This window comes from Equus quagga, chromosome 20 (assembly GCF_021613505.1).
Source record: "Equus quagga isolate Etosha38 chromosome 20, UCLA_HA_Equagga_1.0, whole genome shotgun sequence".
NCBI lineage: Eukaryota > Metazoa > Chordata > Mammalia > Perissodactyla > Equidae > Equus > Equus quagga.
The window spans coordinates 26,407,172-26,479,260 of record NC_060286.1 but is presented as its reverse complement, the minus strand read 5'-3'; positions in this window follow the sequence as shown (position 1 = coordinate 26,479,260).

Sequence of the window (72,089 nt, the reverse complement as noted above, 5' to 3'; positions counted from 1 at the left end):
GTGTTGTGGTTCTTAGCCCAGGAGTGCTACAGCCAATGGTGGTGTCACTTCTGCTATTTTAGTCGTAAAATACCTATGTGAACTCCAGATGTTGCCTATGAGGCCAGTTGTTAATGGGGCAAAAGAGGATTCATTCCATGCCCATTTTCTACTTTGGTGCTGAAATGCGAGCTCGTCCATGGTCTAGATCCCACCCACATGCCAACATGCACCTGCAAAAGTCTTCAATTTGGGGGCTTTTAAATCACAAACAGACACTCTGATTCAGGCTTACATATTAAAAATTCCATAGCAGGGAAAAAATACTCCAAAATCTTAGAGCTCTAATTCCTTAATGAATTATGTACGTGGTACAAGATATACAGACAGACATAACTTGATTTCCTGTTCCGAATACCAGAGAGCATATTGCAATGTGGACCAAGTCCATTTTTTCAGGGCAGCATTTCAGTCACACTTGTGAGTAAAGCAAAATGTTATCAAGATTTGCTTTAATTGAGGAAACTGGGAATTCCAAACTATTCATAAAATATCGCTGACAACATTAAAGCTCAAGATGAAAATGGAGCCTACTTTCTACAAGTTAACTCTATGGTCTTTGGAGACGCAGTGTGTGTGAATGGACAGCCACAGACTGAGGCCCATTTTGCACAGAATCTACAAGGGCTTTCTTCTCATTTATAGAGGCATGCCCCCTGCAATCGCCAAGTTTCATTTTAGACTCCCAGTGAACCAGAAACCCAAACCTAAAGTCATCTACAGTCACCAGCTTTCTTATGCTTCTCACCTGGAGTCATAAATCTTTTCTTTATATCCTTTGGGAAGGAATGAGTTCTCCGGGAAACTTGGGCCAAGTTCACCTGACACTTCTCATGAGCCCCATTTACGGTTTACATAGAAAGAAGTTAAATCAAAATAATTTTTACCAGTTTTAGATTTCATTTAAAAAACATACAGATACATGTACAATGTCCCAAGTCACTTATTTTACTAGTAATCTGAAAGACAGAAATGGCGTCAGTTTAGAATGTCAGGACTAAACTGAGAAACATACATAAGACTCAAATCAGTTTCCCTGGTGCTCAGTTATCTCTGAAGATGAGGCCAAAGGAAGTTTTACAGTGGAAATTAAAAGCATGTGTGAGCACTTAATAGTCAGTTTTGTCATGATTATTCATGTCGATGAAAATGCTCTTAAACTTGATATTTTCAGTCTATATAAACACAAGAACAGTTAGTGTCATGCTTACTGGCTGCTGTTATCAAAAACGGGTTCCATCATTTCTTAAGGCTGAGTAGTATTCCATTGTGAATATATACCACATTTTCTTTATCCATTTGTCCCTCGATGGGCACCTAGGTTGCTTCCAAGTCTTGGCTATTGTGTATAATGCTGCAATGAACATAGGGGTGCAGGTATCTTTATGCCTTTGTGTTTTCAAGTTCTTTGGATAAACACCCAGCAGTGGGATAGCTGGATCATATGGTAGATCTATTCTTAATTTTCTGAGGATACTCCATACTGCTTTCCATAGTGGCTGCACCAGTTTGCACTCCCACCAGCAGTGAACGAGGGTTCCCTTCTCTCCACACCCTCTCCAACAGTTGTCGTTTCCTGTCTTGTTAATTATAGCCATTCTGACGGGAGTGAGGTGATACCTCATTGTAGTTTTGATTTGCAGTTTTCTGATAGCTAATGATGTTGAGCATCTTTTCATATGCCTGTTGGCCATCTGTATATCTTCTTTGGAGAAATCTCTGTTCAGATCTTTTGCCCATTTTTTAATTGGGTTGTTGGGCTTTTTTGTTGTTGAGACATACGAGTTCTTTGCATATTTTGGATATTAACCCCTTATCTGATATATAGTTTGCAAATATCTTCTCCCAATTGTTAGGTTGTCTTTTCATTTGTTGATGGTTTCCTTTGCTGTGCAGAAGCTTTTTAGTTTGATGTAGTCCCATTTGTTCATTATTTCTTTTCTTTCCTTTGCCCGGTCAGACATGGTACTTGAAAATATGCTGATAAGACTGATGTCAAAGAGCATACTGGCTATGTTTTCTTCTAGAAGTTTCATGGTTTCGGGTCTTACATTCAAGTCTTTAATCCATTTTGAGTTGATTTTTGTGCATGTGTAAGGTAATAGTCTACTTTCATTCTTTTGTATGTGGCTGTCCAGTTTTCCCACACCATTTATTAAGGAGACTCTCCTTTCTCCATGGTATGCTCTTGTCTCCTTTGTTGAATATTAGCTGTCCATAAATGTGTGGGTTTATTTCTGGGCTCTCGATTCTGTTCCATTGATCTGTGTGTCTGTTTTTGTGCCAGTACCATGCTGTTTTGGTTACTATGGCTTTGTAGTATATTTTGAAATCAGTAAGTGTGATACCTCCAGCTTTGTTCTTTTTTTCTCAGGAATCCTTTGGCTATTTGGGATCTTCTGTTGTTCCATATAAATTTTAGGATTCTTTCTTCTATTTCTGTGAAAAATGTTGGAACCTTGATAGGGACTGCGTTCAAACTATAGATTGCTTTAGGAGGTATGGACATTTTAGCTATGCTAATTCTTCCAATCCAAGAGCACGGAATATCTTTCCATTTCTTTGTGTCTTCTTTGATTTCTTTCAACAATGTTTTATAGTTTTTGGTGTACACATCTTTCACCTCTTTGGTTAGGTTTATTCTTAGGTATTTTACTCTTTTTGTTGCAATTATAAATGGGATTGTATGCTTAATTTCTCTTTCTGCTATTCGCTGTTAGTGTATAGAAACACAACCAATTTTTGTATGTTGATTTTGTATCCCACAACTTGACTGTATTCATTTATTGTTTCTAAAAGTTTTTTAGTGGATTCTTTAGAGTTTTCTAGATATAAAATCATGTCATCTGCAAAGAGTGACAGTTTCACTTCTTCTTTTCCATTGTGGATCCCTTTTATTTCTTTTTCTTGCCTGATAGCTCTGGCTAGGACTGCCAATACTATGGTAAATAGGAGTGGTGTCAGTGGGCATCCTAGTCTGGTTCCTGGTCTTAGAGGGATAGCTGTCAGTTTTTCTCCATTGAGAATGATATTTGCTGTGGGTTTGTCACAGATGGCCTTTATTATGTTGAGGTGTTTTCCTTCTATACCCATTTTATTTAGAGTTTTTATCATAAATGATGCAGTATCTTGTCAAATGCTGTCTCTGCATCTATTGAGATGATCATGTGATTTTTATTCTTCATTTTGTTAACGTGAAATGATGAAATCCAGCCATTTGTGACAACGTGGATAGTCCTAGAGGGCATTATGCTGAGTGAAATTAGTCAGAGGGAGAAAGTCAAATGCCGTGTGATCTCACTCACAAGTAGAAGATAAAAACAACAACGAACAAACACATAGAAATGGAGATTGGATTTGTGGTGCCATAGGGGAAGGGGGAGCGAGGGCAAAGGGAGTGATTAGGCTCACATGTGAAGAGATGGACTATAATTAGTTTTTGGGTGGTGAACATGATGTGATCTACACAGAATTCAAAATATATTACGATGTACATCTGAAAGATATATAATGTTATAATCCAATGTTACTGCAATTAAAAAAATTTTTAAAAATGAATCCCCCCCCCCCAAAAAAAAACTGGTTCCAGAGTACCAGGCCTTTTAGGTAAGGGAAAGTAGAGAGGTATGAGGGCTAGAACTCCGTCATGAACCTTCCAGTAGAGGTCTCCAAAGGCAAGCATTGTCTAAGAAATGTTCATCTGGATTTACTTCCCAGAGAGGTAGCATCATTGTTCTCATTCTAAGTCTCCTTCTACCGTCCTACCTCTGCTGCAAACTCATAGCACTGATAGATAAGATGGAAAAAGATAGAACTGAAAAGTCCTAGCCCGCTTTATCATCTAAATTGGAAGAAGCCAAGATAGCTTTGGGGAGGAAGTCATGGTTGGTAACAGGGCAGGGAAATGAGGGGAAATTCTAGGATGCTGGTAAATTCTATTTCTTGATCTGAGTAGTAGTCATGTGGGTATACTCTCTTTGAGATGATTTATCGATGTGTAAATTGGTCATATGTGCTCTTATGTGTCTGTCACACTTAAAAAAAAATGTTTACTAAAAAGAAGATATTGTTGCCCTGTGTTCCAAGATATAATTACTTGAAAAAGTAATACAAAATAGTGAGCAGGGTTGAGTCTGCAGGCCTGCTAGAGTCTAGCTGGGGAACCCTAGAGAATAGGACATGAATTAGACAGTGATGGAGTACGAATGAAAAGTACTCTGTGAAAAGCCAGCTCTGATGGCCTAGTAGTTAAAGTTCAGCAAGCTCTGCTTCTGCAGCCCCGGTTCAATTCCTGGGCAGGGAACCACATCATTTGTCTATCAGTTGCCATGGTGTGGCTGCGGCTCACACAGAAGAACTAGAAGAACTCACAATTCTACACAACTATGTACAGGGTCTTTGGGGAGAAAAAAAAGAGAGGAAGATTGGTAACAGATGATAGCAAAGGGCGAATCTTCCTTTGCAAGAAAAAGAAAAGTTCTTCTCTTCTACTTAAAAAAATAAAAAAGTACTCTGTGAAAATAAACTGACTAAAGCCATGCACATCACATAAAATTTTGGAATGTAAAAGGCTTAAAAAGCTGTTACTTCTTTCTCAATCCACCACCTACTTGAAATTCCAAACCCAGAGAGGTAAGAAGAGAAAGAACTTGATAGGCAGCTACTGCACTAGAGTACTTACTATCTCATAGACTGAGCCTGCCATATTCTGAATAACACCAATGTATAGGAGCCCTAACCTACTAATATAAGAGCTGGATCTGGGTTTAGAACTCCAGCTGGGAGCAACCGAAAATTTTAGGCAGAGTAGTATGGTAGTAGACCAAGGAAAATAAAATTAACCTTTACAACAAGCAAACAACCAACACTTTACTCAAAGCAGATATGGATTAAAAGCAAATAAACAAATAATTCAACACTTATTCTTCTCTTAATGAACATTAGATAGAGGGAAAAGATAGCTTGCCTACAAATGAGCCACAATTAGACAAGCCCTCTTGTCTCCAGAAATGATACATAGCAGCAGATAAAGAGCAACCTTTAAAAGTGTTCTTAGAAAATTACTGTCATGAAAGAGTGTACTACAAAAGCATAGATATTTTTTTAAATTGTACATACATATTAAGAGTTTTTTTCTATTTGAACAAATGTTGCTGAAATGTTAATATAGGACTACTTAAGAAAAAATTAACTGAATCTTAAGAAATGTAGAGCAGAAAATAAATGGGTGTTCAGAAACTGGGAAAATATATTCTCTCTTTTAATTAAATATTGAATATAAACTAGAATCGTAACTAATTTTTTCTTAATAAAAAGGCTGAAATTAAGTTTCCAGAGGCCATTAATAAGAACAGAGGTAGATACAATTTTCATAAATAGTTAAATTACATTTGAATCTTATTCTATTTGAAAGAAGGACAGATAGAACTGAATAACTTTAAACTTTCTCAGCAAAAAGTGTGTCCTTTCACCCCACAAATGTTTACCAGCCGCTGTTCCAGGTGCTGGGAGACTGCTTGAATTGTTGCGGAAACAGAAGTCCACTGTAGGTGAAACAGATGAGCAAGGGTGGTGAGGGGGGTAACAGGGAGCCAGACCCTCGAGGGGATTCTAGCCCATGGTAAAGAGATTAGGACAAGCTTTCACTAACATGGGGTAATGAAGAGTCTGACTCCTTTTTATTTTATGTTTGCTGAGAGCTTTAAGCCTCACCTCTCTCTTCGAATTCTGCCTCACACCTGGGCAAGCTGATGGGAAAGCCCTGTGCTCCCTCCTTTGGTGCCAGCAGGAGAGTCAAGCTACATGAGCCCCTATCTGCAAGCAGAAATCCTTACCCCAGCCCTATTGCCTCTGCACAATAAAACCCAAATCCAGTCCTCTTTTCCTGCTCTTTCAAGACATTTTCAGACTCCCTTGGGAGTGGCCCTGCTCTCCCCAGAAAGCTTCCTTATGTGAGTAATAAACCTTTTCAGATGCTCTTGGTATATATGGCACCATCAGTGTTTACATCTGAACCAAATTTTGAATAGCCATAACAGATAGTAAGCCTTTGGACTGTTTTAGTAGGTGTAGACATCATGTGACTTATATTTTTTAAAAATAAGCTATTTTCTCTATGCAAAATATACTGAAGGAAGGAAGAGGATACCGCAAGAAAATTGTTGCAGGTTATTAGTCTAAACAATTCTCCCAATCTTTCCCACTCAAGGAAGCCCACATAGAAATTAAGAATGCCTGTGTGGTACACCAGGGAAACAAGCAGCTGTTCTAGACTAGAAATTCTTCCCCATTTCTCTATTTCCTTCAGGTCTCACTGGACGTGAGAGGAGTTGTTATCTTGATACACTTGAAATATATTAGATAATGACGTTGGGAAGGCTGGGGTGAGATGATGCTGACTTGGACTCAAGTGGCAGAAGAAGTGGGGAGAAGAGGTGGTTTTAAAGGTAGAGCTACTGGATTTAGTTGTTATGTTGAAAGTGAGAGAAAGTGAGAATTCAAGGTAATTCCAGGATTTTGGCAGGCAGAAATGGAAAGACAGAACTGCCATTTACTGAGATGGGAAAAATGTAGGAGGACCTGGTTTAATGGGTCAGAAATGAAATGTTGTGTTTTAAGCCCAATACGTGTTTTTACTCAAAATGTATTAACAACCACTAATAGCAAGAATTCAGGACTATTGTATTCATTTTGCCAGGATTGTTCCTTAAAAAGTTAAAACCAAATGGTAAAATGTGCTGTAGTTTTTCTTTGTTTTTGTGGTGGAAAAATAACTTCAACACAATATTATTAAATGGTTACTTAAAAGGGAAATTACATATAAATTACTGTCTTTATGAAGATTATGAAATTTATGTGATATACTTTATATTTGGAAGCAGCACTAAGTTTTCTTAAGAAAATAACAATAATATTGTCATGAAAAACTCTATTTCTATTGATCAGTGTATCCTAAGTATAATATCCAGCACATAATAGACAATCACTATATTTATTTAAGTATCTGTTGAAGTATTAGTTTATATTAAGATTTTAACGTTCTATATTTTAAAAGATTGCTTTTTTCCTTAATTTAACCTACATGGCTTATTTTCAATTTTTCTTTTTGAGATAAGTACAGGTTCACATACAATTTTAAGCAATAAGACAGAGAAAGCCTTCACCCAGTTTTACCAAACATTAATATTTTCCATTATGATATTACAGTATCACAAAAAGGAAATTAACATTGATACAATCTGTTGACCTTACACAAATTTTACCAGATTTACATGCCCTCGTTTTCACGTGTGGGGGAGTATTGAGTCCTATGTAATTTTATCTCATTTGTAGATTCATGTGACCATCACCGCAGTTGTACAGAATAGTTCCATCATAAGGATCCCTTCAGATTGATTCAAGTAGTTGTGTGTATCAACAGTGTGTGTGTGTATATATATATATATATATACACATATATATATATATATATGAGTAGTATTGCATAGTATGGATCTAGTACAATTTGTTTAAGCATTCACTAAAAATTGTTTGCAGTTTTTTGATATTACAAACAAAGCTGCTATGTACATTCCTGTACAATTTGTGTGTGCGTGTGTGAACATAAGTTCTTTCCTTTTTTTTGAGGAAGACTAGCCCTGAGCTAACTGCTGCCAATCCTCCTCTTTTCGCTGAGGAAGACTGGCCCTGAGCTAACATCCATGCCCATCTTCCTCTACTTTATATGTGGGATGCCTACTGCAGCATGGCGTGCCAAGCGGTGCCATGTCCGCAACCAGGATCTGAACCAGCGAACCCTAGGCCACTGAAGCAGAACGTGTACACTTAACCGCTGCGCCACCCTGCCAGCCCCTGAACATAAGCTCTTATTTCTCTGAAGTAAATATTTGCTTTTTGCTTGCTTCCTCTGTTTCTCTTATCTTATCCTCCGGTGAGTTACTGGAACACTTTTTAGGATTCCATCTTGACTTAATTATCATGTTTTAGGGTATATCGCTTTGAAGTGTTCCTAATAGTTGCTCTAAGCATTACCACGTATATTACTATACCTACTTTCAAGATTTTTCTTTGCTCAGTTTCAGAAGTTTACTTTGATGGTTCTGGGCATATATTTCTTGGGCTTTATCCTATTTGAGGTTTGCCCCACTAACTTATTGCAGTTTACTGGTATTGATATATTTTGCCACTTTGTATAAAATGTAGAAAACTTAGTTCCATTTAGGTTCTTTTGTCATCCCCACTTTTTAAATATAATTTCCTTAAGTATTTTCTTTACATATGTTAAGCAAACTATGATATTATAATTTATGCAGTTTTGGTTTCAACCACCAAATGTGCTTTAAGACATTTATTAGAAGTAGGATAGTCTGTTATGTTTGCCTCTATTTTTGCCCATTTGATGTTCCCTTTTCCTTTCTGAAATTACAAGTCTTCTTCTGTCTTATGTGTTTTTCCTATTTAGAGAACTTTCTTTAGCCATTCTTTAAGGGTAAGTTTGGCCGCTACAAACCTTCTGTTTTCCTCTATCTGAAAACGTCTTTATTTCTCCTTCATTCCTGAAAGACATTGTCTCCAGATATAGAAATTATGGTTGACAATTGTTTTCTTTCAGTGCTTCAGAAATGCTGGGCCATTTCCCTTGGCTTCCAGGATTTCAGATGTAAAATCTACTGTTCTTCAAACTGTTTTTTCTTCACCTATTAGTAACATGTTGGTTATCTATGACTGCTTTTAAGATTTTCCCTTTTCTTTAGTTTCAGAAGTGTAATTATGATGTGTCTTGGCTTGGGTTTCATTGGCTTTATCCTATTTGGCATTCACTCAATTTCTTGAATCTGTAGATTTTGTGTTTTGCCAAAATTTAGGAAGTTTTCAGCCATTATTTCTCTAAATACTTTTTCAGTTCTACTCTTTCCATCCTCTCCTGCTGGGACACAAAAGATAAGAACATGCTTTCTTTTGTTATTGTCTCATTGGTCTCTGAGACTGTTGATTTTATTCAGGCTATTTTCCTCTCAAATATTCAGATTGAACAAATTCTATTGACGTTTCTTCAAGATTATTAGCTTTATTCTCTATCATCTGAAGCTCATCGGCGAGCGTCTTGTCTTTTTTTTTTTTTGGTTATCTATTTGTCAGTTACATTCAGTTCTTTTTTTATAACTTTTACTCCTTTGCTGAGATTTTCTATTTTTTGTTTGTTTCAAGAGAATTTAAATTGCTCATTGAAGCATTTTTATGATACCGTTCTAAAATATTTGTCAGAAAATTCTGACATCTGACTTGTCTCACCATTGGTGTCTGTTGATATCTTTTCTCATTCATGTTGTGATTTTCCTGGTTCTTGGTGTGATGAACACATTCTAAATTATATTCTGAACATTTTGGATATTTTAGTAGAAGACTCTGGATCTTATTTAATCTTTTTTTAAAGCAAGATATTTCCCTGTGGAAAGGTATTGTAAAGACTAGGTGGGTACATATATTTAGCTTCCCACTGTGCCCCCACACACCCCAACAGAAGTAGAGCGCTGAGTCGCATTGCTTCATTTCAGAAAGATGTGGGGTAAGTTCGCTTCCACATCAGCTCTGCTAACACCTTCCCAGAGAAAGTGGGGAACAAATGTGAAATTTTTTACTGTAACCAGGTTGAGCTGTAAGCTCAGCTTCACACTGGGCCTTTTACCACCAGGGAGAGAGTAAGTGAAGGGTAAATTCTCATTGTTTCATTGCTGCTGAATTGAGATGGAAGTTTAACACTTTACTGGACCCCATTGACATCAGAGGTGGAGGAAGGCAGAGTGGGATGGAAGGGAAATGGAGAGTGCCAACTATATTCACCCTGCACCACCTCTTTCCATCTTGCTAACACTGGGTTGGATGAAAGATCAGCTCCTCACTGGGCCAAGATAACATTAGGGAAGAGGACAGCAAGGTGTTGACTAGCCCACCTTGTACCACCTAATCCTGCCTCATTGATGTTGGGTGGCTGTGGAGACCAAGCTCCCTGCTGGACTCACCTATTTATCTTTACATTAATTTTACAAACAACCATGATAACATGATTTAACAATGAAAACACATACAATTTAAAAACTAATATTTCAACCTCACTGCAATATTTGTGTTTTGTATTATTTTCCATATCTTCTCTACATACATTTGTATTTTATAGATTTGCAATAATATTCCATGTTATTTTGCATTCTTTCCATGCTTGTACAGTCATGCATTGCTTAACAATAAGATGCATTCTGAGAAATGCATCATTGGGTGATTTTGTCATTGTGTGAACATCATAGAGTGTACTTACACAAACCTAGATGGTATAGCCTACTACACACCTAGGCTATATGGTACTAATCTTATGGGACACTATTATATATGCAGTCTGTCATCGACTGTAATGCCATTGTGTAGTGCATGACTGTATTTATATTTCCATGTTTCTGAAGTCTTCATGATTTTCATTCTACTGCACACACAATATTTTATAAGATAACGTGTTATAATTTGTAAAAGATTTTTATGACATTGGAAAATTATTTAAAAATTGCTTTAATAATTAAGTGTGTAATTAATTGTGTGAGCACAGTAGCTGCTCAGTAATAACTGTATTAGTTTCTTGATAATGACTGTATTAGTTTCCTTTGGCCACTGTAACAAATTACCACAAATTTATTGGCTTAAAACAGCACATGTTTTATCTTATAGTTTTGGAGGTCAGAAGTCTGTATGGGTCTCACTAGGCTGAAATTCTCAGGGCTATGTTTCAATCTGGAGGCTCTAGGGGGCAATATCTTTCCTTGCTTTTTCTGCTTTCTAGAGGCTGCTCAGCTTCCTTGGCTCATGGTGCCCTTTCATCTTCAAAACCAGCAATTCCTTCCAAATCTTTCTCACATTGTATCACTCTTACACTGACTCTTCTGCTTCCCTCTTTCACATTTAAGAGCGCTTGTGATCGTATAACCTTCTTATTTTAATGTTATCTGATTAGCTACCTTAACTCCATCTGCAACATTAATTCCCCTTTGCCATGTAATGACATATTCACAGGTCTGGAGGTTAGTTGTGGACATCTTTGGGAGGCCATTATTCTGTCTACACCCATGACAATTTGATTTGCGTTTGCATTTTATCTAAGTACCTCATGATATTCACTGTTCACAGGAAGTAACTTGAGGTTTATAAGTCTACTACATTTGATTGATCCTTTCAACACCAATTATGAACAGAAGTTGTAAAATTAAGATTGATTCTAAATAAATGTGGCTTTTATATAGATTGTATCTTAAATCTTGGAGACAGTGAGAACATTCATTTCTTAAGTTTTGGATCCTTTAGACATTCCCAAGATAGAAATTTGTCAAAAATGGAACATCAGCTACAGTCAGATTTGCCAAATTTTCTAAGGTAAAGATATGGAGGAGATAGTTAAAGTTTTAGGACTAAAGAGATCAGTACTAAGAATCTACAACAATTTCATCTACTTTTACAAAAGTGATGAAACTGAACCTGAGTCTTAATGTTACTTGTCTATAGTAATGTGTCCAATAAGAAGGAATGGGAGAATTAGAGCCAGTAATCAGTTTTTCTGAACTCTGGTCCGTGACTGCTCCATTCCATTACAACATCTGTTGAAAAAAAGTATGCATAATGATTTTTTTAATTAAAATTTATTCATAGCGGAAGACATATGATAAAAATACCACCACATCAACAGACAAATTTATTGAAATAAGAAATTATGTAAAAAAAAAAAAGAACAACTAAAATAAATAGCAAAACCTTGATGGAGAATAATTCTAGATATTTTTATAAGATAAAATTACTCTCTACTATCTTTCATTTTATGCTCTCTGGATGGTTATTAACAACCACATTATGAGTGAGTCTACATAGAAAACATTTCTTGCAATGAAAACAATTCCAATATATATTATACCAAGTTAAAATGGCACAAATATATATTAGGTAAGCAGTATATTTGAATATATAATCAACCTACTTCATAGGTTCTTTTTAACAAAATATTCGAAATTCTTTTTAACAAAATATTTGAAATTCATTTATCCCTAAATGATGAGGACTTTTAGGCTGCTTAATTTTAAAACGGTTTATGATGAGGATTTTAGGCTGGTTACTTTTAAAACTGCAGATGAGAAGCAGTCTCCGAGGACTGGAATTTTGCTTACCCTTTTGAGACATTTACGTTTGTGAAGGAAGGGGGGATGACATTGTAGGGACCTGAAATTGGCCACCCCAGGATATGTCTCTTTGGCATCAGGATTGTTTTGGGCTGATTGCTTTCCATAAACTGGGACAGGGAAGGAGGCTCTGGGGAATGGAACTTGCCCTTGTTGGGACACATTTACATTTGTAAGGTAAATCTCTACCTGTAAAACGTGCCTCCCTCTCTGTACCAGGAAGAAGAGGAGAGATGACCTTGTCCCTAGAAGCTCTTAATGGGGAAGGCAAGAACTTAAGTTGGTTGCTGTCTGGCAATCTCATGTAACTGATTTAGGGTGGTGGCTTCTGACCTTTACTTAATCCGATTTGATTCTTGTCTAAAAGTCATGGGATCACCCAACGACCAGACCCCACCTGCACTGATACCATTTTAACTTTTTTTGTTCTTTCCTTTGTCTTCGTAAAGAGATGACTCACATACCTATGCCTTAAATTTAGCCCTAACCCTCAACTCAGGGCTGCAGCAGAAGCCACAGCAGCAGGAGCTCTGACTGCCCATGGGTCTTGTCCCCACGCACCAGCTCTGCCTGCCCATGGGTCCTGTCCCCATGCTATTCCACACTATTCTCTAAATAAAAGAGCACTCCTGCCAGATCTTGAGAGTCTAAGAAATCTTTCTTTCGACTCCTCGGCTCACCGACCCCGCATCACTAAAAATGTAAGAAATCTGTACTCAATTTCATCATCAAAGTAAAAAGTTCTGGCAATTTTTGTACCATGGGAATTGAAATACCTCTAAAATGTATTAATCTCCTAGTAAGGTCTCTTCTCCAATTTAATTCAGGTGAAAATAACGAACTAACACAACATAGAAGCCAAGAGTTCTTGATTACAGTCTTGAGTTATCCAGCTGTAACTTTTGATATTGTGTGGGGACCTGGAAATGGCCACCCCAAGGTATGTGTCTTTGGCATGAGGATTATTTGAGGCTGATTGCTTTTGATAAACTGGGACAGGGAAGGAGGCTCTGAGGAGTGGAACTTGCTTGCCCTTTGTTAGGAGACATTTACATTTGTAAGGTAAATCTCTATCTGTAAAAGCTGCCTCCCTCTCTGTACCAGGAAGAAGAAAGGAGGTGACCTTCTCTCTAGAAACTCTTAATCAATGCCAAAGGCAAGGACTTAAATCTGTATTTTATTGTGCTTGTCTGGTAACCTCTTGTAACTGACTTCCCTCCCACTCCCAACGTTGGCATTTCTTTAAGGATTAAGCATCTTTCCTTAGGCTAGGAACTGATTGCTGCGCTCACCTGTGAGCGCCCAGCTCAAGACAATAGACTTGCCTCCTGCTACTATGCCCTCTGAGATAGCAGACCACTATCTGCTGTGTCCATCAAGCCCTGTGCCGACAGGGCAATCTTGTGACTATTGTGGGAGGGACATTTCAATCATATGTGATATATCCTATTTGGGGGTATATAACCACTCTGTGCACCCCACTTCTTTGGTGCCCTTTCTTCCTTTGGGAAGAAAGGCCCTGGGCCATGGTCTTCATAAAGCTTTGTTTAATTTTCTCTTGTTATTCTGTCTTATGTGGATTTAATTCGTTCTCGGCCAGACGAACCCACATTAGATAGAGGAAAACTCTTTCTCCCCTACAATTGCATGTCTTTGGAATCAATAGCTGTAAACTAGAACTTACTGGACATATAATCCATTTATAGATGGGGGGACAATAGTTTGTTAACATTTTTTCTCTTATCAGGGCAATCATCAAAATGGTTAAAAAATCCTCAAATGATGCTGCTGTAATCATCTTGGATACACAAATTAGCCACTCCTAAAATGTTTGTTTTTGAACACGTTGCATAAACCCTTGAATTCTCCCCAGGGTAGTAGAGAACCTTGAGTTCAAATACAGGATCTTACATAACAGCTCACTGAACTCTTTGGTAGAGAGCTAGAAGATTTTCTTAACAAGTCTATATCAGAAATTTTCAGCCTTGAAAAAACTGTTAAAATATTTGAACAAACAAACTTACAAAGAATTTCTGCAACAAGAAATGTTGGAGAAATGTATATTAATACCAGAAATATGAGATATTTATCAATGTTTTGTTTTTTGTTTTTGTTTGTTTGTTTTTAAGCACCAAACCTAGCTGGTTATTTTAGGATATTGGTTATACCAATTATTTTGTGCCAACCATTTTTGTGGCATGATGCATGCACAAGTGAGCTTAAGAAGCCAAGTAGCTGCTGACATGAGACATAGTGTTTAAGATTTAGAGGATGAGACTGTGTTATTATTTAAAAATACACAGACACTGATTGGAAAATGTGAAGTATTTGATTTACTGGTAGACTTCATTCAAAAACAAGACAAAAAAGTCTGAACAATAGAGTAACCAAATAATTTATTATGAAAACTGGAATAATCTAGAGAGTGAAAAGGACCATTAATAATTAGACCAGGATAACAGATGTAAACTGGGTTTGTCCAAGGCAATTCAAGAGATATGATCATACTAGTGATCAATATCAAACCAGTGGGATGAAGAATTTACAAGACTTTCCCTAAAACCCTAGATTCAAGCTCTGACTGTGCCACTGACTAACTCTATTTTAACTAGGACATAATTTAAGACATTAAAGATTAGCATCATTACATGTAAAATGGAACCATAATAATACCTATCTCCCAGATTTATTGTGATGAGTAAACACAATAAGATATTTAAAGCAGCTATCAGGGCTACTGGCACAAGTGAGTGATCAGAAAAGAGTAGTTATATGTACATACTAATACTCAGAAGTTTTTAAAAAAACAAAAGAACAAGCATCAAAAGATGAGGCAAATAAACTAGACTAGGAGATTTTGAGAAGTACCTCTCTAGAACTATAAAATGCCTATCTCATTTGAATGTTAGAAATTCTAACTCTAAGCATTTATTCATTTCAGTTATATTTTTCTCCATTTAAATGCAAATAATTCTAGAAGGAATATACACATTTTAAGCATTTCATAGGCCCTTCTCCTCTTTATGTATTACAAATTAGTTATTGCATAAAACAACAGATTATATTTTGTTTAGGGATCTATTGTTTCCAGAACAGTTTTGCACATACAATCACAACTGAATTTCTGCACATCACCAAGTACGATCATTCTCCTTGCTTTCCAGATGAGGAAACAGAATAATATAGTCAAGCCCAGAGAGAGAGAGATAACTTGGCTTCAGTCCATGTTTGCAGGTTCTGATATCTAGAACTCTAATACAGCAGGATTAGCTAAGAACTTTTTTCAGATCTCTCGTCAAGATTTGCTTTTTCTAACAACAAGATTGTCTCTTCCAGGCTCTGCACTCTGAAAAAAGTTCTTAGCTAATCCTGCTGTATTAGAGTTCTAGATATCAGAACCTGCAAACGTGCATTGAAGCCAAGTTCTCTCTCTCTCCCTGGGCTTGACTATGGAGAAAGGAGAGTCTCTTCAATAAATGGTGTTGGGAAAACTGGACAGCCACATGCAAAAGAATGAAAGTAGACCATTCCCTTACACCATGCACAAAAATCAACTCAAAATGGATTAAAGACTTGAATGTAAGACCCAAAACCATGAGACTTCTAGAAGAAAACATAGACAGTATGCTCCATGACATTGGTCTGAGCAGCATATTTTCAAGTCCCGTGTCTGACCGGGCAAGGGAAACAAAATAAAAAATGAACAACTGGGACTACATCAAACTAAAAATTTCTGCACAGCAAAGGAAACCATCAACAAAATGAAAAGACAACCTAACAATTGGGAGAAGATATTTACAAACCACATATCAGATAAGGGGTTAATATTCAAAATATACAAAGAACTCATACAGATCAACAACAAAAAAAAACAACAATCCAATTAGAAAATGGGCAAAGGATCTGAACAGAAATTTCTCCAAAGAAGATATACAGATGGCCAACAGGCATATGAAAAGATGCTCAACATCATTAGCTATCAGGGAAATGCAAATCAAAACTACAATGAGGTATCACCTCACTCCCGTCAGAATGGCTATAATTAACAAGACAGGAAACGACAACTGTTGGAGAGGGTGTGGAGAGAAGGGAACCCTTGTTCACTGCTGGTGGGAGTGCAAACTGGTGCAGCCCCTATGGAAAGCAGTATGGAGTATCCTCAGAAAATTAAGGATAGATCTACCATATGATCCAGCTATTCCACTGCTGGGTATTTATCCAAAGAACTTGAAAACACAAAGGCATAAGGATACTTGCACCCCTATGTTCATTGCAGCATTATACACAATAGCCAAGACTTGGAAGCAACCTAGGTGCCCATCAAGGGATGAATGGATAAAGTAGATGTGGTATTTATACATGATGGACTGCTACTCAGCCATAAGAAATGACGCAATCCGGCCATTTGTGACAACATGGATGGACCTTGAGGGTATTATGCTGAGTGAAATAAGTCAGAGGGAGAAAGTCAAATACCATATGACCTCACTCATAAGTAAAAGATAATAACGCCAAAGAAAAAAAACACATAGCATTGGAGATTGGACTGGTGGTTACCATTGGGGAAGTGGGTAGGGAGGGCAAAAGGGGTGATTAGGGTCACATGTGAGGGGATGAACTATAATTAGTGTTCGGGTGGTGAACATGATGTAATGTATACAGAATTCGAAACATGATGTACATCAGAAAAAAAGAAAAAGAAAAAAGAAAAGGAAAAAGAAAACCCAAGGTGGCTGTATCTGGTGGTCAAGTGGCTATTTCTGGCAGATGACACTGGGCAATGAGTAGAAGAAAGAATGAGGAGGGGAGAACACAAACAGGGAGGTGGGTTCAGAAAGATAGATGGAAGATATGGCGGACGATTCTTTTTGTGTCATTTCAAATGCCTTTGGCTCCACTTCTTATGTTAGCCAGTACAGCAGTGACCAATTTCATGCACGTTTTGTGCAAAGTGACAGCTTCTTACTTTCTATCCCAAGGGTTCGCTAAAGCCATAGCATGAGATGCCCACTGAAACCCCCTCAAATTTTGTACATGTGCACCTCAGAAGTTCAGGGAAGTTCAAACTAATGGAGCCATCATTCACACATTTGGGAAGAAATCATTTATTTCTTTGAGTCTAAGAGCATCTCACAAAGCTCCTCCAAAGATCACATTGGCTTGAGAACTGGTTAGATTTTCTCTTTCTTTCTTTGACTCTCTTTGTCCTTCACTCCTGTTTCAATGGACCAGGGCTCAGCCCAGTCCAGCAGGAAAATACAGTCTCTTCTCTGGCAGGATATTGTTCACATACTGAAGAAATTATAGGACCACCAAGAGGTACCAGAAAGAAACGAGGAAATATGTGGAATGAGTCTTGTGGGTGTTGATCCAGTGGGTCCCCAAGTAGAAGAAAGATTTATTGACCTTGCACTTGCACTTGCAACCTGTCTTCTATGGGATGGCTTTTTGCAGCTTGGACATAACAAATGTCTCTAGCATTGTTACTCAGAGGGTCATCTATAGACCAACAGCATAAGCATCACCCATGAGCATACTAAAATACAAAATTTTAAGTCTCATCAGATGTACTGAATCAGAATCTGTATTTTATCAAGACCTCAAATAATCTGTATCATATTTTAGTTTAAGAAACACTGGCCTACACTAAATGAAGCAGAGATGGCTTGTAGAGTATCAAGGAAGGAGTCAGGAGGCTCAAGAAAATAAAAAATGACTCCCTTTGGAGGAAACACAGAATAGTCCATTTGCCAAAGCAGTGAGAAATGTATGAGTGAAGTGTCACTGGCATCTTTAGAAAGCTTGGAGGAGGCACTCTTCTTCAGGGCAAAGTTAAATGTAGGGGATATACCTATTGACCAGGCTCCCTAATTTGAATGGGAGATGGTAGACACCTGAATGGCAGAGGCCAGGTGGCTGCACTCCATGGGCCGGGACAAGGTGGGTTAATGACTATTATGGATCACAAGGGCCAAATGGCAATTAGGTTGCTGTAACCTGCAGGGATCTGTAAAGATGATTAATGGATCTTGGTGTTTTGAGGAATGAGAAAGATAGACAGCTAAATAGGTGTTACTTGACTTGAATAACTAGAGAAAGGAAATGAGAGCTAGTGAGTAGAAAATTGACATGAGTGATCATAGTGAAAAACAGCAACCCCTCAACCAGTTTTTAAATGTAGGTTTCCCTGCCTCAGAGTCCATCGACCTATGGGGAAGCTGAGTTGCTGGAGGAAATTCCGTGTAACGTATTGGATAAAGGTAAAATATCCAAACCCTTTGAACACAGTTGGGCATGGTATCTGAATTGGCACTGACACCAAGGGACTAAATGTGTCATCATGGTTTTCCAGATAGAATGAGGATTTAAGGAGTACAGGCGGTACATGGAACCTGACTAAAGTCCATTATACAGTGGGTCTAACATATGCATGGCTATTTTCTGTGGCTATTTTCTAGTACCTAAGTATATAATTGATATTGGTATACTTAGTGGTTTGAAGAAACATTACATTGATTCCCTGGACTACGGAGTGAGACATTTTTCACAGAAATGGTCAAGTGGAGGACCCTAAAACTAATTCCTCCAGGCTCATGGCAAGATAGTAAATCAGAAACCATACCGTCTCCCAGGGGGAATTATGAGATTAACACCATCATATAAATTTTAGAAAATATAGAGATGTAGACCACCATCATATTCCAATTCAAACCCCAAAATTGTGTGTCTGAGAGGCAGAGTGTTGGTGAGGTGAATTCACAAAAGTTTTCAATGTGTGGCTGAGAAATGGGGCATTAACACCCATTGAGGCCACTTGTAAACAATAGGAGATGATCTGATCCATAAATGCTCCCCTTGCTTTTATCTCACTGGAGGAAAGCTTTGAGAAGCATATCATATGATTTTTCAGAAGATCCCATAAGATAGAACATTAGTATCCCATGCATGTGATGTCAAGTAAACCCTCCTGAGCACTGGCTACAAAGAACAGACTGTAGGAGAATAGGCTAAGCCAATGATATGACCAGAGAGTTTATCAGAGAGTGTTTCTCCTTGAGATCAGTCAGTTCTCCTGAGGGGACATTAAGAAGGGGTCGTTTCCAATGCTCAAGTGTGAACCAAATCAGGGGCTTGAGAGGAGAAGAGAACACTAACTACGGTTTGATCAAGTGAGTGGGCATTTTGTCCAGATTGGTGAGTGGAGATAAACAGTTCAGCTAATTATTTATAAGATAGAGTAGGAATTTGGAGGTTCCCTCTCTGGCCTTATCATAGTTCAACAAGGGAGGCATTCAGAAGTCTTATCCAAGTCATATGGGGAAGAACTGTCCTTCATAGCAAACCCTTTCTCCAAACACAAAATGTTGAGGATTTCTTGACCATTGCTGTTTGCCAGGAGCACAGGGCTCAGCTAAAGTTCAACATGGCCAGTGTTCAACTCAGAACACATCTTTCGGTTGCCTTTCCTTCTTCCTCTTTTTCATAACCCTACCCCTCACTCCTGTCCCATGGAATCACTTCCCAAGTAAACTGCCTGCACGCAAGTCTTTTTCCGGCTCTGCTTTGGGGAAAACAAGGCTAAGATAAAACAGCAAAGACAAGTCTTACATTTAGCCTAAATTAAGGGTCAATGGTATAACAGGACAAGCAATGCTAGATTAGTCTTCAAGGGAATTGGCTTGCTCCAAAATACTGCTTGGTGTCAGAGAAAGCTTTGTCAATATAGAAATGTCAGTGCCCTGAGAATCCAAAGATCTGTATTTAAACTACTTATGCGTTATCCGAATTTAGCAAAAAGGCTTAAGTTCTCAATATTTCAGGTGTTCAGTCAGTGAAATATAGGCAACAATATGTGACTCTCAGATTATCGTGAGGATCAAATGTCGTAAAGTTTAGAAAAGCTTCTTGGATTTTATTTTGTAAAAGTTACTACTAGTTCACGAATAGGTTTCTCTCTTTCATTTGTTTACATAGGTTTTTTACAATGAAACTGATGGTAATAAATGCAAAACACATATGTTAAGCAAGAGAAAGAGAGCAACCAAGTCTTACTTAGACAGACCCAGAACCAGCCTCATCGTACCCCTGAGAGTTACTTCACCATCTAGGCAGTGGCCCCCTTCAGAGTCCTAACTCTGAGCTTCTGAGCTTTTGAGGTACCAGCACCAATTAGACAGCTCCCTTCTTTAGAACTCTGTGTCTTAGTTTGAGGGAACCCCTCCACAGGGCTTCTAGGTTCTAATATCATCATCTTCTTCTCTCCCATCACACCATCAATCACCCTTCCAAGGGTGGGGGTGTTGGGAAGGTGTGTTGCTTCCTGCAATTTCTGTCTATGCATTATCTCAATATTCCTCTTTTCTTTTTGTCTTTTGGAGTCCCTAACACTTTTAAGTAACGCTTTACCTAAATTCTCTCTGTTGAAACACATAGTACAATTTCCGCTTTTCTGACGGACCTTGACTCATATAATCAGTATAAGTTATCTTTTTCTGAGAGCATGGCAATAGTCGCTTCAGTGGTTTTCAAGCTGCTGATCTCACTCCTCTACCAGCAAGTCTTGACAGGGCTGCTACTGATCTCTTGGAAATGAATTTCTGTCCAAATTACTCAACGGCTTAAATGCCCTCAGTAGATTATCAAGGCCATGACAATTTTTCTTTGCCTTCTTTTTACGTATACATTTACTCTAACTTAGGCCCAGATAGCAAATATTTAACACTTTGAAGGCCATCTAGTCTCTGTCTCAACTACTGAACTGTGCCTTTATAACAAGAAAGCAGCCATAGACAATAATAAAAGAATGGGTGTGGCTGCATTCTAAAAAAATACCAAAACTAGTGGCAGGCTGGATTTGGTCAACACGAAATGGAGATTTCTGATCCCGGTTCTAACAGAAGTTTAAAAGAATATTCAGTTCCTTTAACATACTATCCCATTTTATGCTTCTGGTTTTATTCACATATCTCATCCTCTAAAAAAATACCTTTTTGGTTTGTTTGGCTCAAGAACTCCTTCCTTTAAAAAATCATCAAAGACCAAGTTAAAGTATTACCTCTGAAGTGAAGGCTTGTTACCATACATCTTATCAGGGGCATCTTCATCAAAATACCTTTTATTCTTCTGCTTTACTTTGTAATCATCTCTCTTTTAATAGGTATAATAATTCATTGACCATCTGCATTTCACTTGTCTCTACAGGAATGTAAATTCCTTTAGGGAAAAGAGATTTCTTCTTTTAAATTCAGTTCTTATCATGTGTTTTTTGAAACTGTTTCATTTGTAGAAGAATTGAATGTATAAATGAATGAAATATATGCCATGCCTTTCTGGAAGCTTAGTCTTCCTGATTTGCATTTTTGGAGAAAAAGCTGCTTCCACTTGAGACTGAAGCAACAAAAGACAAATAAAAACAAAAATACTTCCCTGTGATTCCTTTTTTTGCGAGATAATCTTTACTAAAATTTGAAGCTGCTGGGTGCCTCATTAAGAGAGACAACCAAATTTACAGCTAAGATTTTGAGAGAAGAAATAATGGAGAAAATTTGAAAGCATTTCCTTATTTTATACAGACTTGCTCTTTCAAAATAAATAGCTGATTTAAAAAAAAGGACTCTTAAAACCAATTCAGACCATATGGTAACATAATATCTTCATCACATTAAGATCCCAACTTTAAGGCTATCTTCTTTAAAAGAAAATGCTGCTAATAGGATTTTTACCATTTTTTTTCTGCCTCTCTCCTCAATACTCCTGATATAAGATTCTCTATTTCATTTCCATGTTACAAAAAAGTTTCTGTGAATCGATTTACTCACTCATTTTGGGACAGTGAATAGTGAATAGCGTTGTCCCTAATAAACGTTTAAAAACAAAAAACTAGAACTAAAATCACCTATATCATTAGCACAGCTTATAATTTCAAATCTTGTATTTTATTCAGTGATGAAATATCTCATACTTTCTTTTGGGCTTTACTCTACCAGATGGACCAGCCTCCAACATCATGCTGGTGGTTTTCATGGCGAGTAGGTCATAGCGAAGAAATTCTAAGGAAAAAGTAAAACTTATCAAGGGAAAACTAAAAATGTTACAGAAAACTCTCAAATATTCAGGTTTGTAGCAGGTAATAGTTCTTATGAAAACAGATTTCAGGATTGAAAAAAAAAGTCAAACACTGAATGACTAGTCTGAACATTGCGTAGTGAACCAAAAAGCCACAGATGTTTCCAGGTTTATGTCTGAAAATCTGGAAAGATGAATGATTTATATATTTTCATTTTTATGATAGGGAGAGCAAAGTGAATTGTTCTGTAAGTAACAAGTCATGAGATGTTGGAACACATGTTGAAAAGCTCAGTGACTTGGAATCCAAAATTGGCTGCTTTGCTCTGTCTTCACAACTAAACATATTTTATTTCTAGTTCATAGATTTCTGCTGTTTTAATACAATTTTTATTATTTTATGGGGAACATAGAGAGGTGACAAATAACTTCGACTACTTTAAATATTGAGAAGAAATTTATGAATTGTTCTTACTTGAAAAGATTGGGTGTACAGAGAAAATTAAGTTGTAATATATGATTTAAAAATAGGCTTTCAGAAATCTATATATATGATTTCTAAGGTAATAAGTTCCTTTTATTGTACAAAATAATAAAATAAAATTCCTTCTTGTTTTCCTAGTTTCTCCATCTACATTCTACAATCTTAAAGAAATATATCCTTAAGCTCACACTCCTGACACTTGCTATTTATCAGGATGTTGTTTTTAACATATTCATTGCAGATCATATTATTGACTGATACATATTTTTGCAATTTATGATCACTAAAGTAGTTATAATATTCCTTTGAATATGATTCAAAAGGTGTTTATATTAATGAATACATTGAGCTAAATCTTAGAATTGCTTTTCCTTTCTTTTCCTGTCTCTTTCCCTCAGATCCAGGATACCACAAAACAGGCCAGCTTCTTACATCATTGCAGCACAGTTCTTTCAAATACACCAAAACTTCATCCCTTCCAAAACAGCCTTTGATGTTGAGTGATAATCCTAACATTCAGCTTAATATTTACAGAAGAAAATTCATGAGCAAATGTACACTAATTATTCAGTATGGTTGATTTTATAGAAGTATAATGTTCTCAGTGGGGGATATGCCCAGCTGCAGAAATCTACCAGGATTCTATCTTCAATCTCTCCTCACTATATATTATTCCTACTTTTAGACTAGTGTGCTATGAATCAGGTTCCTGATATTACTTTTCAATACCAAACAACACTTTTTATAAGGCATAAATCTATGACACTTTAGAAATATGTTATCGTATATAAAAACCCATTAAATACTGTGATCTTTGCTCAAGAATATCAGACTTGGGGCCAACCTCACGGCCAGTGGTTAAGTCTGCACACTCCGCTTTGGTGGCCCAGGGTTTTGCCAGTTCGAATCCTGGGCGCAGACATGGCACTGCTTGTTGGGGCATGCTGGGGCAGCGCCCCACATGCCACAACTAGAAGGACCCAAAACTAAAAATGGGCAACTATGTACCAGGGGACTTTGGGGAGAAAAAGGAAAAATAAAATCTTTAAAAAAAAAAAAAGAATATCAGACATTAAGAACTATGCAAAATTGTTGATCCATCTATCACGTGATAGGATTATACTGAGGAAAGTGTGATTGTTTTGCTCTGAAACCCTCCTAATTACGTCCCTTAGCACACAATAGGTATACTTACCAAAACTGTTTGATATTTGTGTATTAAATGTTTTGTCACATTCATTTATATTAACTCGCCATGAGCATTCTATTCCACACTTACTTTCTGATCTCGAGAACAATATAGATAACTGACAAGTCTGTATTTCTCTTTGGAGATCTCAAAGGCATCTAAAAGCCAGCAATTTCAAAATCAAACTCTCTCCTCCAGCTTGATCCACATAAAGTAATCCATGTTTTTATCGGATAAAGGCAAAACTCGTTAGTATGTCAGATAATGCCTCCATTAGTCTATCCTTGCTGCTCTTCCCACATCTCATCACCCATCAGCCTTCTTTTATGATATCCTGATACTCAGTTTTTTAAGAGTGCCTTGTTATGGCTTCCTTAGGGGCTCTGCATTTTCTAGTTCATCTGCCTGGATTATTACCATGCCCACCCACACACCATTTCCGTAGTTCACCATGTTTCCATAGGGATGTTTTTCATGTATCAAAAGATAGGGCATGTCCTTTTTTATATGTTTATTTGACATAGTCAAGTACACACTGAACTTTGTAATGATGGACTTTTTGATTTTTAAATCCCCACCTGTTTCCTCCATGAGGTTGAAGTATTTTTGTGAAAACAACTATATCTATTTTTGTTTTGTTTTTGTTGTTACTGCTGTTTTTAACTATTACCTAGAACAATGCCTGGCACACGTTAGGCACTCAACAGCTCTAATAATATCTGTAGAATGACTGGAGCATTTTATAACTGGTAAGTGGGGTATATATTTCCCCGCTTGTACTCCTGAAGTCTTTCTGGTATATCTGCAGAAAAGCTTTCACCATCTCCCCAGGTCATCATTTTTATATTTTTTGTTTTTATAGTCATATTCAAGAATATAATGGAAATTAGGAAAAAAACTTATAATTTTTAGTCAAAAAACCCAGTACTTCTCCCTCCCCTTTTTGTTTCTACCCCATATTTGTCCTTATGTATATTTAATTTATATTACTTAAGATCACAGTGGATGTATTATTTAGGATTAGGGTTACTTATGTGGGAGACGCACTGTCCATTTCCCCGTAGATCCCATTTTCATGCACTCTGGTGCTCTATGTGCTTTCAGTACCAATGGTAACAACGATGTATCTCTTCATTAGAGAACTTCCCTCAAACTTCCAGAGTACATTTGTTCCTGAATTTATGTAAATATGGAAAAGATGGTATATCTCATCCTTTCCACAAGCATCCCTTAACAAGTATCTGATTAAAGTGAGGATATAAATACCCCAGCTTCTTTGCCCCTAATCAGGACCAGCAGGAGATATGACCTACACTTTCTCCAGAGCTCCCCTCTAGGGATGAGCCAAAGTTACCCACTCTGGGACTTTATGTAATATCACATACTTTCTAGACCCCTTTCCCTTCTTGATTTTATTTCCCTGCTTGTGAATATTTCTTAATAAAACACTCTCAAATCTTGCTCTTAGAAAGTGATTCTGGGGAAACCAATCCAAAACAAGATAGGAGTAACAGAAAAAAATAGTAAGTTGGTTAAAGACCATAATTATTTTTGATTCCACATGTAGAATAAGTCTTAATGAAGGGAGTTCATAGATGGCTCCAGGTCAGAGTCAGTCAACAGTGGAACTTAAGGCAGATTTGAAAGGTAGAGTGAAACAGCCACACTCAACATCATTATAGTCAGATGTGGTGATGAACAAATTTGAAGCAAGTTTCTGCCTGCCATGATGCTCCTCTGCTCCTCTTCTAGCTCTTCTTTCTAACTGCTAGCGCAGTTGACCACAGCAAACCCAGGACCAACCCCAGCAGCTTAACTGTAGACCCACAGAAGTAATAGCTGAGGAAGGGCAATGGCTTCACATAGTGAAGCTAGTGAAGAGAGACCTCACGTTCACATAGAGAAGAGAGACCTTGTGAGTTTCTCTCTTCCACTTTGGTACCTGAAAGAACCTAGATTCTCTGATTTACTTGCTAATGTCTGCTTTTCTGATCCTCTGTTCTTCTTCCAGACCTTCACTTCCATAAATCTTTCACAATTGTGCAAGATATAATATACAGGAAGTTCCTTATTTATGAAATTCACTGTGACTTATATATACAGTGATGCACACATAACACTCATTACATAAATATTTGATGAATATGTGGATGGTGATGTCACTGGAAGAGGTAGTTTACCAAGTGATTGAGAAATTGTATCTTCCAAATATTGGGGACTTCCTTTTCACTGATAGAATGAAGTTCACTCATAAGCAGTGAAGGTATTCTGCTAAATTTATAGATTCTTATGTTTAGAATTCATAGCAATTCCTTTTTGAATTTAGAAGGGAAGCAAAAGAAAGACATAGGAGTAGAATATTCACATCCCCAGTGGATAATTCAAAATTGATCAAGCACTCAATGTACAAATCATTGCCTGTCTTATTGGAGCATAGATAAATGTGTACAAAGAAAACATGATTTGTGTCTTTGCAAATAAATTGGACCATATTGAACTTTCATTCTCTTACTAAGCAAAAGAAAGACATTTCCAGCTAAGCATCCAAAAAACATTAAGTAATTTGTAGTTAAATATATGAAATTTTATACACTGCAACTCAAAATTAAGCCTTGAAAAACAGCATGCTTAAGTGCTACATTTGTATAGAAGAATTCAAAGTATCACTTGTTTTATTCAACTTTACAATAAAGAAATCTAGTAGGAATCACTGTTATCTATCACTAATAGCCATGATGTTTAACCATGGAAAAGGGAAAATGAAGAATGAGGGGTGCATCCTAAGATTTATTGAATATGTGAAAAGCCATTCGATGCAATAAAAACTCATGCAAATTAATAGTTTTCAAGCTAAATTATTATAACAAATTGTTTATATGACAATTGATAATACTGCTTTCGTTATTCATTCTCAAGGTACTTAATAAAATTTAGTGGAAGCATAAATATGTTATCTTCAATTCAAGATATCCTTTATTCTCCTATTTCAATTGGATTACCAATTTTTCTTCTACTCCACTCTCCTCCCCCAATAATGTTATTTCTGATTATTTTTTTAGGGAGGAAAATGAACTATAGAGCGATCATTTAGTAAAATATTGCTTTAACTCTTATTTAGTTAAGCAGCTTAGAACTCCAGACTGCACATGGGACAGGTTTCAAGATCTTTATATATTAATGATCTGCAAGTGATTCTGATGTGAAGCCTGTATTTCAAACCACGTTTTTTTTTTTTTTTTTTTTGCTGTATGGAACTCTATAGATATAGATATAGATAACGATTTGTCTCATAAGTACTCTATAGGACGTAAGGATCACTTAAGAGTTAAACAATCTTTAAAACCATTTTTACACTAAGTAAACTGTGGAAAACACTAGCTCTAGTATGTATTAGCTCTGTGACCTTAACCTCATTTCCCCTGTCTGAGATGTGTTGGCATATCTATGAAAAGGGAGAAGCTATCCGCCAAGTCTATTCTGCAAAGTACTCCTGAAGTTCAACGGAATTAATGAATGTGTAAATGTGCTTTGTAACCCTAAGACAGGACATGGCTGAAAATAAACAAAAAAACAAAATAGTATAAATTACACCAAGTATTTATTTTAATTAACCCTTCTTTTAATTATGTGTAAAAAATACTTTCATGGCGACATCTAGATTATTGTTTGACCAAACAACTGGTCACTATAGCCCAGGTTACAATAATATTAGCCATCAGAGTAGGTCTTCAATAAATAGAAAATATTTGCTACAAGCATAAAAAGCTATGGATATCATTAATATAAAAAACTTATTTAAAAAATAAAAGCATTCCCACACACAAAAAAAGAAAATGCAAATGGCTATTCAAAATAAAGGAACACTGTTCATTGTTGCTAATGTTGTAGGAGAATATAAACAAAAGCATAGGATCATTATTTTAAAATAATTGATATATTTGGATGACACTTTGGGGTTTCTTACAAAACTGAACATACTCTTGCCATATGATCCAGCAGTTGCTCCCTTTGATATTTACTCAAAGGAAATGAAAACTTATATCCATGCAAAAACCTGCACAAGGATGTTTATAGCAGGTTTGTTCGTAATTGCCAAAATTCGAAAGCAATTAAGATATCCTTCAATAGGTGAAAGCATAAATAAACTGTGGTACATCCAGACAAGGGAATATTCAGCACTAAAACAGAAATGAGTTGTCAAGCCAAGAAAAGATATGGAAGAATCTTAAATGTATATTACTAAGTGAAAGAAGCCAATCTGAAAGGCATACTATATGATTCTAACTATACGACATTCTGGAAAGGGCAAAACTATGGAGACAGTAAAAACATCAGTGGTTGTCAGTGGTTGGGTAGGGGAAAGGGTGAATAGGTGGAGGAGTGAGAATGTTTAGGACAATGAAAATACTTTATATGATGCTATAATAATGAATACAGGTCATTGTACATTTGTCCAAACACCTAGAATGTATAACACAGAGAGTCAATGCTCATGTAAACTATGGACTTTGAGAAAATATGATGTGTCAATATAGGTTCATCAATTGTAACAAATATACCACTCTGGTGAAGGATGTTAATAGAAGAGGCTATGCATTTGTGGGAGCGAGTGGTATATGGGAAATCTCTGTACGTTTCTCCTAATTTTGCTATGAATCTAAAATTGCTCTTAAAAAAATCTTTTAAAAAGTGATAGATATGGTCACTGGTAGAGAACTGCACTGTAAGAATTAAGATGGGTGAGATAGTCAGCCAGGGGCTAAGGAACATCACACCCCAGTCTATTTATATCTCAAAATTAAAGAATTTCTGTAATACATGGGTATTATCAAAGATCCCTTCATGAATGACCTTGTCATCAAGAGGGAGGAAAGACCTTAGGATAGCCCAGGTGGGGAGAGAAGACATCTAGACACTCATCAGGGGAGAAGATGGAAACTGTAGCATAAGCTAAACATTTAAAAAAATTTAGAAACTTTAAAAAGGCAATTTGGAAATATTACTAGTAACACATATTTGAAAAAATTCACAATATCTGTCCAGTGAAACATGTAGAATCTATAAGCAGCTCAGGCTAGTTGTTCAGGATAGGAAAACAGTAAGAACTTATTTATTAATTAGAACTTTAACGTTCAGAGTTTGGGAATATCATCTTCTACAGAGAGGCATCACTATTTCCTAATCACTAGCACTCAAAAAATGTAAATGTAAATTCCCTTTCTCTAGGAAACTAGGGAAAAATCAATTTTCTAAATTATAGTATTTGTGTTAGCCCTCACATTTTGCATTTTAAACTAAAAAGACTAAGATTGAGAGTGAGTTTCTTACAGTGCCATTAGTACTCTAGCAAGGGAGCAAGGGAGCAAGGGAAAGTGAGGTCAACTGTGAGATTTTCCTTATTTTTCAAAGTAAAGAATATACTTATGAAATTTGAAAATTATTCTAAAACTTTTATAGCTCTTAGAATTTAAAGATATCATTTGTGTCATTTCTTCATCAGCAACTTTGGACTATATTATTTCTACTCCTAAAGACTTGGTATTAAATGAAGATTGGCATCTTAAAGCTGTGGCTACTGTTTTGTGTATTATATGTGCCAATATCAGAAAGGGTGAAGTAAGTGGAACATGCCAGTTTCTAGTCAGGAAATTAAAATAAAGAAAGAAAAAAACCTACCAGCACATAGACCCTTAAATCAGCACTGTCAGGAATACGACAGACTCCTTTGTTCTCTTCTCGTGGTTTTGGTTTGCACATGAACTGTGAGTTGCATTTTTGTCATAAAGTTTCACTTAAATAACGAAAGAAATTAAGTTGGAGCACAAATCAAAAAATGGGTTTTGTTTGAACAACTAGAGCATGAATGAATGAGAAGGGTTCCAGCTCATCTTTCATTAGATTCATCATTTAGTTATGATTTCTCTTTATCTGAGAGTTCATGTTTAACCCTCTGAAAGTTTTTAAACTATATTCTTTTAAACGTAACTAAGAAGTTCCCTTCCAATAAAGCTAAAAAAAGAATATTTCTCCAGAATCTATTTAATATAATTGAACACAATCTCGCTAAAAGTTTAAACTCAATGAAATTGATATATGTTAGTGATATCTTTCGAATTAGCTGCCCTTATTATATCAGAAATATACACATATATATGTGAAGACCAATAAGCTGTAAGTTTTTTGGGGGGGGATTTCAAATTTAGAACTTGTAGTGGTCACAAGACCTTGCCAGAAACTCAAAAACAGTGACTCCAGTTTATGAGAACAGTGAAAAGCACCACAGTTTACATAAAATGGAAGGAATCCCAATGTCCTGCTACAGAGGGAACAGAATTCAATATACACAAAACCCACACCCAAATTAGCTCACATTTAATGACAAGAAATCAGTTTTGAAATGTTTCACATGAGTGGTTTTGACCCCTTGGCCACAATTTCTCCACTCCTTTATTCTTAACACACTTTTCCTTCACTATTTCCACACTCATCTTCATTTCTTCTTCACTTTCCATACTGCATTACATTTTCCCCCTACATTCCTAACATTTTTCTTGTTCTGGGGTTCTAATTTGCTTTCTTATCTCTTTTTTCCTAGGCTAAACATTCTGGCTTGGAAAAAAATCAAAATGTAGTGTTTGGAGGTAGCAAACACTGTTTAAAAAATGGTATTTACATGGGGATTTTTTATTCTTCTGTCTCTCTATTCTTTCACATTTTTTCTTTCTTATTTTACTGGGTCACACAATTTCAAATACATACAGTAAAACCAAGGTACACATTGGGCAATTAGATATACAAATTATATAAATATATCACACATTTGTGTGTATATATATATACGAACTCCCCCCCATGAGAATCCCCTGAGAGAGAAGATAAGAACTTCAAGGGAAGTGTGAGCACATACAGTAAATCTTTCTCTTTGAAGAAGTCTCTCATCTTAATTCAAAAAATTATCTCCTTCTAGTAGATTGTCAATCAATCCCTTGTTCAACATAATTTTTTTTAAAAAATGTAAAGTTTCATGTATTATATTGAAAAACTACCACTGGCTTTAGCCTATGAAAATAATGAAAGATTCTATCTTTTGGCTAGAGAAGTATTTACTCAACACTCCAACATTTGCAAAGATCTCTGAGAAAGCTTTGTGGGAGATAGAGAAGAAACATCTACATATGTGATGAGTGTCTATTTCAGCAAATCATGGTCTTTGCCTAGTGGGAAACTGTATCAGTGTATTTAGGCTGCTATAAAAAAAGCACCATAGACTGGAAGACTTATAAAGAGCAGGAATTTGTCGTCACAGTTCTGGAGGCTGGAAGTCCAAGATCAAGGTGACAGCATGGTCAGATTCTGGTGAAGCCCCTCTTCCCAGTTGTAGACTGCTGTGACTTCTCGTGTCTGCACATGGTGGAAGAGGCTAGGAGGCTCTGTGATACCTCTTTTATAAGAGCACTAATCCCACTCATGAAGGCTCCACTCTTATGACTCAAGTACCTTCCAAAGACCTTACCTCCTAATACCATCACATTAGGCATCAAGATTTCAACATAAAAATTTTGGGGCAGCACAAACATCAGACCACAGCATTCTACCTCTAGTCATCCAAAATTCATGTCCATCTCATGTCTCATCAACTCAAAAGTCTAAGTCCAAAGTCTGATATAAGTATCATCTAAATTAGACATAGGTGAGATTCCAGCTGTGAAATCAAACATGCCATGTGCTCCTAAATTACAATGCTTGGACAGGCATAGGATAGACAACTTATTCCAAAGGGGTGAAACAGAAAAGAAAAAAGGAATAGCAGGTCCCAAGCAAGCCCAAACACTTAAGGTCCACTAGGGCAGGGAGTCTTGCCTCCTGGACACACCTAGGCAGGGATTCCACTTTCTGGACACATTGAGGTGGGGATCTCCCTTTGGAACACACTGAGGTGGCTCCCAGCCCCCATGGCTTTGCTAGGTACAGCACACTCCAGGGCTTTCATGGATTTGACTCTCATGCTTGTGGCTTTCTCGGGCTGGAATTTCACACTGGTAGCTCTACCCATTTGGGGTCTTGGGAGTGAACCCATCCCCATGGTTCCACGGGGCATTACCCTAGTGGGGGCTATCTGTGGTCACCCCGCCTCGTCCAGTTCCCTGTGGTTCTGGGCAGTTCCATCCTTTGATATCTAGGTGGAGGTGTAGAAGAAACATCTACGTATGTGATGAGTATCTGTTTCAGCAAATCATAATCTTTGCCTAGTGGGAACTATACAAAGGACAGTCCCTCATTTCAAGGTGCTTAAAATACAGTTTGAGAAATGAGATATCCAGGTGAAAAAATTTGAACTATAATTTATATGTAACACTACCATAACAATGGTATAATTGTTCTAATGTCATGCATAACTAGTATTCAAAAGAAATGCCTAGAAAATGATTGGAAATTCAAAAGAGACCAAGAACTTTGGTTTGAGGACATTACAGAAGTTTTTGAGAGTAGGTAGGATTTGAACTGGGTGACAAAAATTAGGTCAGATTTGAACAGAGGCTAGATGTTCAGAGAGAACAAAGATGAGCAACAATAAAATTTTCCACCAGCAACTTGATTGCCTGAAGTAGAATTAACAGGATTGATTTGAGGACAGAGAAGGAGATTATGATTTTAAACATAAACACCAACTGAAATTAAATTTTGCTTGCAGCATACTCTTAACATGGAAAATCTTTTCCATTTTTCTCTGTGACTTCTGTACATCCATTTTAGTATGCTTAATTAATGGCTAATGCCTTTCTTTTATTGAAGGCTGAATAATGAAGAAAGCTATGAAAAAGGAAGAAAAGATGTAGATACAAGAAAGTAACTTTTGTGGAAGATATTGTGATTACCTGTATAAAAATCTTAGTCTAATGTCAAATGATATTTATTTAAGTGAAAATTTTGCAAGCACTTTTGGCTCACGATTACATAAAAAAATATTGATCTCCCATACATCAGTAATTACCAATGAGAAAATGTAAAATTTTCAAAAAGCTTGCTTCTAATAGCAAGAAGATTATAATGTTACTAGAAGTACTCATAACAAAATTTTGCAAATTTTTCACAAAAAATTTATGAAGCTTTATTGAAGGAGACAAAAAGAGATGTGAATAAATGAAGAGATATACCATATTAATGAATTGTAAAGCTGCCATTTCTATTGAAATTAATCTATAAATTCAATACAATTGCAAGAAAAATAACATTATTTTTCTTGGAATTCAACATTTCTCAAATTCATATAAAAAGCAAAGTGCCAAACATAGTCAAGGTAATGTTGAGGAAGAATCAGCAAACGTATGAAGTTTGTACTGGTAGATATCAAGACATAAATTATATCAACTTTCTAATAAAGGCAGTGCAGTAAATGTAATAAAGGCGCTTATAGACAAATGGAGCAATATAGTCGAAATTAGAGTTGGAAATAGATCAATATAGATGTGCAACTTGATGTATGATACAGTCACCATTGCAAATAAATGTGAAATCAGTGGATTGTTTAATATATGGGTGTCTCTCTTTCATAAAAATCAAAAATAAATTCTAGAGTGAGACGCTTCCAGATGGAAGATTCCAACATAAACTAGTTATTTTCTTCTCTTCTCTAGGAAAGCACTCCACAACAAGAAGGAAAACAAACACAAGGGCGCACGCGCGCACACGCACACACACACACACACATACAAACACACACACACTGCATCTTTGAGAAAACTAGAGGATCAAACATGTAGAAAGAGTGGGGCATAGCAATTAAGTTCACACACTCCACTCTGGTGGCCCGTGGTTCACCGGTTCGGATCCTAGACACAGACCTACACATTGCTTATCAAGCCATGCTGTGGCAGGCATCCCCGCATATAAAGTAGAAGAAGATGGGCACAGATTAACGGATTAGCTCAGGACCAATCTTCCTCAGTAAAAAGAGGAGGATTGGTGGTGGATGTTAGCTCAGGGCTAATCTTCCTCCAAAAAAAAAAAAGATAGAAAGAGAACCAGAAGCAATGACTATTGGGCAGGGTATGGAAGGAAGTGAATAGAGAACACACACAGCTACAGACTTCAGAAAGGGTTAACAAAGTGTACTTCTCTATAGGTACAAAGGAAGGGGGATGGCTTAATGGGCAAAAGCAAAATTCCTGTCTTTGACCTACTTTACAATGAAAGCATGATGCATGGAGTGCCATCAAGAATTTCCCAGGTCGGCTGTGCATTCGAGAGCAACTAGATTGGCTAATTTTACAGAGTTGGCCCAAGATATCATGCTCTATATAAGAATTCTCACCCAGGTGTCACGAACCACTGATGGGTCAGGTAATGGTGGAGTAAGTTACACGTCATTTGTTACTAAGAATAAAAACATCAAAAATTCTAAATTTCATCTTGTCTTAAGTAAGGATAGATTTGAGATTACTTCTAGTCATTTTACTCTCTCACTGGATATCGACATGACTTTGGCTGGTATATTGCATATGAGATTTGTCAGCCTCGTGTGTCAGAGAAGAACAAATGCAATGCCAAAGGTTAATTCTCAGATGCCTATCTAGTCAGAGACATGCATTTTGACAAGGTTCTACATCCATATATACCAGAATATATAAGTGGACTTTAATCCTTTTTCCTCTAAGACCCTACCTTGGAGGAGGGAACTTCTGAGAACGCTGGAAGCTTCCCTTGAAACAATGCTTTTTGCTCAGGTGTCTGCTGGGCAGAGGCTCAGCAGGGATGCTGGGCATGTGTGCCTCTAGTATATTTCAAAAACATCCACAGCACCAAAAATAAAAATTAGTGAAGAAAGTTTTTTCTCATCTTCTTTTACTTCTATGTTCCTGGCCTCATGGCATTTCCCCTTGAGAGAAGAGAGCAGCTGAAGAAAATCTACCAGCCAAAGAATCATTTCTACAAAATATTTCTCTGTCAACACCTTAATTCCAGCAGGGACTGTTCTTGCTCCTCAAACCAGCACGAGAGTTTGTAAGACAAACCTAATAGAGGGACCCCAGGGCTACACACCTGAAAGGAAACCTTTGTCTTCTCTCAAAAAAAGAAGGGGGAGTCAGGAATTTAGGAATATTTTATTACTTCTCACAGAGTCCTTTTGATTGGTTTATTGCTCAGTCTTTTTCCATTGCTCCATAAGGGGTGGGAGAGAAGGCTGAGTGGTGAAGCCTGGTGGAAGCATTAATCTTTTATATCCATTCTAATTTGTTGCTTTATCTGACAAAAATATTTCCTTCTGGGGAGGAAGGTGTTTGCATATTTCCACATCTCCTTTTAGTCTTTAATCAAGAAGGCAATAACGGATTACAAGACATTCTCTATCCACGTGTAACTTGTTTGCTTGTTTCTTTTTTCTGTATTTGGTCTTCGTTTTGATTTGATGTTGTATGAAGAGCTTTTGATTTTGTGAAGTGGTACCATTAGGATTCAACAACAATACCATGTTCTTTTAAAAAATAGAATACGTACATTTAAAAATAAGAAGAATATTACTAAGATTAGCAATCAAGCACACTTTTTTCTCTAGTCTTTTCCATTTATTTACTTATTCCATCAATAATATTGATCCCTTCCTACACAATAGGTGCTTAAGATCCTGGTAATGAGAGACATAGAAAGTGTATATCCATGAAAAGCCAAAATAATAAGCATAGAATAGGTGGTAAAAATAATAAGGCAAAATAGTGGTGAAGATTTACATTTCAGAAAACTACATTTCATCTAGGTGGATGTGGTTAAAGGGTATCATCTGGCAGAGTATAGACACAAACATATAAAAGCATTTTTTCTAAGAGAAATTGATAAAAATCAGGTTGATAAAAATGGGTAGAAATCTGTCAAGTTCAAAATAAAATCATAATTATAATAATTATAATAAAATAGTAATAATCATTATGAAGATTACATACTAATAATACATTATATTCATATCACACTTTATAGCTTATAAAAGATTTTTATTTTCCTTTTTTTCTAAGCATTTAGAGACCACGGTCTGCACTGCTAGTTGGCTGACACAATATTCACTCCTAAAGCCCTTCTTCTGGTGCTCCATCTACCACAGAGACATGGGAAAGACATTTAGTTCCTCTAGCAACTAGGAATGGCTACGAGACACGGTTCTCACCCATGAGAAATTCACAGAAGTCAGCTGGTATGCAAGGTAAGGAAAAACATTAGCTTTTCTGGGAAAAAGAGACAGGCACAACTGTACTTTGCCTCACTTTCTTTTTTTCTCAGTTATGGGCATGATGTTTGATGTTAAATTTGTTATCCTATAAGAATGCGGGAAAATACAAGAGAATCTTTGAGCCCCCAAGCCTGATAGAGTCAAGTTGCTGAACCAATATGAGCAGTTGCTTGTTCTTAGGTGAGCAAAATAAATCCTACTGGTTTCAACTATTGTAAGTTACATTTTGTTATTTTAGAGCAATGATTCTCACTTGGTGTGCATTGGGAGGCAAGGATTTTGCCCCCAAAAGGACATTTGCAATGTCTGGAGACATTTGTGCTTGTCACAACCAAGTGCTATTGGCATCTGATGGGTAGAGTCTAGCAATGCCTCTAAACATCCTACACAGCCCTCACAACAAAGAAATATCAGTCCCCAAATTGCAATAGTGCCAACTTTGAGAAACTTTGACTAAAAGAGTTATTCAAAAACCAATGCTATGTTGTGAATGGTGTGCCCCGCCCCCCAAAATTCGTGTATTAAAATCCTAATTCCCAAACATGATGATATTAGGAGATGGGGCCTTTGGGAGGTGCTTAAATCCTGATAATGGAGCCCTCATGAATAGGATCAGCGCCTTATAAAGAGTTCCCACAGAGATCTCTCACCCCTTCCACTGTGTGAGGACACAGCAAGAAGGCCCATCTATGAACCAGGAAGAAGGTCCTTACCAGCCACCACACCGAATCTGCCAGCACCTTGATCTTGGAAGTCCCAACCTCCAGAACTGTCAGAAAGAGATTTCTATTGTGGATAAGCCACTCAGTCTGTGGTATTTTTTACAGCAGCCTGAATGGACTGGGCCAATCAGTTAGCAAAATATCCCTAACTGATCATCACAGTAATTCTCTATTTTACCCACAAAGGATGGCTGGTATATTTTCATGTTGCCCTGTACTTACCACACCATGATCCAATCTGTCACTTCTACTACAATTTTTCATAGCTGTACTATTTCTGCTTAACATCTGCTGCTTGTAAACTTTAAATGTTAGAAAAGGTGTAATCCTGTGTTTGTGTCAGCTGACCTGATGGCATGAAGACTAGCATGCTGCCCCTGAGCTGTGAGCCCCCAGTGCAGTGTTCCACCTGCCCTGCCCGGTAGTGAAAGGAAACTGACCAAATGACTGAAGACCTTGGTTCCTAATTCTTAGGAAACCAAAAACACAATTTCTGGATGGGTCTTAATCATAAAAGTACATGTATTAGATTTGAAGAAGAGAAATAATTGTCCTCCGTTGCATAGTTCATGGAGTTATCATGGAATTTTGTTTCTTCTGAACTTAAGCAAAACTAAACTTTTCCCTTTTTAGTAATGGCTGAGGCAAAAGACTCCAGTGTTTTCTGTTTGCTGGGAAAGATTTGTGCTGAGCTAACATGAGTTGCCAATCTTCCGCTTTTTTTTTTTCTCCCCAAAGCCCCAGTATGTAGTTATACATTCAAACCGTAAGTCCTTCTAGTTCTTCTGTGTGAGCCGCCACCACAGCATGGCTACTGAAAGACAAGTGGTATGGTTCTGTGTCTGGGAACTAATCTGGGCTGCTGAGGCACAGTGCACCAAACTTCAATGACTAGGCCAACAGGGCTGCATCTCCAGTGTTTTTTCTTATTCTTCTATTCTTAAAAGTAAATAAATAGAATAAAAAAAATAGTCCTGGTCAGACTTGATGCTGTTATAAAGTGGTATAGTAACTCTAAAATAATCAAGATTTTAGATAAATATATATTTTTTTACCTATAATAGTCATTTTTAGTTTTCTCATTTCAGAAACATTTTGCACTATCTTTAATAACCTATACACTAGGTATTTCTGAGAATATTTTTACAAAACTAAGCATTCAGGAAATAGGTAAAGATAGGATTTTGTGTTTCAATTAATCTGTTGAAAATTAGTTAAACCATGAGGATGGATATTTTACTCATTTTTATAAGAAAAGTGTAAATGTTATATATATATAATTATGTAAAGTGATTCCTTTGACAGAGTATAATATAATAGTAAATAATAAGGGATAATAATATATCTTATAATAATAAAAATTAGTTACTTTTTGTAGGGCTTACTTTGTGGCAGACACTTTCTAAGCATTCTACCTGTGTTATATCACTTAATCCTCACAACACCCTTAAGATCATAACCATGATTATGCCCAATTTTCAGATGAGGAAATATAAATGAAATTCACCTAAGATGACACAGGAAGTTAGTGATAGGGCCAGTGTGTATACTCTTTTTACAATTGAAATATTTATTACATGTCATCAAAATATATGAAACAGGAAAAGAGGAAATAATCTGCTGGTAATCAGATGAAAAGCATAGCCCCCAGGTGCACACAGCTTCTGGCTTGCTTCCCCAAGCCAAAAACACCCACAGTTTTAGAGCCATTTCTCCTAATAAAACGTGTCATTATAGTGTTTCTCCCTTTTGCATTTACTTATTTTAGTAGTATGAAAGTACATCTTCGACTCTGAAAAAATGTTTCAAAATAGTAAGATTTTTGAATTTGGATTCACCAAGTCTGCATGTAAATTCTAACTCTGTCATTCACTGGCTAGGTAAGGCTATGATAGTACCTCACCTTCCTGAGACTGTTTATCTGTAAAACGTGGAAATTGGGTCCCTCCTCAATTATTTGTATTATTTGTAGGTGAAGACCCTAGGACATCACCAGGGACATAGTTACTGATCAATAAATGGCAGCTAATTTTTATTATGCCTTCAGTTAGTTAATAAATATTAATAAATATTAATGTTCAATGTCAGCAAGGCATTAATGTTACCTTTACTATACTCCACTTATTTAAGATTTTACTGTGTAATAGCTCCTACTCATCAGATTTTGTGCTTAATTACATGACCCATCATTTAACCAACACACATATGAGAAATGCCAGTGCACTTGTAGAAGGATTTCCCAAATTCTAACCGCAGCTGAGCACATTGACTTTGAAAGAGAAAATCTAAGCTGTATGGAATGTCTACATAATTGATATTTGCTATGATAATTCTTAAATTTACTAAAATAAGATTTTCCTTTTTCAAGTGATAGTTAGATTTTTCAAGCTATGTTCCATGTAATGCAGGTTTTCTAAACGTTTTAGATGAGAAAATCATACAGAAACAAAAGGTATAATAATCCTAAAAATTAATAATTTTGCAAGAACAATATATTGCATGAAATAATCTTATGAAGTTGACTATACCTTGTTTACTCTAAAACGTAGACTACAGGCTAATTATGTTAGACAAATACACCAGCTCATTTAGTTTAAACTGTGACTAATGAGGCAAACTCATAGGTTTAATTACATTAAAGGTCAATCAGCTTTGCTTTGCTCCATGGAAACAGATTGCATTCCAAACACTAGCTAGCCTCATCACAAATGAATGAAAATAGCATCAGGAATTGCAAGACATTGAAGCATTTAGTGGCAGTTCATCTTCGCTACTAGACTCAGTCTTCTGAATCGTAGGTCAATAGTACCATTAAAGTAATACACAAAACTTACATTTTAAGTAAATAGAATTAAATAAAAAATGCTTCAATTGTTTTCACTAGGCTACTCATAAAAGATTTAGTTTTTTTCCCCTGAGGAAGATTAGCTCTGAGCTAATATCTGTGCCAATCTTCCTCCACTTTACATATGAGTCACTGCCACAGCATGCTCATGAGTAGTCTAGGTCCACAAACCTGCAAACCAAGGCCACCTGAGCAGAGCATGCCAAACTTAACCGCTACACCCCAGGGCCAGCCCCAAGATTTACTTTTTGATGTAATTCCATTAAGAGATATAAAGCTCCTTATTACACATGATATGAAATATGAACAACTCTGCCTACCATTCAAAGTCTACTCTGAACTGATGTTCTACATTTCAAAGTCCTCTCTCCAATTATTCCTATTATGTTCCCTTCATGACATCCCTGAACATGTCATAGTGTTTATGACCTTATTGTTTGTTTGAACCTCCTGTCTTATCACCCTCCTTCCCCCTCACAGCTTACAGCTTTCATTTTTTAATACATAGCCAATAGAAATTATTATCAGTGAAAAACTTATAAATGCAATGGCAGTATACTTCTAAAAATATTATGTAAATTAATGTAACTTGTTACATGTAACTAATGTAACATGGTTAAATTGAACCAATTTTAAGGATGAAGAAATTAAACTGTAATGATGCTAATTGATTTTGTCACACTGGAAGTTAATAACAGTGTCTCCAAGGTCACCACAATTCTATTTCTGTGCCTTTTCCAAAATGTCACACTCGACTATTAAATGGTCTTTACAATAACTGGGGCTCCTGAAGTCTTTTACGCAGTACAAGAACTCTGTATTCTGTCTGTCAACTTCTCTATGGCCTATGTGTGACTTCCCTTGGAAATAGGAGTGAAGAGGATCCTCTTCGGGGTCTTCTATCAGATTCTCCTAAAAGGTACAGAATTTCCAGCCAAGAAAAGACTCTTGACCTATCACTAGTTGGTTTCCTCTGTTTTGAAACATTTCCATGTGTGCCAAGTAGCTTTTCTCTTACCCATAGACTAATTCTACTCATCAGAAGTTTTCTCTCAGTCCAGTAAGATTTTATCCTGCTATAGACATTTCACTGAATTCTGAACTTTCTTATCAATCAGGTTGTTGACATTACAGAAGACTCCACATCATACTTAGAGGTTTTTTTACTGATCCTTTTATATGAATCCTTTATGATGTTTCAATATAGCTTTAGAAAGAGAAAATGTTAGGTAAATCTGGAAAATAGAAATTCTTCTATAAGTAGATAAAAATATGGAGAATGTAAATGAAAAAATTAAAGTTATAACAAAATTTAGGAAGGTGACATTTTTGTACTCAGTCTAAACTTAGAAGGTAAGAAAAGTGTTATAAAATTTAAGAGGAGAATCTGAGGTCCACAAACATCAATTTTAGGAAAGATAACCTACTCCAATTTCAGGGAAGAATAGAAATAATTTTTTTTGATAGAAGATATTTGTGTGTGTGTGTGTGAGAGAGAGAGAGAGAATGACTGAATTACCGTGTTGCAAAAGAAACAGGCACAATGTATTCTTGGGAAATAAACATTTAGAGAAAAATAAGGGAAGTTTTTCTAAGTATAATATTTAATTAATTTCACATTTAAAAAATTACTTCTATTAGTAGACACAGTGTTTTTCCCTGAAAACAATCAAGGATGTTAAGTTCCCATGAGGAGAGGAGTGAAGAGTAAACACAAATACCATCTTTTCTACCAGAAATTGGGAAAAATGCTGAAGACAGATAAAAGCAAGTAAGTTCAAGTTTGAAGTCAATTCCATTGTATCAAAATCATACTGTCCTTAAAATTTATATATCAATTCCAATAAATACAAACTTTAATCTCTTTGATTAATTGTAAATCATGTGAAAAGTCATCATCAGGCTTTGATCAATTCACAGGTAAGGTCAAAACAAGAGTTTCCGAAATTACAAACAGATGCTCTACAGGATAAATTAAAACACCTGTATCTGCTATCCTTTTGCCTGTTAATCAACAGCACAAAAAGGACATAGATGTGTGAAAACTCAATACCTCTAAATTGATGGCTGTTTAGAAAAATAAGATAATTATACATATTATTGGTCCCTTTATCTTTTTTATTATGTTAATACGAAATTTTAGGCTTTAAGTGAAAACTAATGAGATGTCTTCATATATATTTTTCCCACCTACCGGTGAGACTACTTGTAACTAATCAGGATTTATTTTGTTTATAATTTGAAAAATATATTTTGTATTTACTTTTTAGTTCTCTTAGCATCCAGTGACCTCCTAATCCAATTCCCGTCTTCTAGAAAATTGCATTTTAAGTAAATATGACTCATTAACCAAAAATATAGAACCACTCACAAATATGCAAATAGCATCTAATAGAACAGGCTCTGTGCTATGTTTTTCTTATTTCTCCATTATTTTTATTTAAGAAACGGAGAAGAAATAATAGCATATTTTATTTGGCTAATCTTTTTCTGAAGCTGTTCATAAAAGAATTCATGAAAAGGAAAATCAAATAGATCTTTAAACTGTGCCACTACATTCTAAAGATAAAAGTCTGCTGACAACTTTAACAATGAAACAATAAGTTGACTAGAGTGATTAGAATGTAGAGACAAACTAAAGAAGAAATTCATCAAGTAGAAGTGCAAGTAATATGCAAAAGTTTGTCCAAATATTTACTTCAAAGAGTGTCTCCCTCCGCTAGATAAGTGTCTGCCATTTTGGAGTGGAGGATCAATTTAATTCACCAAATATTTGGGTACCTGTTATTTACCAAGCAAAGGCTCAATTTTATGGAGGATACAAGGAGTATAGAACTATATTCCTGTCATTACTAAATTAAAAAAATGTGTTATGAATATAACATTTATCCACATGCAATAATTAGGCAAATATATAATTAAGTCATTACTAAAGCTTTCTAATGAAAATAACTAGATGTTCATGCAGGTGAGGCCAAAATAGTGTGTTATCAGAATAGAATAAATCAGAGTGGGTTAGCTGGTTAAGAAGCTGTATGGAAAGGTTTTAAAACGGTATCAATAACTCACTATATAAATATTTTTGAATGTTAGAATTAGAAATGTTATACTAAAAAATATACTAGAATATAGTAAAATTCTTGCGAAAAAAGAAAAGGGTTCATCTCTTTATAAACACTTGGCAAGTACCTTGGATTGGAAACGGTTACAGACCAGGAAGTTAGGGTTGATGAAGGTGAATTTCTGAGGCAATTTGAAAAATGCCAAGGTGGGAAAGAAAACTAGGTACAGGTCCATCTCAAAATCAGGGTAGTGCTGAGGGTGTTTTCTCATAGAAATTACCAAGAGGGAGAAACCCTTGTACATCATGTTTAAGAAGCATCTCACACTTATTTATCCAAAACATACCTCTTAATCCCTAGCCTTGACCAGAATCTATTCTTCCCTCAGACTTTCTCATTTTAGTGTTTGGGCCCTCTACCCATCGAGTTGATCAAGACTCAGGCAAATCATCAGTAATCCTTCCTTTTTCCACGCCCTCTAACACCTAATCCATCAGAAGTTCTGTTGTTTATTATTCCAAGGTTTTTTGAAATGTCTCCTCCTTTCTAGCCCTTCCTTGCAGTTGTCCTAGTCCAAGCAACTATTATCTTTGGCCTTTCCCATTGCAATAGCTATTAACCGCTCTATCCAAGTTCTAAAGCGTAATCTCACAGAAGCCAGAGATGAATGTTTAAATCCTAAATCATTTCACTCTACTCTCACTTTTTTAAACCTTCAAAAAGCTTCTCTTCTTAAAATAAAGTCCAATTCCTTCCCATGGCCAACAAGATCAATCTCACTTCTCCACAATGGTTTTTATGACCTCATCTTCTATCACACACCTTCTGGTTCGCTAATACACCCCTTTACCCACATACACGAAATTCTTTCCTTTTTATTTCAATGCATCAAGTAATTTCCTGTTTATAGACTTTACGGGTTTTTTCCCTCTATATGCAATTCTCTTACCCCGGCTCTTCAAAAGTTTAGCTCAATCACACATGGCTTTGTTACATTATGATAGGTGGGCTCATTTGGAAAATTGCATGGATGGAAAGACAATTGTATTTGATTGGGCAGCCAAAATCAGTGCTGTAGGCATTTATAAAATTGTTTCTGGAATTAAACATTGGCTAGTCAATTATGCAAATAGAAATATGCTCCTGTGGTTAAGGAATTTAAGAATTAAAGGGATATTAAAGCCAGTTAAGTCATAGACTATATCATAAGCTTCTCGTGAGCACATATAACCGACATTCTAACAAATATATATATAGATAGATAGATAGATAGATACACAAATATATATATATTATGTACACATATGTATTTGACATCACTGAAGTGGTGTTAAACTCCAGTCTGGCTTATATGTTTATATAAAGCACCAGAGAGTTTAGTAGTACTCATTTGTTTGACATCCTAAGCATGGCAAAATTATCTAATCAAATTTTCTGAGAAAATAATCAGTGTCTTCCCACATCATTGGCTGTACTCAAGGTTAAGTATTTATTCTTTATCGTGGCTTATGAAATTAACTTTAAGATGAGACTAAATGGTTTGAGATATATATGGTTTCTTAATGTGCCTGATAACTTTTGTTTATTTGACGTCTACCATTAGACAAGCACTACATGCCCTTGTAATTTAAACCTTTACAACAAGTGCAGAATTACTTTAAATATCATTCACAGCATACAGGGGATAGATAAAACAGTAATTTACATGATTATGTAAAGCACAGCACAGTTGATTTGCAAAATAACTCTGTTGATGAACCTCTTAGTTCAGGTTAGATAATATTAAACAACATCATTTTCCTCAGTGAATTCATTACAATAGATTGAATTTATAAAGACCCAGTGATGCTGATTAAGAAATCAGAAAATTTGACTTCCCAAGCCTGATCATGTTCAAGCATAAGAATGTGCCTACTTCCAAACTGGTGAACCATAATGCAATTTCGTGAGCTCAGAAGAAAATTAGAAGTAAAGATTTGGTCTTTAAACGGAAGGCAGTGTTTTTTCATTCATGAAAACTCAAAGAAGGAAACAACAGTACATTACCTTTAAGTTAACTCTCTGAAAATACGTTACAAAAAATTAAATACTCACTAGCATTCTCACTTTATTTTATATATATCTGTGTATCTTATATGCAGAAAATCAGAATTTTTGTGAAGGCTAAGGGCATAGGCTTTGTAGCAACACTATCTGTCCTAAAATCACAGCTCTACTATACGGTCAAAAATCTCTGGCCCTCAGATTTCTCAACTGTGATATGTGGAAAACAATAACACAGATGTTATGTTTGCATTAATTAATGTGTGTAGGGTTTAGAATGATATCTGACATCTAAGAAACACTCAACTATGTTAGCTGTTATCATTTACTACTCTAGTCATGGTCAATATAAATATCATCCTGGCATTAAGATTTTAGTAGAACTTTTGACTTCATTTTACAGGTGGGTTAACCAAGGCATAAAGAGTTTAACTAACTTGTCCATGGTCATTTGACTGATATTTCTTAGAGCAATGATTCAAACGTAAGAATTTCAACTGTAGAGTGTCATCTCCCAATTTAGTGTGACAGTGAATATAACAAAAGTTTATTAATGTAGTGTAGTAGTCCAAAGAAGGGCTAGACCAAAATTGTAAAGAGGTCAATAAAGATTAATGACAAAGGTGACACTTATGTTAAAACACTAGGAACAGTTATAATTTTTTGAGGAAGACCAGGTGGGGACAGGTAACGTATTTCCAGAAGAAAGAACTTATGGCCTTAAGAAGGTACAGAGGCTTCATTGAGGTATCACCAAATAATTTCTTAGGACAGTAGCACAGAAAAGGACAGTGGAAGTCTAAAGACTGAGGATGTTGGACTAGATAGAGGCCAGGTCATAGAAAACCTTACATATTTAAATGTAAGGATTTTCCCTCCACACTAATGAACGCTCAATTATAAATTGTGGTTTATGTTATTTCAAATTTCTTAGGCCTCATAACTCAAGAAAGTCAGATCATATTTCCTTCTGTATCTTTTACAGCACTTAATACAATGTCAAACAGAGTAATAATATAATTCTTCTCATTTATTTATTTTGTTTACTCTGCTAAAAAAAAAAACAAGACAACAAGCCGAAAATGGAGTCTCTTATGCTAAGTCCCATGTCATAAAACTGACTTAATTACAGTCACAGTTCTCCCAGAAATGGACTCTTAAACCAGTCAATAAGGAATCACCTGATCAGCGCTAGTTAGGGCATCTGCCTGATAGACACCTGCCATCCCCTAAAGGAAGATAACATTGCAATAATCAGCCCATTTTTTTGCGTAGTATAACATACTTGTTCTCATTCTCTTCTGCCTATAAAATCTTTTCACATCGACCCTGATATTAGCTTCCCCACATTAAACCCAGCATATAAGGGGTTAAAACCAAAACCCTCATTCCCTGCTTACTCTCCGGCTTCCTGGCTCCAGAATCCACTATCCTCCATGGAGACAGATACCCTCAAGGACAAGCACCTGGATTATCTCCTCCCAACAAAGAGATACAGGCTGGTGGGAAAGCTGCTGACCAGCAAGGTCATGGGCTCCTTCCTCTCTGCAAGTAGTCTCAAGGCCGAAGACAGCCTGGTGGGAAAGCTCTGACCAGCAAGGCCATATGCTCCCCCTCCCCTACCTAAAACCCCAAATACAAAACCTTCCTTTTAGCTTTTCGGGGAGTTTGGGATTTCAGCGTTAGCTGCCCTCTCTCCTTGCTCAGCGCTGTGCAAAAATAAAATTCCTACTTTCTTCCACCACACCTGAAGTCAGAGATTGGCTTGCTGCACAACAGGTGAGCGAACTCACTTCAGGTTCGGTATCACTTTGATTTTGTACCCTCCTGAGAGCTCTTTTCTATTGCTAATATTGGATGCCACACAATTTGAATTGACATTTGCCCAAATAAATTCTTAAAATTTTTAATATGATTCAGTTTATCTTTCAACAGTTCTGATATCAGAAGAGGAATTGAAGGAGGCCCCTGAGAGCCCCCAGCAGCAACAAACAACCAGACACAGGTACCTGTTGAGCCCATTTCTTTCTCACTGCCTCTGAAAGCTGTAGGTAAGTCCCTCATGGATCCTTGCTATGCAGTTTTGCATTACGAGCTGTCAGACTTTATTTGAGCATTTCTTTTCCCAGACTGGGCCCAGAAACCAGCCAAAGTTGGACTGACTTAAAAACTGGACAAGCCCTGTGGCTGTGTGGTTAAGTTCGCACGCTCTGCTTTGGTGGCCCAGGATTTCGCCAGTTCAGATCCTGGGCACAGACCTAGCATTGCTCATCAAGTCATGCTGAGATGGTGTCCCACATAGCACAACCAGAGGGACCTACAACTAGAATATACAACTATGTACCGCCAGGGCTTTGAGGAGAGAAAAACAAAAAGATTGGCAATAGAGGTTAGCTCGGGGCCAATCTTTAGAAATAAACTGGACCGGATCCTGGCTGGACTGGGTCTGACTTGGAAACTGGACTGGATCCGACTTAAGCTGGCATGGGGCCAGCGTGAGGCCTCAGGTGAATAAAATCTTTTTTTAAGGCTAAACAAGCAGGTTAACCTTACCAAAGATCATCTTGAATTACAGTGGCCACAGTGGAGAACTTTTAACCTAGACAAGCTTATCCATTTATGAGATGGCCTAGAGAAAAAGGGGTCTCAACCAAGCACTCACCATAACTGGTAGAGGGAAAATTCTTTTTCCTCATCTACAGTGTCTGCTGACCAGAACAAGACCCCCTGGGACACTGTATGCACTAGACTCTGCAGATGGGATCCTGGAAAAACTGGACAATGATGAAAAAAGTTAAGAATTCTTTCCAAAATTAGCTCTCCTTGATCTCTATCTGTGGTGCCTGGTTGAGAAAGGAAGGTAAAATTTCACGTTGTCCTTTCCTTTCCCAGTTCAGAGTAGCAGGCAAAATATATTTGCAAGAATCAGATCTTTGAATTGTGACTTGTGAATTTGCTTTCAGGTACCCAGTGGTGGTTAATTCTTTGTCTCCCAGGGACAGCTATTACCTTCTTGTTTGTCTCACTTTGAGTGCTGAGAACCTGGCTTGGCAACTGTAAGGTTGGGAGTCCCAAAAATATGGCAAGACAGAACTGAAGGTTCCGCCCCATTTTTGACCAGATATGGCTGAACAGAAACGTAGGTTGCAGCTAGGTTCTCACTATTGCCAGCTCTCAGGGGGAATTATTAAAGTCTTTCTTTCTTTTGGTTATCTTTGGGAGTGTCTCTGAATCTTGGGAAGATGGTATCTTTTGCATCCTTTTGCGGGATGCCTGTTGCATTCATGGGGTTGTTCAATACTGCCAGGAATACTTTACTGTTTGATGTAGCTGAAACTTGACAAGATATTTGAAAGATTGTGTTTTTAAAGTCGGTATATGCTCAGAAATTGGCCAAATTCAAAGCTGGTGTTTAGAATCTGATAGGAACTCTTTTTAGGCCTCTCCTAAGCTAAAATGAAAGTACATACCCCAAGGGAAAGAAAAAATTCTGAAACATTAGTGGGAAACTTTACTAAAACATTCCAAAAATACGCAATTCTGAATTTAGAACATAGGAATCTTTTGATTTCTATTTTAGTTGAAGATTTTCTTCCCGATAAAAAGAAGAAAACTGAAGATAATGTAGTTAGATAGATGGTTGGCTCAGCCTCTGTATCATTCAGGTTGCAATTCTTTGAGGAATTAGAAACAACTGTGCTTATCTTACAAATCAAGATTTTACAAGAACAGAAATACGGCTCTAGAAACAATTTCAAGTCCAACTATCCTTTTTACCAATCCCCAAATCTCCCCTATTCATCTCAAAGAACTTACAGATTTTGTAAAAGGTCTGGACTTAGGGGAAAAAAGTGCTTCTGTGTGGAACTTGAATTCTTTCTCCATGCCTTTTGAGATATAAATGTTCTACCTGGTCATCTCTAGGATGCAAGGTGATTCTTACCAGAAGGAGAGAAAAAAAATGATATTTTGAAAACTAGGCCTTCGAGAAATCTTAAAAATCTTTTTGACAAATATTAGTAAACAGCTTTAACCATCTGAGCAGGTAACGTTAACTTATTCCATTTACCAGAAACACAATTTGGATTTATCTGACCTTTTATAAACTAGTGAGTTTTGTATTAACATACCTGTCTCATGGCTAAAATTTTAAAATGAAAGTTATAAGATCTCTGTTTGCATCTGTCTATATGTTTATGTTATATCTATATACATACGTGTTATAGATGTGTAATGTTTTTCCTACTTACAGATGGCATTGCCAAAATTAATTTGTAAAGAGCTCTATTTAATTGGCTTAAAGGCAAGCAAGCATTATATAAATCAATCTACTTTCAGAAATATAGAAACTAAGCCAAATGTTTTTCAAGTTCACATCATTTAGGATAATCTTTGGTAAGTAAAAGTTAATTTAAGTTTGTTGGTTTAATTAAAACAGGCATGTGTATAGAGTCATAAGCATTAAGTATAATACTTTTATTCTATTTATGTTTACTAAGAGTCAAGTAAGCTAGTGTTATCTCTGTCACAGAATTTGTCAGCCAGAAAGGTAAGTTAAGATGATGGTTAGCTGTTTAATGTCTTGTGAAATTTTCATGACTAATCTAAACATAATTGTCAAGAACAAGTAAATTAAATAGATGTAAATAAGACAAAAGTTTGTAAGTAAACTTTTTAACAATAATTATGCTTTATGGTATGTCTACTTATAAATAGTTTCCAAAATCTTTTTGGTAACGTGAAACTTTAAAGTTTCACTGAGATAAAGTAAATGATAGATATTCATTGACTATCTAGATAATTTCCAAATAAGATAAAATACTGAAACCTTAACTACTGAACACAGGTTTATCCATGTTTGACAATTTTTACAGAGGAAATAAAGATATTTGGGTCTATTAATAAACATGTTTTGTGCCACATTGGAAAATTTACTGTGAGAAAGAATGTACTTCTAGAAATTATGAAACGTATATATGAATTTGCCAATCCATAGAATGCTAGTGTAACAACCAGTCCATAATTGCTTACTTCTTCGTTTTCACTAGGGTTAAGAATTCTAATCAATATGTATAACTAAAACTACTTAGAAATAATAAGGGTAAGGGCAAACAACTGTGTATGAAAAGTAGGTTAGAAAAGTAAAATGATTGATTATTCCAAAATGAGAAAGAGGAAGAACATAAAAGCCTTTCATTTTGCACAGCTTCTCAAAGCTCCTTTCTATCTGCTAGACTGGATGCTGCCCGAATACATTCAATTTTTGCTCAAATCAACTCTTAAGATTTTTAATTTGCCTCAGTTTATCTTTTAACAACTCTCTTTTTCTCTATCTCTGTGTATCTCTCTTTCAACCACTGTATGAGGACTTTTATGTTTTTTACCTGCATTATTTTATTTAATACTTTCCTATGGAGCAGGGATTATCATTTTAGCTCCACACTTGGGGAATTTGGGATTATGGAAGTTTGTATAACTTTCCTGATCTCATACAACTAGGAAGTCACTGAACTTGTATTTGAACGCTGGAGTTTGCCTTGAAAGGGCATGCTTTGGTGAAACAGCCTCCTGAAGTAGTTGCATACTGATATGCAATCAAAGGGTAAAAGGTGAATAACTGGTTCATAAAGATTTAATCAATTTACAGGTTATCTTTCTCCAGTTTAAAAAGACCTAGTTCAATAAAGTCAAAGATTTTTAGTTTTTCAGATTAGTAAACTCTAAAATTATGATCCATTTTATTAACTAACTCAGAGGTACTAACTGTAAAAAATGTTAGGTGGCCATCGATGAAAAAACTTATGCTTATATTTGGATGTATTTTTGTGTTCTACATTTATAAGAAGCAGTATGGCACAATAGCTACATGCATGCTTTTGATCTAGGCTAACTTGTTTCAAATTTAGTGAGGATTTACTAGCTCTGTTACCAGGAAAAGTCAGTTAACATTTCCTGCCTAAGGATCCCCATGTATAAATGGGGTTTATAATAGTACACCCCAATAGACCTGTTTTAAGGATTAATTGAGCATTCAGAATATAGCCTGGTTTATGGACAGGGCTATGAAAGTGTTTGTGATGATGAAGATGATAGTGATGATGGAGCTCACATACGTATTCTGGATCATCTAACTTCTTGTGTGTATATTTTAGCCAATATCGTTCCAACTTTCACCAAAGGAAAATGGATATAATGAATTTCCATAAGACCATCTTCAGGATTATTAGCCATGACATGATGTGGTAAACATTCTTCTACCCATGGGGAAAGATACTTTTTAGAGGAGAGGGTCACATGGGAGAGAAAGGAGATAAAATAGAAAACCAGATTTCCAGATGAATCATGTCTTGAGAACGTATTGGCCAATACAAGTCAGGAGCAGAACAGACCTAAAGCCACCACAAGTGCAGGGAGTGCCAACTTTCTCCAAATTGAATACAAGTATTTTTGCTTTGCAAGAAGCCAGGTTTCTCCCAGCACCTTCAAGCTTGAGACCCTGCCATAAAGTAACACATTTTCTCACACTCTTGTTTCCAGTTCAAAAAATCCTGTGGGCCTCCTTTTCTTCCACCTCTATCCCCACCCTAATTTGGATCCCATTGTTTTCCTAGCTGAACTGCTCCACATTTTTTTTTTCCTTTTTGCCAACTCGGTAACTGGCAGCTCGTAGGAAGCTGTTTCTCATGATTGCCCCTCTTTTTCCCATTTTGTGGCTGTGAATGAGAGGCATCCTGGCAGCGTGCCATCCCTGACCCACTCCGAATCCTTGTGAGGCTGCCATTCAGATCTACTTTTCCTTCGGATGTGATCATTTTGGAGAGGGAGATAGAAAAGCGATTGAGGGAAACATTAATCTGATAAAGTTTGGATTATTTTCATACAATGCAGTGTACTGTCAGAAAAGTACAAAAATCAAAAGACCATAGCTAAATGAATTATTAAAAAATAAAATGAACGTACACTTTAAGACAAGAAATGTCAAGAAATGAACATCACTTGGACCTCATCGTGCCACTCATATGCCTGCTCCTGATAAAACATGCCTCCTCTATTTATTTCCTTGATTCCATTATTTTTCATTTAAATCATTGTGCCTCAACAATGATAAATATAATATGAATGATAATTATCCTTTATTTTTAATACACATGCATATATTTATGGCTATAAAATATTCCTCTAAATACAGCATTGCTTACACAACAAAATTTCATAAATGCCGTATTATGTTTCACTGAGTTCAAAACATTCTATCATTCTCATTTCGTATGTGCTTAAGCCCTTGGCTGTATAGAAATGTTCTACCTGACTTCCAAATATTTGATATTTTCTAATTATCTTTCATTTTATTGCTGTTTATCTTACCTTCACATTGGTAAAATAGTATGCTCTTCTTTCATTTTTCTAGCATATTTCTATTTTGGTGAATATTCCATGGGCCCTTGAAAAGAATTAGTATGGTTCAGTTATTGGTGTTGTGATTTAGATATGAAAAATTGATCATAATTGTCATTCATGATCACCCTTTCTTTATCCTAATAGACATTTTGTTTGCTTATTCTACCAGTGACAGAGAAACAGGTTAAGATCTTCCAATATCATTGTGAATTTGATTATTTCCCCTTTTAGTTTCTGCCCATTTTGCTTTATATATTATGAGATTATGTTATTAGGCATATTTTACATATGTTGGCCGATTACCCTTATACTATTTTCAGACATGTATCTTCTTCTTAGTAGTCCTTCCTTAAATTCTATTTGTCTGATAATACTGTAACTACACAGGTTTTCCTTTGGTTAATGTTTTTCCATTCGTTTCCTTTCTTTCTCTTCTGTATCTTCATATATAAAGCAGGTTGTTTGTAGGCAGAATAGGCTTTTTGGTCCTTTTCAAACCCAATCTAACAACATTTGCCTTTTAATTAATTAGTTAAAATGATGTTATGTAATCCTTGATATGTTTGGGCTTAAGTATACCATCTAACTTTCTTTCATGGTGTTATATTTAGATTATTACATATTTATACATCTCTCCATTTGTCTACCCAGCCATCAATTCATTTAGTTTTTAGGTATTTCAAAGAAAGTTGTGTATAACAAAGCACTTCAACTCTAAATAATTAAGCGCCTATATATCATTTGGTAAAGTTTATTATGTTTTCTTACCTTTCTTGTCTATTTGTAATTTTTTTTCTCTAATAGCTTGCTAGTTATTTATCTTTTATTATTACTTTCATGGTTCTTGTACAGATTAAAAAATAAATTTTTGCTATATCCATTTTATATAAGTTAGTACTTCTAGTACTTTTTCAACTTTCCCATAATTCAGTGACCTTAGAGAACTGTAACTCAGCTCACCGGCCCTTCCCTGAGTGCTATCTTAATCATTAATTTTATTTGCTACACATTTTAAGCCCAATAAGACATCATTAAAATGGTTTTATATCTAGATTCACCCACATACTTATCAATTTTCTTGCTCCTCATTCCTTGCTGTTTCTCTATGCTTCTATCTGGAATTGTTCTTCTGATGAAGAACTTCCTTTAGTGTATCTTTTATTCGAATTATGTTGCAGGTGAGTCATCTCAGTATTTTAAAAAATCTTTAAATGTTTTTATTTCACTTTTGTTTTTCTTTGGAGTAAAATCAATTTCACAAGTGATGGGTGTTGGTCATATACAGACTCATGTAATCATCACCCCAGTCAAGATGTAGAGCATTTCCAGGACCCCCGAAAGTCCCTCTAGTCCTCTTTCAGGCCATCACCACATCATCACACCAACAAAATCACACCACCATCACACCAACAATACGTGTGTGTTGCCATCACATAGGCAACAATTTTCTGATTTATATTACCATGATTAGCTTTGCCCATTCTTATCTTCATAAAATGGTATCGTAGAGTATATACACTTTTGGTCCAATTTCTTTCACTTATTTTAAGATTCCTTCTACTTGTTTATGTATTGGACATATATGGATATATATATATGAATATAGAGGTAAACATAAGAGTAAAAGATTTCATTTCCATTGTGGTATTATTTTCTTTTAATTTAGCCACAACATTTATCATTAATATTTTAAACATACATAAAACTTGAAATAGTTGTACAGTGAGTAGACATAGCTCCATCACTTAAATTCTATAATTATTAAAATTTTGTCATATTTGTTTTATTGCATACATATTCTTATCGCTAGCCACTTGTCATTATGTTTTAAGTTTCTGACAACTGTACCCCTCACTCCAAAATATCTTAGCATTCATATTATTAACTAGAGTTTACTATTTGTTTACAATTCTATTTTCATGTAAATTTTGAATACATAAAATGCACAGATTTAAAGTGTGCAAAATTAATTCTTTTTAATGCCAATAAATACCAAAATTAGCCTATCTATTTTGGTATTGGTGGAAGTTGGGTTGTTTCTGGTTAAGATTTTATAAGTATTCCATTATAAAGATTACTGTAAAAATCTCTTTGTGGCCATCTCTAGTAATTTCTCTTGGGTAATTGTCTGGAATTGGAATTGCTGATTTAGAATATATGAATGTTAAACTTTATTTTTAAAAAACAGCAGAGTTGTGTAAACTCACTTAATTAGATCTTTCCATCTCTCTCTGTCTCCTACATAAGCACCTGTATAAACACACACCACATAGGTACAAACACATACAGATACAGATTTAATAATGTGCTGCTATCAGCAAGACTCTCACACTGAGTGTTGTAATCCATCATAATTTTCCTCTTTCCTGGAACTCAGCATCATTTCTACCCTCTGTAAAACACTAAATTTTATTTCAGTTCCCCTGTTATCATGTTTTATACCCTGATCTCATGTTTTCCCCCAGAGTAGAATAATACTGCTTTTTTGAAAACTACACTGTTCTATTTGATATTTATACATTTCTTAGAAGCAGGATGCTTTGATCTTTCATCATTTAAGCGTATTGATTTTTCTAATGATTTCCTGTCATCTCCCATCTCACTTTCTAAACCACTCTTTCCTCCTTTATGACTTTCTTTCTTACAGTGACTAATATGTCCATTCTTAAAGATACAGAGAAAAAGATCTTTTCAGTAGTCTTATCTTCTTTCAACATTGAGTGCATTATTACCGTGACTGTTTTGGAGAGAATGCTTTAATAATTTACCTTAAAAAGTATACATCCAAAATGATTTGAGGGGGCCTAGACAAGTAAATATGATATGAAACAGAATATTTAAAGATAAAAACAGAACTGAAATAATCAAAAAAGTACATAAGGAATAAGTGTTATCAGCAGTCTGTCTCTTAATTTGCTAATAAATGTCTCCTGGAAATTAAAGCAGGGGTGGGAAAAACACAAGCTAACACAACTAGGTAACAACAAAAACAAATAGTTGTCTTTTCATTTATCTACAAAGACAGGCTTGTTCATGTGATTGCTGTGCAGACATTTGCTATTGTTGAATAAAGTGCCAGTTTCATGCTTGAGATCCCAGACGTAACGAGGTGGATGCTCTTACTCCATTACCAATGGCTGTCAGTCAGACTTGACCTTTGCCCTAAAGAGAACTGGCTCATGGGTGGGCAACAAAGAGATTTATATAGAGAGTTAATAGTTTTCTTATAAAATACGTTAGAATGTTATTAATCACAGGGACAAGCCCTCAGTTCTTTGATATTCACTATGGAAGAAGAAACTTAACTGAAAATATTCATAGAACGTATAAACATCCAAAATCCTCATTATCTTACGAATCTCAGTGCAGGTCCCCTCAGAGCATCTTGAGGGAACTGATGGGAAGTTTTAGCTGACATAATCACTCCCAAACAGTTAAACGTCTTGATATTGGGAGGGGGTATTTGGGAATGTTAAAGTAGGTACTGAATAATACTTCTTCAAGATGGAGTTTTACAGGGACATGATCTCATGAACTGTTGATCGTGAGGATTCATCTATAGCTTAAGATTACTCCTGGTCATAGCTAGTACATGGGTACATATGTAAATAAAAATCATGAACACAGAAAGTCTTTGTGTATCTTTAAAATTGGACAACTTGCATGGTAAAGAATATAATGAATAAAATATACTACATGTTCTCTAAATTTCAGACACAATAGTCACCATTAGAACAAGCAAAGATAATTTAGCTAATTCAAGGAAAACTTTTAGCTACTATTATAATAGCAGATACAATAGCAGAACTTCTGTGGGGGAGAAGTCCCTTACAATCCTTTCATAACATACATATGGCTAAATAATTTTAAATAAATCAATATTTGAAAGAAAAAAAGACAAGACGCCAGTGAAGCCCCAGCAAAGAAAAAGGAATACAATAGAGCATATATATTGCACCCCCTTTTTTTCATTTTCGGGTTCAGGGTAGGGTTTAATAAATGTTAGCTCCTTCTCTTCTTCCATTACTTTCATTTCATCACAGAAAGCCAGGGCATAGATTTTTTTTTTACCCAAATATTGCAAATATAAAATTTCTCTATATGTAGAGACTCAAACAAACCTATCCTAAATCTATCCTGTTAAATGAGACCTATTTTTTACTGCCCATTTCCTGCAACCTCTTAGGTAATGGATTCAGTAAGTGACTGAACAGAGACCGCATCCTATGTACATTCAGCAGTTTGCCTTAAGGTGATCTGAGTTAAAACTCAGTTTGTAGGAAATTATATCGCCTGTAAAAGGGAGCAAATATAGAAGAAAGAAAACAATTCTTTATTCACGTCTAGTTTCCTATAAAGGGATTTTATACTAATGGGATCTTTCAACAGAAAAATAAGAGAGGCAGGGGTAATTTAGATGAGAACAGAGTTTCTAAATAGTCCAAAGTGATTTCCTGATGGCAATTTAATATGAATTTCGACAAACAAGACATTTCAAAATTATGTTCCTAGAAGTTGAATCCAAGTTCTGGTAAAATTCTCAAATGACTTAACCTAATTACTTCTTGAGAAAGTCCTGAATTGTAAATGTCAGTTTTGTAGAAGTGGGTAGAAAAATGCAAATGTGTGGTTTATATGTCTGAATATTATATTTTAACATGTTCTCAAATTAATAGTGTGTCTCAGAAGAATTTAACGCTAATCTTCTGAAAGGTGTTAACTCTTATAACTGTACAAATATCAACTTTAAAAATATTCATTACACTAAAGTCAAAGGTAAGAAATAACAGGGGATTAATAATTTAAATGGTCACTGTTATATACCTTTTAGCAAGATATTTTAAAATCAGAGATACCACTATAATTGAAGGGATGAAATAATATCAGCTCTCTCAGTCTATTTCTTTGCATAACTTTCACTGCCTGAGGCTGCTAAATATTGAATCGTGAAATAAAGAAATCAAACTGGGAGTTAGTAATCGGAATATATCAATCTTCCTACCTCTCTTTCTTCCTTAATTAGCTAAGAACTTTTCATATTGTTATTGCTTGAGTTACCTAAGTATTTTCTTAAGATTCCATTTTACTCACTCTGAGAATATCATATTGACAACACAACTACATGGCAATTTAGGAAAGGAAAAACAATTCAGAAAAGTTACCATGATTTCCAGATTACATATTTATAGATAAAATTACAAAATGCAGTGTATTTGTATCATTATGTAATACAGTGTATACTGAAATGAATCTTAGAATTTACCAGCTTCTCCTTTCATTTGATATTGTCACTTCTATCTAATCCACTAAAACTGATTTTACTGTTGTTTTATTTGCTCTGAGAGCTAAAAAATAACTTTCAGAAACTCAGTGTACCTTAGATATACATCTTCATTATTTGTGACTTAGAGCATATTGATATTCCCACATCTTCTCTGGATTTGCTCGTTAGCAGTTGTTACAGACACTTCGTAATCAATGCAAATAAAATTATCACGATTTCAAATAAAACTTTGGTTTTATAATTACTATTTTGTGTCATTTCTACAATGCACACACACAAATATATTTCTGTCTATATAATAATACGAATAAGGAACCAATTTTATATGTACACGCATATTCATTTACGTATTTATATTTACATGTGTACTTATAAAATAACTGACTACATAAACACTTATATATGAACTTATATGCACGAGTAAAACATTACTAAATATTTTAAACCAATCAGATGAGGTGGCAAGAAAAAGAGTGACAATTACTGTTATATATAACAATAACGCTCTTACTAATACTAATAATTTATCAATGAATAGTATCAACACAATATATAATGTGTTTTCAATGATCTTATTTTATCGTTAGTCATACATTCCATCAGTTTTCCAAGAATCAATCGTTTAGATGTTAAAAATGTGTCTATTTTCCTGAAAAATTAAATAATTGTCTGGCCATATTGAGACATACTTAACACACTCGGAAAATTCTCCTTACATAACAACATTTGCTGAATGAATGAACAGATTAGTAGACAAAAGAACTACCTTCCAGGGCCAAACCGGTGGCATAGTGGTTAAGTTTGCATGCTCAGCTACAGCAGCCCAGGGTTCATGGTTTTGGATCCCCAGTGCAGACCTACACATTGCTCATCAAGCCACGCTGTGACAGCATCCCACATACAAAATAGAGAAAGATTGGCATAGACGTTACCTCAGGGACAAATATTCCTCAAGCAAAAAGAGGCAGATTGACAACAGATGTTAGCTCAGGGCCAATCACCCTCACCAAAAAAAAAAAAAAAAAAAAATGGTGCCTTCTGAACAGATGGCATACTTCTTAAAGCAAAATTAACTTTCTTTAAAAATTCAGGACATTAAATATATTGGTACTCTTTTTATTAACATATATTTCCAGCATTATTTGCTAACATTCACACAAAGCTCATTGATTTGTCATTATTCTTGACATGGTACAGGGGCTATCAAGTCATGGCTTGGGATTTACGTAAAAGACACACTTCGAGTGAATCACTTTTATCCTCTCAAATTTAATATGCACTACTTAATATGTATTATCTATAGCATTTTTTCCCAATGAAGTGATAATCAATTTGTCATGATAAATACAGCAAAACATATAGATTGCACACTACCTCTTATTCATAGAAACAGGTGAACCACAACTTGGTATGATATCCCGGAACTAATCCCAATTCCAGCTATCAAAGCACCATTTATGCCATAAATGTACTTCAGAAAATGTCTGCTCAAGATAAAAATATTCTAATAACTTTGATATATATAACTATATATTTTATATATAACTACAATTACACACAGTTCCTATTTCAAATGTGAGGACAGGTCATGAGTGTCCACGGGAAATATTTTCATACTGTTTAAGATATACCTGCATTAAAAATTTCTCTTCTTCAAGTATTTACATGTATTTTTTAAGTGAATAAATAAATCAATGTATGTTTAGAAATTCCCAAGCATATTTTCTATTATATTTTAAGCTCCGTGGGGCAGGAAACATTTCTCTTGTTCACTCAGTAAATAATGTAATGTCAGCACTTGATAGGATTTTGAGATTAATTAATTATGTTTAGCACTTTTAATCTGCCTACTATTCAATATGTCTGTAAATTAGTGAAACTGCTTTTTAAAAATAAGTTAGAAGTTATACATCTACATATACAAGTAGCAAAACCCCCAATAACTAGCACAATTCCCTAAAAGAAATACTCACATATAATGAATACTCAATAAACAAATGTTTAATCTAGCTATGCCCCTTACAAGTTAGACATTTTTCCCACTGGTAATGCCATTTTATTCAAAATATTTTTAAACTTCTCTTAGGAATTATTTTTAGAGCTATATTGTTTCCTAGATTTTATTTCTTTTATTATGTGACTACTTCCAGAATACCGGAATAATTTACTATCATCAGATATCAGTCGTCCTATCTATCTATCTATCTCTCATCTGTCTATCTATCTAATCTATAATGTTATGAGAAATGATGATCTGGAATTATACTTCATTTTTTGGGTCTTAATTATATATATCACAATACGGCAAAGTCATTAAGTTGAGTAAACCAGATTTGGCATAATCCATTGAATTTCGGCATAAAAATGTTAAAAATAGAGATATGTAAAATATTAGATTTAATTCTAATATCTACATAGTTTGAAAAGTACAATTCTCCAAATTTTGCATTGGAATTATAGCATCGAGATAAAATTCTAGGGCAGGGTAAACATAAACATAGAAAAGAGCAATCTGAACAGAAGCATTAAAGAAATATATGGACACATATATATAAATAAATATATATACAACTTCGCCATCATTCTGTATTTCAGAAAATTGTTTCTGAGGTATTATACAGATAAGCCACTTTTATATACCATATTTTATTTAATTTTATTTATTTACCATATTTTATATGTAGGCACATTAAACATTCTAAATGAAAATTTCATTATACAAATTAAAAAATAAAAATAATGTTATTACATTTGGAAATATTTAATTGATATATATCTAAAATTATTGGAAAATACTAACTATTCCAGGGGAAAAACCAATGGGACTCTAAATACTAATGATTAGTTGATTCAACACCTGCACAATATTTATGTTGTATTTATCTTTCTAAATTAGAGAGGAGTGACAGAGAAAAATAGAGTGATATTTACAAATCCTTAAAAAAAGGTCATGTTTACTGAGATTTGTTAGTTATATTTTTATGATTTATTACAACAATATAAAGTAGGGTTTAAACATTTCAAAATCTGAAGCTTCTTCAAAACCATGATAAGAACTCCCTTTCCTGTTCTTCATCTGACTTTGCCCCTAGGTAATGTCAGATGGATTAGGTAGCTTTCATTTTTCACTGGGAGCCTGTATTCTCCTGAAGTTGATTATTTTTATAACTGTTTAATCTTTATAGAAGAAAACTAAGGCTGTCTCTACGCTCAAAAGAAAAAGAAAGAGAATTTGATTCAAAAGAAGGATCTTGATTTTTCAATCATTTTGCCTATGGAAGGAAATCATTGAAAAGTCAGTTAAATCAAATGTAGTCATTGAAAAGGTGAGTAAACTCAATGTCCATTTAAATCAAGGACACTTTGCCTGTTTCAAATACGTAGCTTCACTTTGGGTACAAGGACCTTGAGTGAAATGCTTATGTCTGACATAGAAGTCTAATAAAAATTAACCATGGGCTAATCCATTGAACAGCATGATTTCAAGGATAAATTACATTAGTTGTCTGAGAATCCAATAAAATATATTTACTGGAATCATTTTATATATTGGATGGACTAATATATATATTTCAAGTGTATGTAAAAACTAGAAATACAAACTATCAGTAAGCTTAGTTTGTATCACAGATATGACATCACAGAGAAGTTGATAGTAATTCTCCAGCCAGGAACAGATGAGTATGGACTTTGTCCTACTTTTGTGAAATAGGTGCCTAAATGAACTACTCTTTGTCTTTCCTTAGTGTATTTTATGACTTCAGTCTTGAAGAATTCCCCTAAAGTTTACTACTGGCATAATTATTCCTTTACTAGTCCTTTTCCATCCTGTTTACAAATCTTTGTTAAGTAAAGTCCATTCTTTTACAGGTTTTTTTAACCAAAACTTTTATCGTTGGAACTTTACTTTACCTATAGGTAACAAACTTTCTTTGAAAGTCGAGTTCTCATGATCTCTCTCTCTCACGTCTGTAATCTGCTGCAAATATCTGCTATGAATCTGTGACTATTTTTCCATATTCGTTTTGCTTTTATTGAGTTCACTTTCTTTTAATTGTAGGCATCTGCATATTTTCACAGTCTATGCTATTCCTGAAAATAATTCCAGATACAATGAGTGGAGCTATTTATTTCACTTTTGAAGATTACTTATTTTGGCTGGAATAATGCAATTTATCATACAGTTATACTGGAAAAACCAAAATCTTTATTTCAATAATTTAACAAATGCAAATACATGATATTTTTCTCAATCAATCTTCATAGCAAGCCTATGAGGTATATACAATTATTATCCATTTTTTCGATGAGACAACTAAGGCTCAGAGAGATTCCATGGATAGCTCAGATCACACAGTTAGAAAGTAGAAGAGCTGAGATTTGAACCCAGAAATACAGAGTTGATGTTCTTAAGCACTATGCAGTGTATGTCCTCTTAAATAAATAACTCATTTTGAGGAGAACTTTTATAAAGCAAATTTACCATTCATGAACACTTGCTTATAATGTTACAGTATTATTTTATCAGAAATCTTTGCCATCAACTACATATGTGGAAATTATCTTTGTTATTGTATGTGTGTTCAATACCATATTTTAAAAAATTACCACAAGCTTAGAGGCTTAAAACGAAATACATTTATTTTACACACTTTCCGTGGTTCAGGTGTCAGGAACAGTTTATTTGAACCCTCTACTCAGGGTCTCACAAAGCTGTAGGCAAGGTGTTAGCTGGGCTACATACTCATCTGGATGCTCAGATTGGGAAGAACTGCTTCCAAATTCCCTCAGATTGTTGGCAAAATTCGTCCTCTGGCAATTATAGGACATAGGTCTCCATATTTTTGCTAGCTGCCAGCTGCTCTATGCTGCCCTCTGTTCTTTGCCATGTGGCCATCTCTGCAAGCAGTTCACAACATGCATGTTTGTTTCTTCAAGACCAGAAAGAGAGGGTATGCTGAGACAGAGTCATACAGCATATAAAATAATCATGGGGCTGACATCCTGTCACCTTTGCCATATTCTGTTGCTTAGAAGCAACTCACTGGTCCCATTTCCCACTCAAGAAGAGGAGATTACACAAATTCCTGGATACCAGGGAGTGGGAAATCATTTTGGAGATCCTCTAGGGTCTGTCCACCACAATCATTATGGTCATTTTAAATACTAATACCAAATAATTCTATACTTTGATTTGAATTAAGGTGAAAAATTTGGGGGATAGTAACCCCCTTCCATGATACCTTTTAAGGCTGAGTGACTAGCTGTAAACTTTTTGACATTCTTCAGAGAGTCAATATTATAGCTTTTCAGTTTTAGTGTATATTATTGGTACAGGACAGATTAGGTCTCCTCAATCTTGTTCCCCTAAGTCTCAAGCACCCACCCACCACTTCACCCAGTGAGGAGGACATTTTCTCCTGAAGCTCTGTTCCTCTGTCTTCCAAGTGGCAGAGCTAAAGGGAATAACAATTACAATTACTTTGTAGAGTATTGGAAACAAGAAGCTGTAAGTGGAATATATTTCAACTTTGATTACCTTATTGATGGTTGCTCAGTGACCGACCTACAGACAATTGATCTAGGCAGCCCCACAGCACTCAGCCTATGCATCTAATTGAGATGTTAGTGAATAACACCTGGTGTATTGAGCATGCCTTGAAGAAAAAAAAGATTCTTCTTGAAATTGTCAATTGTCCCCTATTGAATTGGAACTGGTACGTGATGCTACTTAACTCATTTTTCGTGCCATCCACTTTTAACTATGCTGCTACCACAGGGCTATGATTGCCTCAGATTTAACTTTCAGTTATATATATTTTTCTATTTATAACAGTTTAAGAAACTCTTACAAGTCTAGGATTAAGAGACTTTGAAAGTATTAGCTATTGAGATAGTACCAATTAAAATGAGGTAACAAAATATATTCTATGTAGAGGTACACACACAACGGAAAGAATAATAATAAACTGCATTGAAATAAATCATATTTCTTTGACAAGGAAGTAAGTGAAGGTACATAAGAATATGGAATTCAGGGCAGCTAAAAAATACTAATGTGCTTGTTACCATGTTCATACATTTAGTGCTTAATTTATTACAGACAGCTCCAGGCAAAAGCTCTGCTCTAAAGATTGGAAAGGTCATTTTATGGACCAAACATATCCAGTGAATAAGCTGGTTTGTGCACTCATATGCTCAATCACACGTTGGCGTAACATTTTTAAAAATGTGATACTACTTCAACTGTATGACAAAGACCACTTGATAATGATTCATACAGAGAGAGATTTGATTTTATAGGATGTTTAGGGCCTAAAATTTACTGATTGGTCTTCAGTCTGAGGACTTCAGTCTTTGGTCTTCAATGGCATTTTTAATGGTAAAAAAAATCAGATTAATGTACTTTATGTTTCACAAAGAGTTCACTTATATAATTATATATGCAAAGCAAGTCCAGAAAATAGGCATTTATTTACTTTCCACTTCAAAAAGAATTAGAGGCACCCAGAATTTGAGCATATAAGCTGAGTTCCATGACTCCTGCCATCCACAATATTTTTATAGAGAAAATACAAATTACAATGGTTATCACTCAACAGATTTCAAGAATCATCTTTCAATATTATGTTAGGACATGTGGCACAGTAAGATTACTAGAGATTTTGGAATCTTACACAATTGAGTTAAAATCATAATTTCACTACTTGTTAGATCTGGCAAATTGAAATGGTTTTTTGACATCTCTGTGTCTTAAATGCCTCCTCTCCCAAATGAATAATAGAACATCTATAGCACAATGTTGATAAATTTAATGGTATAGACTATGTTTATATAATTCGTATGGTTCATCCAATTTGAAAAAAAAAGTAGTTGGTTAAAAATCATTTTAATGCAAGTGAATTAGTAAAACTACCTCTTATTAATTGCAATCTACTGTGACATGGAAAGATATACTCCTGTAATGCTGTGCTTGGATTATAGAATATTAAAGCCAGTATTTTTTAGTTTGATATCTAGAAGATTTCCATTACAAATTGTATTTCACTTAGCTGGAGGACAATATTCATGCTTTTTGATTGATTTATTCCCAGTAAGATCCAGCATGATGTTCTACTTATGATGATTTAGAGAATGACATCTGTTTGTGTGGTTTACACAGCATGTCTTTTTGATTCTGAAAATATCATCCCCTTATTTGATGAGCAAGTGGCTCAAATTATAGTAAACTGAGTCCTTCTTTTAGATGAAACTGAAGAAAGAGCATCTTTTCTCTATGGTGTCAAAAAAAGAAGTGAGTATCAGTATTCTTGGAGACTATTGGCCCAGCCTGTTGACGAAATTGGCCAAGCAGGTAAATGGGTAGTGCAGAAGGGAATTATAGCTCCCCAAAGTGTCAACACTGTAATCTCCTAAACCTGTGAATATATTACCTTATATAGCAAAAGATCATTGCAAATATAATTAATTTAAAGATCTTGATATGATGAGATTATCCTGGATTGTTCCATAGACCCAATCACAAAGGTCCTTACAAGAGAGAGGCAGGACGGTCAGAATCAGAGAGAGAGACTTAAATATGCTACCTGGCTGGCTTTGAAGATGGAGGAAGGGACCCGGACCCTCAGCCAAGGAATGCAGAAGGCTTATACAAACTGTAAAAGGCAAGGAATGGATTCTCCTTTAAAGCCTCCAGAAAGTTCTCTTATCCTCCTGAAATTTAGTTATGGGGGACCACAGATAGGCTCTTTTCAGGAAAGTAGTTCTGTCACTTCAATTAAACAGTAGATATTCAGTAAATATTTGTGGATATTAATAGTAGGCATTGTAAAAATATAGTTTAAAAACCTGAATGTTCTTGGAAGCATCAATAAAGAATATCATCACTTATCCTGATGAAGGCTGATAATGGAGGGACCCATAAATTTATCAACACTTACTGCTGTCCAAGGATAATGTACCCTGGACTAGAGAGGTAAGATGAATTATCAAAAGGACCAAAATATGGTGGGCTGGCCTGGTGGCATAGTGGTTAATTTCACATGATCCACTTCAGCGGCCTGGGGTCAGCAGGTTCAGATCCCAGGTGTGGACATAGTATTGCTTGTCAAGCCATGCTGTGGAGGCATGCCACTTAAAATAGAGGAAGATTGGCACAGGTGTTAGCTCAGTGACAATCTTCCTCAAGCAAAAAGAGGAAAATTGGCAACAGATGTTAGCTGAGGGTCAATCTTTCTCATACAGACACACACACTCACACACACACACATACACACAAGAAGCAAAAGATAGCAAAAGCTCTAATTCTTGTCTCTCAGGACTACATTGCATGTTAATTGGATGATGTAGAAAAGAAAATTCACTATTTTCTCCTACTTCTAACTCTAAAGTATGTAATCTTACTTGAATCACACAAAACAAAAAGCCTATATGTAAATATACAGACATGCAAGGCACAGTCCAGGTCCATATGCGTGTGTCTGCTTGCCTGTGTGTACATATATATTTACAGAAATACATGTAGATATATATTCTGCTGTTTTATTAAAATAGTCATCTACTATTATTTTGAGTAGTATTTAATCTTATCATATATCTAAATAAATTTTAGAAAAATCACTGAAGTGTAATAAGTACTGTATTTTAATATAGTACTCAAATATAGAAGATTCAAATCAATCTCAATTACATGTAGAAGCCTTGTGATTTTGGGCAAGCAATAAACTCTCATCAAATACCATTTTAAAAAATTTATTAAGCATATTTTAGAGTCATCTACATTGAGCCAAGCACTGTTATTATATATTGATGAGATATAATAAATGTACCATAAGTGTGAAGAAAATGAGGAAAGAGGAAGAAAGGAAAGAAAGAATTTCCCTTGCACTTAAGTAATTCACTGGATAAAAATGTGTACTTTTGTAATAGCAATATAATATATTAAACATTATTACAAAACTGAACACAGTGCTGTAAAAGCTAGGTGAAAGATCAAAATGGTCTATCGATGTAAACAAATACTCAAGAAAAGAATCACATACTAGCCTCTTTTTAAAAAATAAGTAGTAATTATGGGCCACCCCCATGGCCTAGTGGTTAAGTTCAGTGTGCCACGCTTTGACAGCCTGGGTTCAGTTCCTGGCTGCAGACCTACCCCACTCATTGGCAGCCATGCTGTGGTGGTGACCCACATACAAAATAGAGGAAGACTGGCACAGATGTTAGCTCATGGCAAATATTCCTCAGCAAAAATCCCTGACAAACAATAGAGGAAACAGCAATTAAGGAATAAGAAAAATATGTAAATATTTGTTAAATATCATCACGTATATATGTCAGGGCAACAGACACCAGATGTAGGATCTCAGAAAAAGGGGCTGATTCCTTACTTTTAAAGTTAAAGCAAGAAGAATATCAACATCACAGGCTTTTTAAAGAATAAATTTAAATAACGAACACTGAAGAAATTCTCTCCATCTCCAGTATACCCTTCTATATAAAACCTTACTGCCTAAACCTCACTCTACTATAACTAGATCATTCATTAAATTAGCATGTTTCAGTACTTCATTCCTTTTGTGGCTAAATAATATTTCATTGTATAGATATACCACATTGACTTATCCATTCGTCAGTTGGTGGATATTGGATTGTTTTCACTCTTTGGCTATTATGAATAATGCTGCTATGAAAATTCCTGTACAAATTTTTGTCTGAACATATATTTTTCAGTTATCTTGAGTATACAATTAGGAGCAGAATTTCTGGGTCGTATGGTAACTCTATGTTTAACTGTTTGAAGATCTACCAAACTATTTTCAAAAGAGGCTGTACCGTTTCACATTCCTACCAGCAATACAATGGTTCCAATTTCTCCACATCCTCACCAACACTTGTTATCTTCTGTTTTATTGATGATACTTATCTTAGTGGATGGGAAGTGGTATCTTGTGATTTTGATTGGCATTTCCCTAATGGTTAATGATTTTGAGCCTCTTCTCATGTGTCTATTGACCATCCATGTATTTTTTTGGAGAAATGTCTATTCAAATACTTTGTCCATTTTTAAATTGGATTATTTTGTCTTTTTATGGTAGAATTCTAAGAATTCTTTATGTATCCTAAATACTAGTTGTTTTTCAGATATATGATTTTTTGATTTTTTTCCTATTCTGTAGTTTGTCTTTCACTTTCCTAATAGTGTCCTTTGATGCATAAGTTTTGGATTTTGATGAAGTTCCATTTATCTATTTTTCCATTTTTGCTTGTACCTTTGGTGACATATCTAAAAAATCATTTCAAAGTCATGAAGATTTACGCTTATATTTTCTTCCATGAGTTTTATAGTTTTAACTCTTTCATTTAGTCTTCATCCATTTTGAGTTAATTTGTAGGTATTGGGTGAAATAGGGATCTGAATTCAATTTTTTGCATGTAGATTTCTAGTGATCCCAGCACTATTTGTTGAAAGGACAATCCTTTCCCCATTGAATAGTCTTGGCACTCTTCTAAAATCAAATGTCCAGAGATGCATGCATTTATTTCCATTCCCAATTCAATTCTATTGTTCTCTATGTCCACACTTATGCCAATATCACATCTTAATTACTGTGGCTTTGTGGTAAATCCTGAAATAGACAATTTTGAGTCCTATATATTTGTCCTTCTTTTACAAGATTGTTTTGGCTATTCTGGGAAATCTATTAATACATGTGAATTTTAGGATCAGCTTGTCTATTTTTTCAAAAATGTCATTGTAGTTCTGATAGAGATTATGTTAAATCTATATATAAATTTGAAGAGTATTTCCATCTTAACTATTTTAAGTTTTCGAATCCACAATCACAGATTTCTTTCCATTTATTTAGGTCTTCTTTAATTTATTTCAACAATTTTCTGTATATTTCATTGTACACATCTTGCACTTTAGATAAATTCATTCCTAAGTATTTTATTATGTTTGATAAGATTTTAAATGAAGCTGTTTTCCTAATTCCATTTTCAGTTGTTCATTGTGAGTGTATAGAGATACCATAGACTTTTGAATATTTATCTTGTATCCTGGAATCCAGGTGAACCTATTTATCAGCTCTAGTTGTGTGTGTGTGTGTGTGTGTGTGTGTGTGTGTGTTCCTTAACGCTTTCTCTATAGATTATGTCATCTGTGAATAGATATAACTTACTTCTTCCTTTCTCGTCTGGATGCTTTTTATTTCATTTTCTTCCCTACTAGCCTTGGCTAGAACCACCAGTACAATGTTAAATGTAAATGACAAAAGTAGATATCCTTGTGTTGTTCTCAATCTTAAGAAGACAGTTTTCAGTCTTTCAAAATTAACTATGATGTTAGTCATGAGTTTTTCATTTATGCCCTTTATCATGTAGCAGAATTTCATCTCTGTTCCTAGTTTTTGTCGTGAAAGGAGTTGATTCTGTCATATGAATTTTGTGCATCTATTGTGGTCATCAGTGTCTTTAGTTGTTTTTGTTCTTTATTTTATTAACATGGTTTATTACATTGATTAATTTTTATATGTTTTTCCAAGCTTATATTTCAGGAATAAATCCCATTTAGGCATGGTAAATAATCCTTTTAACATGCAGCTGAATTCAATTTACTCGCATTTTGTCAAAAAGTTCTTCATCTATATTCATGAGTGATATTGTTCTGTAGCTTCTTTTCTTGTAATGTCTTTGTCAGGTTTTGGTATGGTAATATTGGCCTTATAGGATAAATTAGGAATTGTTTTCTTCTCTTCTATTTTTTGAAAAAGTTTGTGAAGAATTGGTGCAAATTCTTCTTTAAATGTTTAATAGAATTTACAAGTGAAGCCATCTCTACCTGAGCTTTTTCTTGGTGGGAAATTTTTTTGCTGCTTGGAAATCACTAATGCAATCTCTTTACTTGTTATGAATCAGTTCAGATTTTCTATTTCTTCTTGAATCAGTTTTGGTAGTTTGTGTCCTTCTAGAAATTTATCCATTTTAATGAGATTATCCAATTTGTTCACATATAATTGTTGATAGTATTCACCTAAAGTCTTCTATTTTTAAATTTTTGTATGATTGTTAGTAATGCCCCCTCTTGCATTTCCAATTTTAGTAATTTGAATCTTCCTTACTTTTTCTTGGTTGGTCTAGATAAAGTTGGCCAATTTTATCGATCTTTAAAAGAACCAACTTTTAACTTTATTGATATTCTCTACTGTCTATTGACCTGTCTTCTAGTTTACCACTTCTTTCTTCTGCTCACTCAAATCTACTGATGATCACTGTAGTGAATTTTTCATTTTAGTTATTGTATTTTTTTGTACTTTCACTTAGTTCTTCAGACTAAATGGTTTCCTTTGGCTGTTTGGACATACTTTAAGTAGCTGATTAAAGTTCTTAGTCTAGAAATTCCAACATGGCTTTCTAAGGGAGAGTTTCCATTTATTTTTCCCTTTCCCCAGGATTTGTTTTTTATCACTGCTTATTCTAGTTGTTACTTTTTTGTAACTTTTCAAGACGAATTCTGTAAAGTATTTATTCCTTGTCATGTGTGGCTACTGAAATTTCTGCTTGGTTAGCTTAGTGGTCACCTAATGATTAGATAGAGATTTCCTTAAATGCCTGAAATCAATAATCTCTCCATCTTTGTTGAGATGTCTGTGAGCACGCCATGGAATGCTTTCAATGCCGTCAGGCTATTTACCAGTCTATCTTAGCCTTTAATTATTGATTGTGCAGAGTTTCAAGATTAACTGGAAGTGAGAGTTTAGAGCCTTCTCGGGTGTTTCCTAAGCACCTACACAGCTCCACAAGTGTGCATGGCATTCTAGACTCCCAGGAATATGTCAGAGCTTTTCAAAGGCTCTGTGACATGAGCCATAAACTGAATTGTGTTCCCCCAAAATTCATATGCTGAAGCCCTAACCCCATAAGTGTTTGCGTCTGGAGATAGAGTCTATGAGAGGTAATTAAGGTTAAATGAGGTCATACAGTGTGGCCCTAATTTGATAGGACTGTGGTTTAATAAGAAGAGGAAAAGATAGAGAGAGAAATCCTTTCTGTATCATATGTGAGGACACAGAGATGACTTTCTGCAAGCCAGGAAGAGAATTCCCACCAGAAACCAATCATGCTGTCACCCAGATCTCAGACTTCAAGCCTCTAGAATTGTGAGAAATAGAATTCTGTTGTTTAAGACATCCAGTCTATGTTATTTTGTTTTTATGGCAACATCTTATTCCTCAGATTTTCATTTTAAGCTCTTTCAGTAGTCTATTATTTGACCCATCTTTTATTCTTCATCTCCAGCAACTGCAACATTAAAACACTTGTCTATAAATATGTTCAATAATCAACCCCAGAAGAAGCTCTTAGTACTGCATGAGTTTGAGTCATGTCTAACAAAATCAAGCCTTTCAAATGAAGTATTTCCAGGGAATCACCAAACAGGTCAAATGATGTTAATTTTTCTTTTTGAAGAATGAGCTTTTAGAAGAGCTGGAACTCCATCCTGTTCCATATGGTATGAAGAATTTTGACATGTTATTTTACAGGTCTATTCCTGGACTGGAGAGCAGGCAACAGAACTAGAGCAAGTTAAAGTACCATACAGCTCACTGTTAATATCCATTCAGCAATTTTTTAAAATAAATGTTGTTGCAAGCCTTGGGTTAATTTGCACAGCTCTGAAAAAAGTTAATTCTGACAATTTTTGACATCTTTTCTCATAGTTTTTATGGCTGGCCAAATTCTCAGTGGTCCTCACACCATCAGTTTTGCTTATGAAATGCTATTATTTATTTTAAATGTGCTCCCAATATTTCAAAGTCTAGAATTCTAGCTTCTCCATAAAATTTGGAAATCTAACAAGTGCCTATAATGTCAAAAAGTCAAGGAAAACATGCAATAACTGAGTTGTGCCTTCCTCTATTTTGTTGCATCAGTTCTTGGTTAACTATTTCTCTCCAGTCATCCTTTTGTTATTCACGTGGTCCATGTAGGATCTGAACAGCAACCTACAGTAAATTGTTAGTGGAATACATTATGTCGTATTATAGTGAACTCATTTTTCTAGAAAAAAATGAAATTTCTCAATACAGGGCCTTCTGCCTTTCAAATTTTATTACGGAATGTGAAAATACATATAGATAATAGTGTATTAGAAATTGCCTAAAGGTAAAGCACAATCCTTTAGTCTCCTTTCTCTGTTTTTTCATGATATGGCTCTCATGCAGGTTTGTAACCTATATTTGAAAAAATTGTGTCTTTTGAAAAATCTTAACCAAATAAATTAATTTAAAATGATCCCAAATTTGCAGTCAAATTTGTAGTCAAATGATAGCAAAAACTCTTGTCCAGAGTAACTCAACTTTAACATATGCTCACCATATTTCCATAGCTTCCCTAAAAAATATAACTTCATAGTCAAAAATCTAAATCAGTTAAGGAAATAAGGCGCTCTGATTAACAATTAATAAAGCAAAACTGATATCAGAATTTGATTTTAAAATAGTTATGATATTTTAATCAGAAGTGGATATGAAG